Below are 72089 nucleotides of genomic sequence, written 5' to 3'. Positions count from 1 at the left end.
AAAAAACATAGTACTCTAATTACTCAATGTTTGTATGATTTATTGTTATAGATGAAGGTGTAGTGGAAACCTGAACATGAAAGTTAAATTCAAAGAAATTTCCACACTAAAGCATCTCATAGGCTGTCGAAGATTGATGAGTCACCATTATTCATTATACACCTAGCTTTCCGCACCATATTTTGTTAGTGAAGTGTGTTTAATTCTCCATTTTTATCTCATTTTCACAATTTAGGCTTAATTTCAAGACTAATTCTTATTTTAATTAATTTTGAATTATTTGGGCTTAATTATTTCAATCATTATGTGCAAGACAATTACTGTTTGAAAGTTAGAGAAAAAGAAGGTTTGAACGTATTGCTCTTGACCGAACGGTCTGTCAAAGGTCTGGCCGAACGGTCTGAGGAGTGCTGCACCGCACGGTCTGAGAACAAATGCATGACTGAACGGTTTGATGAAGATTGCACCCGCATTATCCGAGAAAGCCTTGACCGAACAGAAATCAACTAAACGGTCTATTGAAGTCTGCACCGATCACCAATTCCTGACCTGCATGAGTGCTTGTTCAACTGAATGACAAAGGACTTTGGCCGAGCGCGACTGAACTGAACGTTCGGTGGAAGCTGAGCTCTATTGAATCGAACGATCTATGGAAGCCTCTACCGAGCGGTAAAGCTTGATCATATGAGAGTCTTGACCGAACGTCTTGACCGAGCACCTTGAACCGAAGGGACGAACGTCTGGACCGAGCGGTTTAAGCCCTGGATGACCGAACGGTCTTGTGAAGACTGCACCACACACAAGTGCGTGAGCCTGCCTAGCGTTTCTGATCGAACGGTGTGAGCCTTAAGGACCGAACGGTCAGATGTGGTAACCTGAGAAAGTCAACAGCAGTGTTGGAAGCACATTCTGGGACTTCAAGAGGGTGCCCACGTCAGTAGTGTAGTTTAATTTCTTTTTAGAAGATCATGGGGTTAAACCTTAGGACTTTGGGCCCAATTTTAGGCCATTATGTAGGACAAGCCCATTAGAAGGGTAGTTTGGTCTTTTGAGGTCTATATACCCCAAAATCACTCTCACTTGACCGAAGTCTCCCTGTCGCCACTTAGTTTTCTATTCTTGGGGAGCATCTTCTTCCTTCTATCCCCTTGGGGAGGTTTAGGTTTTGCTTTCATTTCCATTCTCATGTATTCAATCTTGTTTATATTGCAATTTAAGAGTTGAAATCGTGCTGCATTTAGTTCCTGCTTCATTTCGTTTTACCGGTCTTTGCTGTTCTGCACTTCGTTTCTTTGCGCTGTTCATTTCCGCATTTTTACTGTTCATCGTCATCTTCATGCTTTGCTGCGTTCTGGTTTTGTGTTTATTGTTCATTTCGTTTTTCAATCGCTGCTTCGTTCTTATTTGGTGTTTCTGGACTTGCGTTTTGTGTTTAAGTTAATTTAGTGCATTCTAATTCAGCGCCGTTACGTTTCCTGCAATTTCAATTTCTGCGTTTTTTGCTCTGTTCCAGCGTTTTGTTTCTGCAAATTTCGTTTCTGTTGCGTTTTGATTTTGCACGTTTACTGTTTCTGCTTTTACTGCATGCCGCTCGGTCTTTGATTTTCACTGTTCGGTCTCTAACATGCTTTGCTGTTAGAGACTGTTCGACTTTTCTTTCGCATTAAGTTTTCTATTCGGTCACCTTTAAAACCGATCGGTTCTTAGCTTGTTTACTTAATACCGTTCGGCCCATATACATTTCCTTTCGCTCGCTGTCTATGCCGTTTGGGTGATTATTATTACTCTTGGTTTCTACAACTTCATGCTATTCTTTTAATTTATCGTACCGCTCGACTTTTTACACATTTACTTTAGAGACCGTTCAGTCTCAATGCTTAAACCGTTCGGTCTCACTCTAGGACCGATCGGTCATCATGCTTTCAACATCTTTTCCATCGTTTTTACTTACGTTTTATTGTGTTTAATTTCATGCTTTAATTTAGTTCATTTCTAATAACAAAAACACTTTCAAAACCCCCCTACTGAGTGTTTGACCTAAGTCCTAAACCACATTTGGTTCTTGAGAGACGACGTAGGAGTCACTTCCTAATTATACTGCATTCTTATTTGCACATCAAATTTGTATGGGCCGCGACAACCCATTACAGAAGTTTAAAGATACATGCAATGCAGGAGAGCGTCTTTAGTGGCTTGGCGAGCACATATGGAACTCCTTACTAGATCATGAGAATTCAGTAAAGTTTCGCAATATTGTGCTACTTCCTAGAGGAATAAAACTTCAGAAAAAGGTGGGACTCTCCATATAGGTGGATCAATTACTGTTCATGAACATGTCATTCGCATGGTAAACCTTCATTACTTTTGTATCTATTTCATATAACTTATGTCTTTTATATTTTATGTACATATATAACTCCATGTTCTGTTATAGGCACAAAAGCTGAGATAGGCTGTCCATGTAGATGAGGTTTTTACACAAATTAATCAGTTCATTGATGAAAGGTCTCAGAGGACTCATGTAAGCAAACACTGTTAATATTATTTTCTTTAGACTTTACACTTATGTTACTATATCATTTACTAACATTGTGCATAATGTTTGAACATGAAGAATTTTCAACTAGACTTTCACAAGTTGGACCCGATCATGGGTCATGTCTTACTGCAGATAACGAGAATAATGATGATGATGACATTCGTAGGATACAATGCTGGGTCAATGTTGTTGGTGAAAAAAAGGGAACAAGTCTACGATGCAAGACAACTTGCTATAAATTACATAACGGGAAGAGGTACTTTCAAGCACCAACCATCTTCTTCCACCAGTGTGGCAAGCCGTTGTCCACCTCACGCAACGACTAGAACAATGTGACCAGGAATTCAATGAATTGAGGGATGAGTTTACCAATTTTAAACAACTGGTAATGAGATTGCTGCCTGAGACTAAACAACTTTAGTCCACTATCCCTTCGACCCTTTCCATCACCTCTCGTCCCAGAGCACCCCATATTAGTCTAGTCCGCACCACTCCAGCCACCTTCAGAGCTGCAGGATGATGAACAACAACAAGACCATTCTGATGATGACTATATAGATTATTAATTAATTTGCTATTGAACGTACTTCTTCTATAAATATGATGGTGCTTTTACACTTGCTCATGTTTTACAGACATAAAATTTCTTGGTCTAGATGAACATGTTTGATTGGAAATACAAATTCTTAAACTTGAACATCAACATATACTATATAATTCGATATTGTTTATTGCATAAGTGATTTGATTATTTTGGGTGGCATATTTATTACAACATTGATTATGTCATTGTGGTTTGAAAATATTATGTAGGTATGTGGTTCGAAAATATTATGCAAGTCTGATTGTGTAGGTTGAAAGATAACCAATACAAATTGCACTTAAATTTGCTGCGTCCTTTTCGACAATCTATTCCTTTGGTAATTACTGACGATCTATTTCTTCCATAATTATTGACATTTTCGATCTTTTCCTTCGATATTTACTATGAAATAGGTTATCAGTAATTACTGAAGACTTACATCCCTCGTGATTATCGACAAAAGAATTATCGCAGATTAATAACAATCGATAATCCATCACAAAAAACGTATTACCAACAAAATTTAGCTATTTTGGACAAATTCTATCCATCAATAAAACTTGTTATTTTAGTGAGATACAATAAACAAAAATAATATAATTTTCCCAACCTTTTCTTCTTTAGCATGTACAGTACAATTTTTCCCTTTTAGAATAAACTTCATTCTTCATTTTTTATAACTCACAGATATCATCAAACGTGTCTTATAAAAAAGGGTAGTGAACGTGACATTCTGTTTACTATGTAAAAAAGTACTAATTTCATTGGCTATTAAAAACTAATTCATTAATTTCAAAAAAATAGAAACTTAATTAAATCAAAATTTGAAAAAGAGTTTAAACCAAAATTGCTTAATATTTATAAGGACTAAATACCTTTTATCATCACAATTAAGTTCTTTAATTTTTTTTAATCATTACTATCAATTGTTATTTTTTATTTAACTAAATGTCTCACATTATAATTTTTAATTTTTGTGTCAAATATTTTGAATTAAATTCTAAATTGAAATTGTTGTATGAACAATCAAAGATCACATGTTATATAGATATACAAGTATTATGTAGTGATAAAAAATAATAGTTTTTAAAAAATTTATTTCTATAAATAAAGTGATTTAGTATGTAAATAAAAAATCTTCAAAACATATACTACAATTTAAAACACATTAAAATTTATAAATAAAATATATTACATACATTTAATATAAAATTCATTCTGGAAAGACGACCGAGTGTATAAAGGAGTTTTCAATACTACTGTAATCATGGAACAAAATTTGGAAAAGGGACCTCCTACAACATTCTTTTCCACAATGCCATGCATCGTTGACCACTAAATTTCCAAATTAGTTTTCCAAATTGAAGACATGACTATTTTAGTTTTAAAATTCTTTGTAAATTATTATTATTTTTTTACTTTTGGCAAATTCTGCGTTTTCTTATTTTGTTTCAATTAAACTAGAGTTACTTTTATTTTTTGGCAAAATGAAAGATAACAATTGTGTTTTAAAATTTTAAGTCTAAAACGTTGACCCCTTTAGTCTTAAGATTAATGTGAGAATTTACTGTACAGATATTTTTTTTTCTTTACTAGACTTGAAAGTTAAATTTATAAAAACTGGTGAGACAGCATTATTTTCTTGGAATTCCCCTAATGATTGATGTTTTTATTTTGTTCTAGTAATTTTTTAAATTAAATTTTTTATATATTTTATGATTATAAATTATAGACAACTTTAAAATGAAAAGATAAACAAACTATGTTGTTTTTTTTTGTACCTTTTTCCACTAAACTTAAGATGCCTTTATTTATGAAAACGAAGTTGATTTAAATATAAATGAATTCTTTAGAAAAAGATTTGACTTTCTAAGATTTATATATGAAAACTAAAAGTGATCTAACCATGTTTTTGAAGAAAAAATAATCAATGATAAAATTGGTAGAGACTTATTTTTTATCAATATCATAATAATAATAATAATAATAATAATAATAATAGTAATAATAATAATAATAATAGTAATAATAATAATAATAATAATAATATTTGTACAATATATTAAAATTTATAATACAACCATATTCATCCAACTATTTTTTATGTGAATTTGTTCTATTGACTTTGTCAACTTAGAAGTGCAATCAATTACAACCTTCATCTGTTCTAGTTATACCATTTTAGTCAACACGTAATCTAAAAGAATTTAGGTTACCTTTGTTGTAGGTAATAATGTTTGAGACAAAAATAGATTATGTTGATTAATGCTCCCAAATGTCTACAATTTTGTGCTATGTTTAAGAATTATTGAAAGAGTGATTGCACATTAAATTTTGTTTGAAAAATCAGTTTTACAGATAAAAGACTTAATTATTTTACAATTTTGTTAAACTTTATTTATAAACTTTGATCCAAACCTACACAAAACAAAAAGGAGTGTCTTAAATAAAGGTGTGTTCAGCTCGTGAAAAGTTCAGAAAACATGCTCTAACTAGCTTCACGAAAAGTATTATGCATAATACTATGCTTTTGACTTCAAGTTCACATGCAACAACATTGACTTAGTCTTTCTGCTTTTTTTCCCTCCTCTTTCTGCTGCTGTGTCTGTATTATTAATTATGACGTTTTGGTTGATTGTTTCAACACAGTCCTTGTCTATGAGAGGGCTATCATGTATGCATTGTTTGCTACAGCTTATCTACTTTTTGTTTTTCTTTTTATTGATTTCGGATGAGAGTAAATCCAACCATGTTTTGAGCATGGTGAACGTAAATCCGGGTTCAGAATTCAGGCCCCTGAAGCTGAATTATGACCTGGAAAAAAGGATATAGTTCTATAACGAATAATTATAGAAAATTTTCTTCATGATTTAGTCCGTGGGTGTTGTCGGAATATTTCTCAAGAAAAAAGTATATTTGTAAAAAATTTCTAATTTTGAAGTGTACTTTTTTTTTTTGTCTTAGATTGAACTGTTTAGTTGGGAAAATGTTTAGTTCTTGCATGATTTGTATTCCAGCGTCCCACACGTTTACACAGAGTCTCCGCAAGTTGTAACAAAAGGCAGTGCCAAAATAGAATACAAAACGGGGTCATGTCCATATCAGTCATTTACCCTTCATATACGCAACAAAACTTTGTTTTTATGCAATTTAGTTCTATTTCTAATTTTGTTTTTTTTTTTGTTTTAATTTTGAATATAAGAGTATCAATTTATTATTGAAGTTTATCTTTTACTATAATTGTTTTACGACATTTTAAATTATTTTTCGTTTTAGACTATTATCTGAAACGCTTCGTTTTCTAAATATTATCTCACTTTAATATTGTATTGTGTATACTATATTAGTATTTTTTATATTAATTACTAAGTTTCTTAACGTACGCTTTCGAGACGAAGGAGTGTGTTGTCCCCGAATCATACAACACACATCAAGACATTCCATACAACAAGCAAGTGCTGGTGATGAGTGTACCTGAGCTTGCTGCTTCAGCGTCCGTTATAGCATACACGCGTCCAACCGCTTGTGCTCGGCCACCTCTTCCTTGTTGACCTCTTCCAACATTTGGTGGCCTCAACACTGCTCGTTCTCCCATGTTGCACTCGCTCTCCATATGTCCGCTTCTCCTGTAGCGAGTGCAATATTTTGTTCCCATCAGTTGAGGACACGACGATCGATAGTGGGGTCCCCCACACTGAAAACACTTCACCATTCCCTGCTGCCCAGACTGTCCGACAACACTCACTGATTGAGTGTGAGACCCACCAGCATTTGAAGGCAATGCTGGACGACCGTACGACGTCCTCCTTAGATTAATATTGTTCCTTGAAGATATGGGTCCTCTTACTGCTTGTTGTTATTGCTTCTTCTGTTGTTCCACCTCTGCCACATTCTTCTCCAATACTTTAGCCCTCTCAACCATGGTAGGAAAGGACTTAATACATAGGCTGGATATCAGCAGCTTCAACTCACTCCTCAGCCCATTCTCAAACTTCCTACACTGCCATTCTTCACTGGTCACCATAGTGTTAAATCTCACTAAGTGTTTGAACTTGTTGGTATATTCTGAAACTGTTATTCCCCCCTGCACCAACTGAAGAAATTCCACTTCCTTGACAAAACGGACGCTATCAGGGAAATACTCCTCATAGAACTTGCTTCTGAAGACTTCCCAAGAGATGGGACTTTGAGCGTCCGCCAATATCATCTTCATGCTCGTCCACCAATGACTGGCTTCCCCAGTTAGGAGATACTCTGTGAACGCCAGTCTATTATCATCAGGACACCTCTTGACATTGTAGATCCGTTCCATATCACGCAGCCACTGATCTGCCTCATCAGGAAGGCACTTTCCATTGAATTTGGCTGGGTGATGTTGGAGAAAACTCTCCAAGCTCCACTCGGTCTGATGAATAGCGTTGGAAGTGGACGCTCCAGATGTGTTCCTTGCGGTTGCAATGATCTCCATCAATTGCCTCTAGGTTACTTCAGAGTTGGCATGTGCGGCTTCCAAACTCTGCAAAGCGGTCGTATTCTGCTGCACCAAGGCAGCGTTCTGCTGTTGAAGCGCTTCTATTACTGATTCCAACAGTCTTGTGTTGTCGGATACATCGCGTTCGGTAGGTTGTGGAGGAGGTCTTGGTGCCATTAGTTCTCTGAGAAGTAGAGAAAGCAATCGTTAGTTAAGTTCAAAGAGTTTAAAATCACTCATCAAACGAACGTTAAGCACACAGTAAAAACGTAGTGTACTCATAACCTACAGTGTCCTTAAAGGAACTAAACTGCTCTGATACCACTAATGTAACATCCCAAAAATATAGTATGAACCATATAATAGAGTAATTACATTTACCAATAATTCATATCAGTCTTACACTAGAGTAGAGCGAACGCTCATGGCCGAACGACCTTATAAAAGAGTTATAAAAGTAACTAAACAGGTTAAGAAAGTTTAACCGAACGGTTTACAAAACTCATACCGAACGATCAAAATGAAATCAAAAGGGAAGGTGATCGAACGACCACCTTTCTATACTAAACTACTGACCGAACGTCCTATTGTTCGGTCTTTACTTCTACCTCTACCAAATTTTCTTCTTCCAACGCTTCTTTCAGCAGCTCGTCTCCTTCTGCTCACATCCACGCGGATGATCATTGCAATGACAAGGACGAACGTACGAAACAAGACATGACAAGAAAAACACAGGGTAAGCTTATATAATTTAATTCATGCATAAACATACATTTCAACCAATTCAACACACAAGGTACATTTCATCATACATATCATACGAAGCCTATTACTAGACTGACTGTCCGGACTGTATGAAATCTGTGTAGCTATAGGCGTTCGTGCACCCGGGTGATGTAGTAACTGGGATGCCCTCAACAACTGTCACCCGAGGTTAGCCCTATCTGTCCAAAGTAACCCTAAGGACTAGGACCTCCTGCCGTTCCCACACATGACCTACCCTCCTCTACGTGAAGACGAGTACTCACGGAACATCAGAATGAACAGCCAGCTTAGCATACCCATAGTCATACTTTACCAATTTCAATATTCATACATGAGTCGTTCCTCCCCGGAACGCTCGTCCAAAATCAACATTTTTCCATCCATATCATATTCTCTTTTATTTCATTAATTATCATCTCACTTAAATATTTCACCCAAAAATCCGTTCGGATACAATTTACCGAACGTTCAATCCTGACTCAGAACGAGATCGAACAATTGGAGCTAGACCGAGGGGTCTCCAGTTCCAGAATGGATTTAGACCAAGAGGTTTACTATCGGTTTGAGAAAGAAACCGAGTACAATCATACATCACGAGAAACAAATAGAACGAACGTAAATTACAAAATGAGCCAATTAGATGAACTGACTCTTAAGAGTTCCAACCGAACACCTAAATAACCTTGCTCAGTACTAAGGCTCTAGGCCGGAACCAATGGACACAGACACTTCAAGATATTCAAAGAATAGTAAGTAGAGGAATTCCCATGAAGAAACCGAATGCTTATGAAAACTTAGATTATTTAGGTTTAGTATCAAGAAATACGAATGCCAGTTAAAGACTGAACACTATAGTGAGCGAACCCTAGTGGGCTTGAACGAACGCTCTTATTATGAAGTTTAGCTTAAGGAGTTAGAACGAGTACCTGGTGTAAGACCAAACACTTGTTTAGGAAGAACACTTGGTATAATACCTAGTGCTACTAAACCTTAAAGAGAGGGTCTTGATAAATATACCAAAATACTATTGAAGTAGTGTTTAAGCATAACTAGAATATACAAATACATATATACATATATATACTTTAGCTTATCACGGAATATCAAGACATAACTATGCTTTGGCCGAACGCTCAAACATAGTATTACAACACGAAGACACTCGCCCTCAACTAGGATTCTTCCCAAATGAAAGAATCCAATTCTAACCAAGTTCACTCAGAAAACCGAACGGTCAAAAACTGTTCAGTAACGAACATATACTATCTTAGGGGAATTTCATATTCAGAATTCATATATATATTCAAACTCATTTCTTAACATATAACTTCATAACTTTACACATTCATATCATAATCACTTTCATATTTCATACCATCCAAACATAGAGATTTCATACATTTCATGCATCATAACATAACTCAATCATTTTTCATATCAAATCATCTAGTCAACGAACGTTCATACAACACATAATCATGTAAATTAAATTAATAAGCTTCCCTTACCTCTAGCGTGAACGAACGTCCTAAAGGCATATTTTGGTTCGCTTGACTACAAATCTTTCTACTCTCAACGCTCAACAACTCTTCAAACTAAACCAAACAACTTAAAATTGAAGAATGACTATTTTAGTTTTAAAATTCTTTGTAAATTATTATTATTTTTTTACTTTTGGCAAATTCTGCGTTTTCTTATTTTGTTTCAATTAAACTAGAGTTACTTTTATTTTTTGGCAAAATGAAAGATAACAATTGTGTTTTAAAATTTTAAGTCTAAAACGTTGACCCCTTTAGTCTTAAGATTAATGTGAGAATTTACTGTACAGATATTTTTTTTTCTTTACTAGACTTGAAAGTTAAATTTATAAAAACTGGTGAGACAGCATTATTTTCTTGGAATTCCCCTAATGATTGATGTTTTTATTTTGTTCTAGTAATTTTTTAAATTAAATTTTTTATATATTTTATGATTATAAATTATAGACAACTTTAAAATGAAAAGATAAACAAACTATGTTGTTTTTTTTTGTACCTTTTTCCACTAAACTTAAGATGCCTTTATTTATGAAAACGAAGTTGATTTAAATATAAATGAATTCTTTAGAAAAAGATTTGACTTTCTAAGATTTATATATGAAAACTAAAAGTGATCTAACCATGTTTTTGAAGAAAAAATAATCAATGATAAAATTGGTAGAGACTTATTTTTTATCAATATCATAATAATAATAATAATAATAATAATAATAATAGTAATAATAATAATAATAATAGTAATAATAATAATAATAATAATAATATTTGTACAATATATTAAAATTTATAATACAACCATATTCATCCAACTATTTTTTATGTGAATTTGTTCTATTGACTTTGTCAACTTAGAAGTGCAATCAATTACAACCTTCATCTGTTCTAGTTATACCATTTTAGTCAACACGTAATCTAAAAGAATTTAGGTTACCTTTGTTGTAGGTAATAATGTTTGAGACAAAAATAGATTATGTTGATTAATGCTCCCAAATGTCTACAATTTTGTGCTATGTTTAAGAATTATTGAAAGAGTGATTGCACATTAAATTTTGTTTGAAAAATCAGTTTTACAGATAAAAGACTTAATTATTTTACAATTTTGTTAAACTTTATTTATAAACTTTGATCCAAACCTACACAAAACAAAAAGGAGTGTCTTAAATAAAGGTGTGTTCAGCTCGTGAAAAGTTCAGAAAACATGCTCTAACTAGCTTCACGAAAAGTATTATGCATAATACTATGCTTTTGACTTCAAGTTCACATGCAACAACATTGACTTAGTCTTTCTGCTTTTTTTCCCTCCTCTTTCTGCTGCTGTGTCTGTATTATTAATTATGACGTTTCAAGCTGTTGAATTGAATAAGCATTTGTAACTATTAATCTATCAGATGGATCAGCGTATGAGGAAGAATTAGGGTTAGGTGAAGAAATGGTCAGAGACGGGATGATCACGTTTCTAAGAGATCATCACTCTCTTCATCTTTATAAATACTAACTCCTTAAGTGATAAAATTCCATCCTCAAACTTGCAAAAAGCTATACATACATAGATTTTGCTAAAATGGCCATCTATGGTGCCTCCAAATTCATGACATTTGTTGCCGTTGCAGCAATAGTTTTACTCATGTTCTCTACGGTGGCAAGTGCTGACCAACCTGCTATTAAACTCTGTATGTTGCTTTTCGTTTCACAATCCTTATTCATATCCTTCTTTCAATGAATTATTTATATATATATTCGCCCTTTATATTGTGCAGGGAGAAAACTATTCCAGTATGAATTACCAGAACCATATACTACCTATCCTGGTGGTGGAGGATATACCCCTCCATCAAATCCATCAAAACCGTGAAGAAAGGGATAAACTGATGCATAAAAGTTCACTATGCCTGAAATATTGCACATGTGTTATAACATCGTTCTTTAGTTCTATTATTTCATACGAGTACAATATAGGAAAATAATACATGACATGTTCATGTACTTAATTTCGGCTAATAATGTGTACTACTATTATCTGTCACCACTAATTAGTGGCTAGACCTGAATTGCAATAAATAAAATTATATATGCATATTCCGTGATAACTGTGTGTGCGTATACCAAAATGTCTAACACCTCCATGTATTGGATTATGCAACTAAACTTTGAATGCAACGCATAGAAATGCTTTTAAGCTTATGTATTAGATTCATCGTAGAAGACAACGAGATTCCCTCATGACGTGGTTTCCACTCAAGTGTATAATAACAATTTGAATCAACTTTGTACCACTTTTGTTAAGCAAATTTATTTCCAGCCCTTGTAACTTCACGATGTTTTGTAATAGTAAATAATTGTGTGAAAACTTTCAGTGAGATAAAAAAAATAAAACAATAAATCTAATTGTCCATAAAAAAAATACAAATATTGGAAGTTTTTTACTTTATAATGACAACATATCTTGAAAGGGTATTGATAGAATCCAAATCATTTTTCTGAAATTATGGCAACTAGCAATTAAACTAATCAATTATTTGTAATTGAGTTATTAAATATTTTGTAATTATGTTGTGTATAATTACATATATACTTGATTTAGATCATACTGTTATCGATACATATCTATCTCCAATGTATAATAAAATAACCATTCAAATCGTTTTCTTCTCTTACATAGTATCACGAGTCTTTTTCTGATCCAGACCCAACCTTTTGTGTTTGATACGGTGTGCTCCTCTCTTTTCCGCATCGCCTTCTGCTTCAAGGCTCTTTCTTACGCTGTCATTGCTTCCAATCGCCATCACGCCTTCCCTCCATCAACAACCTGCTTTTGCACCTTGACTTCCTTCCTTCCCCAAGTCGCACGCTATCCCTTCTATTTCAACAGTCGTGAGCCACCTCTCCCTCATTGCTCGCATGCCATCGCCCTTTTTATCATTATATATTCATGAGCCAACTTCAATCTTGGATCCTCCTCCTTATGTAAACTTGAAATTCACCCACCACTCACGTCACTAATATAAAAAATAGCATCCCTTTTATGTCGGACATGGAAAAGGACCATTATGCTCTGTGGGCTCAACTGTTTGAAACTCATCCTCAATTTACTTGAGTTCTTCGTCATATCATCCCTCAACCTAAGAAGGAACGTCCGACTCTAACCAATGTTAATTACGGAAAATTACGATATAAAATACCTTTTTTAATAGTTATAAAAAGGTTTTTCTACACTAGTGACCTTTGAATTGATAGTTTACTTTAGTTTTAGTATCATACTCCATCTTGAGTTTGATTTGATTATTTTAACATTTGAGGTGGTGGATGAGCTTGTTGATGAATTTTGTGATCCAACCAATGGTAAATTAACCCTTGACAAGTTTTCTCTTCATTATAAAAATAATTTCAATGTTATATATTGTTCAGAAATGACAATTTAAAATGAGTTATGTGGACTTACTTTTAGAGATAAACATTTGTCAACTATATATATATATATATATATATATATATATATATATATAATGATTTAAATTCTTTTGAATTGTTTTTCTATGAACTTTACAAAACATGTGATTGTGTTTATTATATGATAACCTTGTTTATCCAAGCTCATTTACAACATTGAATTATGATAACATTAGATTGTTTTCCCTTCATTTTCCCTAACATTTGCATGGTTACTTTTCCAACATTTAAGATATAACATAGTGTTAGATATAACACTTATTCTCACCATACTCAATAATTTCATATCGGTTAGGAGTCTAGATCAACTACAATTTAAATACCCCTTCCATCTTTCAAGATGTCTTCTAAGGACAAAATCATGACGGACAAGGTTCCAAAGAGCACAATACCTCAAATGTATAGTAATTGACTCTAACGATATCACTCGACGGACTTGGGATGCGAAAAATACACTCAAGTCAATAAGAGAGTTGAGATCTTTGTATGATCTGAGTGTTGCAATGTTTATGAGAGAAAGTGTACAATCAACATGAGTCGTGGACCTAAGTTTCTATTGGAATAATACTTACTTGGAGAGTATAATAACAATATAATAAATAATAACAGAATGATAAATAATAATCAACACACCAAAGTACTGACATCTAGTTATAACATGTAAATATGGCCCAAATAAGTGTAGGTTTGAGTTTCTCCATAATCAATAAGCTTAAAAGACCTTATTAAGTCATGTTCTTTAATATGCCTATTGGAGAGGGTAGAAAAACACTATGAAAATCAATGAACATTACCACCTTTCTTCCCTATCACACATGACATCAGCCACATAATTGACTCATTAATTAATGCAGAAGCTTTTATTTATTTATTTTTGGCTTTTATTTATTTATTTTTGGCATTTTTCTGATATTGCTTCCAACTAATCCCAGATGCAAGAAACATATGCATATTCCATTCCAAATTTTCTCGTTCATTGTCTTTGCACATGCTTCATTATCCTAAATATAATGGTTGCATAACTGAAAAATATTAGATTAGTTATAGATCTTAACTGATTTAATATGATTTTTAAAAAACGTTTTGTATTCTTTTTCTGTAAAGGTATTATATTGGTTTTGTCAATCGATTTAATACGAGTATATATTATATCAGTTGTGTAATAAATCTATCATATCTTTAACATATTATAACAACGTATATTATATCGGTTACAGATTTGATTAAATATACACTCTAAAACTAATTTAATATATTTAGTTTGCATTAGTGAACTTATCCAAAATATGACAAGTCGGATTGAAATTTTCAACTTACCTTTGGTCTGACCCTCCTTATCCATCAAATTGGCATACTAAAGATGATCCACTAGCCTATTTTTTTAAATTTAAAAATAAAAAATTAAAATAAAAAATAATTTTAAAGATTAATTTTTTTTATATTATATGGTTAGATATGAAAATATGTAATAGTATTTACCTCACTAACAATTTGTATATTTATTTAATTATGTATTAAAGTTTTATTTACTCAGTTAAATAGTATTACTATATTATATATTTTATTTATAATAAAAGAATTAAGAGTTTTGAAAGTATGATTTACGTTTTTTTTAAAACGGAGGAAATTGTTACGTAAACATCATTGGATGTGACAGAACTTGATGATGAGTTGTGTTTTTTTTTTCACCAACGGAGACAATAGAGTGAAGAGATGCAAGGAAGAATTGGTCCATACAGAGTAAGATTGGGGCAAGAATTAGTGATCCACAAACATCCTTTTTCCAATTATCTTAATCTCTGTTATAAATACCACTTCTTAGGGACTGATATACACATTTCCATTCCATCCTCAAACCTGCAATAAGCTACATACATAGATTTTGCTAAAATGGCCATCTATGGTGCCTCCAAATTCATGACATATGTTGCCGTTGCAGCAATAGTTTTACTAATGTTCTCTACGGTGGCAAGTGCTGACAAACCTGCTATTTATAAACTCTGTATGTTGCTGTTAGTTTCACAATCCTTATTCATTTCCTTCCTTCAGTCAATTATTATATATATTCGCCCTTTTTATGGTGCAGGGAGAAAACTATTCCAGCGTCCACCATCATATGAAACATATCCTGGTGGTGGAGGATATACCCCTTCATCAAAGCCATGAAGAAAGGGAGAAACTGATGCATAAAAGTTCACTGTGCCTGAAATATTGGACACGTGTTATAGCATCGTTCTTTAGTTCTATTATTTCATACGAGTACAATATAGGAAAATAATACATGACATGTTCATGTACTTAATTTCGGCTAATAACGTGTACTACTATTATCTGTCACCACTAATTAGTGGCTAGACCTGAATTGCAATCAATATATATACATATTCCGTGATAACTGTGTGTGCGTATACCAAAATGTCTAACACCTCCATGTATTAGATTAATGAACTAAACTTTGAATGCAACTCATAGAAATGCTTCTAAGCTTATGTATTAGATTCATCGTAGAAGACAACGAGATTCCCTCATGACGTGGTTTCCACTCAAGTGTATAATAACAATTTGAATCAACTTAGTACCACTTTTGTTAAGCAAATTTATTTCCAGCCCTTGTAATAGTAAATAATTGTGTGAAAACTTCCAGTGAGATAAAAAAAATAAAACAATAAATCTAGTTGTCCGACTTAATAAAACATTCAAATCTTTTTTTTCTCTTACATAGTATCACGAGTCTCCTTCTGATTCAGACCTCGCCTTTTGTGCTTGACATCGTGGGCTACTCTCTTTTCCGCATCGCCTTATGCTCCAAGGTTCTTTCTTTTCGCTCCCAATCATCGTCACACCCTCCCTCCATCAATAACTTGCTTTCGCACCTTTACTCCCTTCCTTCCCCAAGTCCCACTCTACCCCTTCTATTTCAACCATCGTGAGCCACCTCTCCCTCATTGCTCACATGCCATTGTCTTTTTTTATCGTTATATACCCATGTCCCACGGTTGACACCATGTCTTCATAAACCAACTTCGATTTTGGCTCCTCCTCCTTATGTAAACTTGAACTTCACCCACCACTCATGTCACTAATTTAAAAAAATAACATCCCTTTTATGTTGGACATGGAGAAGGACCATTATGCTCTGTGGGCTCAACTTTTTGAAACTCATCCTTAGGTTACTTGAGTTCTCATTATATCATCCCTCAACCTGAGAAGGAACGTCCAACTCCAACCAATGCTAATCACGAAAATTGATTCATTCTTGATTCTACTTTACTTTAGTGGATCTACTCTACCATCTCTTTCAGATCTTCGTCACTATCAAGGAGAAAGACTCCAATATTATGGCTACTTAGCTTTCATTTTTCAAGACAACCATAATCCCGTGTTGTTGCTCTCAAGCAAGATTTCTCTTCCACTTGCATGAATAGCTTTCTAAATGTGTTTACATACTTTCAACTACTCAAACAAATCTCTGATTAGTTAGTAAATGTTAGTGCTCCTGTTAACAATCATCATCTGATACTACAATTAGTCTCTAGTTTGTCTGAGCCCTTTCGTGGTGTAGCCATCCTGATCCGTGAGAGCATTCATTTGCTTTCCTTCATTCAAACCTATTATATGTTAACTCTCGAGGAATCTAGTCTGACAAATATGCAAACCAATGTCCTCACACCGCCATGCACACTTCAACCCATGGGACCCTGATCAGTCCTCATAATAACGCTCCAACTGTCACTCAAACAATTGTTCTAGGTTTGTTTGCAATCACAAAAACAAGGGCTTTTGGATGTAATCAACATAGTGAATCCTGCTCAAATGGTTCATTTACTTCGTCTTCTTCTCCTGTTGTAGCTCTTTCTCCATCATGGCAGCCACCTTAGTTTATTTCTTAGAACCCTGGGATTAGCTCCCCCTCCTTTGTCCTTGTCCCACATCTTAGTGGACTCGTCCCACAAAACCTTCGAAGCAAGTCGACATTATGGGTTAGATCCTCATGCCCACACTTCTACAACTTATCCAACACTTACTGACATTGTCGATGTTATGCACACCATGTCCCTGACATCTTTTAACAGCATGTGGTAGTACATGGACACTAGAGCCTCGTCTCACTCAACGATATCATAAGGTAATCTCACGTCTTATACTAATTTGAACTATTTAAATCATACACTAATATTGGTAGTGGTTAAGGTATTCAAATTTAGGGTTTAAGTCACACAATCCTTCCTATATCAAATCACCATAAACCTTTCAACCTTAACCACGTCTTGCACACACTACATACTATAAAAAAATAAATTTTTGTGCGATAACTCACTATTGATAATATCGTTTCTATTTCATTTGACCATTGTGGCTTTTTTGTTATTGATTTTAAGACGAGGATCCCTCATATGAGACGTGACAATGTTGGTGACCTCTATCTTGCCACCAACCCTCCTTTTGGTGGTCTAGCTTTTAGTGTCTGGCATAATCGTCTTGGTCATCCCAGTTCTTTTATTTTTTAATATCTTTGTAGGTATAAGTTCATTGTCTTTGAACATTTGAATTTAAAAACTATTTGTGATTCAAGCGTGTTTGACGAACATGTTAAGTTGCCTTTTGTGTCATCCAATAATGCTACTTTGATGTCTTTCAATATTTTACACAGTAAACTCTAGATATCATCTTTTTTAATATTTTGTTGGACATTTCCTTTAGGTATTAAATCTTAAGTATTTTGAAAAGCTCACATCTCTCACTAATTAAATTAAAACACAATTTTTGCGAAAAAGATAAATGTTTGGCTTAATACCTCTTTTGGTCCCTTGAAAGTGGGAGATTGTTCAAAGTGGTCCTATCTTTTTTAAAAAGTTCGAAGCGGTTCCAACTTGTGAAAAATCGGGTCAAGTTAATCCTTTTTGGTTACGTCGTCAAAATTTTAATGGTGCATGTGCTCCTGGACAAAACATAACGAGGTGTCCAGTTTTTGTGATTGCGTGGCACTGTGAGGGTGAATGAGGTTTAAAATAAAAAATTGGACAAAAAAAACTGAGAAGGGTTAAAAAAAGAGGGGTTAGGGTTACAATGAAATCGCGATTTGGGATTAAACATTCTAATAAACGTGGAGTTGAAATTGGAGTCAGTGTTTATGTCGTTGAAGGTGAAATTTGAACATCGAATTGAAAAGCATAACTCATGTCATCTTTGAAACCAGTAACATTGCCAATACAGGACATGGAATAATTATCAGGGAACTCATCCTGATAACCTATTGGGTTCCCATTTTTGGTAATAGCCTTTGCATTCAAGTCTGTCACTAATTTTTCCGTTTCTTTATCAATTTGGTTGCCAAGCTATTTTTGAGCCGCTTTGAACATTATATCACCAAAAAAGCAGGAGTAATCGGGGTGCTCTACAAGTTCATACGCACTCATAGTTTCCTCCAATTTTTCTCCAGTCAAATTATCTAGGTTACGTATGGAAATATTTTTCCATTGTACCTTTACAGTACCCTCCTTTGCATCCACTACAAAAATACATGGAATTACCGACGAAACTTTATTGACGGAATCATTTATGTCGGTAAAGGATGTATTACCGACGGATTTTATCGACGGATGTAAAAAAAGTGATTACTGACAAATTTTGACCTTCGGTAATTACCGAAGGTCAAAATCCATCGGTAAAGCCTTCGGTAATTACCAACGAACAAAATCTGTCGGTAAATCCGTCGGTAAAGCCTTCGGTAATTACTGACGAACAAAATTCGTCGGTAAAAAGAGCGGCAAAATTCCTGCCCATTTTTCCTCTCTCACTGCGCGAAGAAGACTATATTTTCATCTCTCACAAATCGTCATTTCTTCTTTCAAGAGAATTTCTCTCCTTCTCTGCAACCGTTTTTCACTCTCGTGCAACCGTCTTCCAATACTGCCACCGCTGCCGTTGGAGAGCATCACCGCTGCCGTTGGAGAGCGCCACCGCTGCCGTATGAGAGCGCCACCGCTGTCGTTGGAGCGTCACCACTGCCATAGGAGAACTCCACCACTGTCGTGGGAGAACCACGCGGAACGTCACCTCTGCCGTTGGAGAGCGCCACCGTTGCCTTTGGAGAGCGCCACTGCTGTCGTTGGAGAGAGTCACTGCTGCCATGGGAGAGCCCCGTCAGTGCTGCCATGGATGCTCAAAACCTAATTGAGGATTTTTCCTAATTTTAGGATTTATAAAACAATTGGACAACCTAAGTTTAGTCTTTGATTTTGGTTTTGGAATGAATTGGATTGTTGTTTTGGTTTAGGAATGAAGAAAGTTTGATAAAAAAAAATTGGGTTAAATATGTTTTTAGTCCCTAAACTATTGGCCGTTTCTGGTTTTCGTCCCTCTTTCAAAGTAAGGTACGATTTGGTCCTCAATCTTTAAAAAATGTTCGTTTTAGTCCTCAAAATTTTGTTTTTAGTCCTCGTTTTAGTCCTCAAAACGTTCGTTTTTTCGACTAAAACGAACGTTTTTTAAAGATTGAGGACCAAATCGTACCTTACTTTGAAAGAGGGACGAAAACCAGAAACGGCCAATAGTTTAGGGACTAAAAACATATTTAACCCAAAAAAATTAAAATTCGAGGAAACAGACGAAGGGGAAAGAGGAAGAAGATGAACCAGATCGAGATATTTACCGACGGCCTTTTCCTTCGATAATTACCAATGGATTTTTTTAGCCATTACCGACGAATTTGTCCTTCGTAATTATCGACGGCCATAAAAATCCGTCGGTAAAGGTTACCGATAACGTTATTACTGATGGAGTTAGACCCGTCGGTAATCCGTCGAAAAAATGCCATTATCGATGGATTTTTGACGTTTCCGACGGATTTTGATCGTCGGTAATAAATGTTTTTTTTTGTAGTGATCCATACATTGGAAAACACCCCATCTTTCTTCTACTTTTAAGAGATAATCAGAACACCTTTTTCCATAACAAACTGGTGTGGCCAAAATTCATGATTGTTTATAACATTCACAGGCACTAAATTCTCTGGATCCAATCCCAAAGTATGTTCACCATTTTGTAGGTTCGAAGAGTTTGATGCGCTAATGACAAATTTTGGTTGGGTGATTTTCGCGAGAGGGTTGGACGTTTTTTTATTCGCGATAAACTCGCGATTAGGGTTCCTAATTTGGGGTTTCCTGTCCCGCGATTGGTGTTCATCTGGGATTTGGTTTTCGCAGGTTCTCGGTGGCTATGGATGTGGCTCGATTTGGGTTTCTTTAGGTTTCTGCGGTTTCTTGCAGATTTCGAAGGAGGAGATTGGTGGAGGAGCTCGCATTTTTGTTTCTGAGTTTTTTCAAAAGTCTAGTAGAGAAGATGATGGTGGTTTTTTAGTATCGTTGCAGTTGCACATGGAGGAGGAAAATGTGATCTGGTTGTTAGGAAGAATTTGGTAGCCTTAGCGGTGGTTTGAGGTGTTGACGGCGGCGGTGTGTGGCTCTAACGTTTCTGGAGGTGGAAGATGAAGGTGATGTGATAAGTAACTTTTTTTTAAAAATTCAAAATTAACACGTTATATTACCTCAGTGTGCCATGTATGAAAAAAAGTGGACAACTCATTAAGTTTTGGCCAAGGAGGCAGCTGCACCATTAAAATTTTGACGCCGTAACCAAAAAAGATTAACTTGACCCGATTTTTCACAAGTTGGGACCGTTTCAAACTTTTTAAAAAAGGTAGGACCACTTTGAAAAATCCCCCTCTTTCGAGGGACCAAAAGAGATATTAAGCCTAAATGTTTTAATGTGATAAAGGACAATGAGTACGACAATGTGTTGTTTCATCGATTTTGTGATGATAATGGTTCTCTTCCGATTCTCTTGCTCCCAAACTTCTTCTCAAAATAGCAAAGCATAAAATAAAATCTAAACCATTAACAACATGATTCACATTCTCCTCGCTCATTCATTCGTTCCTCTTTCGTTTTGGCATCACGCCCTTCAAATTACTATTTATCTCCTCAATATACTTCCTCAGAAGGCCTTGTCTAATTGGTCTCTCACTCAACTTTTGTATCATCATGATTCCTCCTATACGCATTTGCGGGTCTTTGATTGTATTTATTATCCTTTGTTCCTCTTTCCTTACATTAACAAACTACAACCACAATCATGACTTTATATGCTTTCTTGGGTTATCCCTTAATCATAGAGTTTATAAATGTTTTGATTTGTCCCATAGAAAGGTAATAATATCACAATATGTCATTTGTAATGAAACACAATTTCCTTTTACTCATATACCTTCCTCCCCATCTTTACTAATGACAGTTTCACTGATGGCATATATCCTTCCCTTTTTTATCCCTGGTCCAACTCTGACCCAGAGCCTTTGCCTAACCCACAACCTATAAGATTACGCTCCCCTTCATCCAACACATCAACCTCGATGACCACCCTATCTACCTCTTCTACTTCAGACCAGCCTGCCCTTACTTCGAACTTTACCCCTCCATCACGACCCGCCCCTTTTACTAGGACCATGGCCACCTGTAGCATGGTTAGTGTCTACAAATCCATAAAGCTCTTTAAATTTTATGTTCCCTTCGCCGACACGATAATATCAACTCTTCCGAAAAATTCAACCCTTGCTTTATCGACCCTAATTGGAAATTTGTCATGTAGTCTGAAGTTGATGCTCTAATTAAAAATAATAAGTGGGATTTTGTTCCACAACCTTGTAATGTTAATATCATTCGTTATGTGTGGATTTTCAAACATGAAAAAAAATCTAATGGCTATTTTGAGCATTATAAAGCTCGTCTTATAAGTAATGGCAGGTCTCAAATTGCAGATGTGGATTGTGATGAGACATTTAGTTATGTTGTAAAATCCATGACCATTCACGCAGTTCTCACCATTGATTTCACCAGATCCTAGCTAATTCATCAGTTAGATGTTCAAAATACTTTTCTCCATGGTGATCTACATGTGACTATATACATGCATCAATCGTTCGGTTTTCGTGATCCCGTTCATCATGATTATGTTTGTTGTTTGAGGAAATCTCTTTATAGTCTAACACAAACGCCTTGTCCTGACATTGGCTATGTTATTTAACATGTCTGTCTGCATATGCATGCCTCTACATTGAGGACATGCTAACATTGAAAAGCCTGTGGTATGTTCAAGGTACCTTATAGTATGGTTTGCACCTCTATCCGGCCTTTATTGAGAAACTTATTTCTTACATTGATATTGATTGGGATGGATGTCCTGACACCAGACGCTCCACATCTGGTTACTATGTGTTTCTAGAAGAACCTTATCTCGTGGTCTTGAAAGTGCTAACATACTCTCTCTCTCTCTCTCTCTTTCTTTCTTTCTCTCTCTCTCATTCTAATGTAAAGGTTAAATATCGAGGTACTACAAATATTGTTGTAGGATTGATAAAAGTTGAAAAACTGTTATTTTTATACTTAAATTTGACTTCAATTACAACCTTTATGACTTAGAAATTAGCTTGAACTCATGAGTTTGTTGAATTGTTGGAAATAAGAGAGTTGGATAGGTTTTATGTTTGATTTTCTTGTTTTTGCAGGTTTTGAGATGGAATCAGAAAAGGACATAAAAAGTGCAAAAGAAGAGAAACCGGAAGTACCGCTCAGTGCAAATTATCACTGAGCGGCACTCTCAAAGACCCGTTGGCACCGCTGAGGGGAAAAATGCCGCTGAGGGGAAGAATTGGTCACGCGCTATTACCGCCGAGCGGTATGTGCTGCTGAGCGGTATGTACCGCTGAGCGACACTTTTATGGGCTTGGGCCTAATTTTCTGTATTTTTTAGAATAGTATATAAGCTTTAGGACGTTCTAGGGTTCGTATCTTTGGCTGGGACGAAGCAAAAACGCACTCTTTCACCCCTTGGAGGAGGATTTTGGATGCTAAGGCTCCTTTCTCAACTTTCTAGGGTTCTATCCTTCACTTTTCCATTGTACTTCATCTAGTTTCACCATGAATATGGTGAACTAAACTTATTTTGTTGTTGGGGGAATCAATGTAAATCCTTAGAAACTCTCTTGCTCAAAGCATGCATTGTTTAACTCATTCGATGTCATGATTATTGGTTTTGTCGATATGGACACATACGGGGAAATCTAGATCTGGGGAATCTCTCCCAACAGTATATTACAAACCTAGACATAGGAGTATGATGGTTGGTTGCCTTTAAGCTTCTGTTCACTATAATGCATGATTAATTGCTAGGGAGACAAGACATTGTAAACTAGTGATTATGATTAGGCTTTCTTCGCCGAGACATCGGGTTTAAAGTAATTTAGAGAGTGACATTAACATTAATGAAAAGAATGATGAATTCCTAAATACAAGAGAGTGGATAGGATGAAATTGATAAACCCCAACAACATATTCATTCATATAATTCAAATCACGTGTTTTGTTTCTTCTTGCCCATTGATCAATACATGTATACATATTTACTTTTCAATATTTTGCATTTAAACCTATAAGAATTTGTTCACAAGTTTTAGATAATCAACGAATCACACAACTGTGTAGGCCGTAAGTCCTTTGGGAGAACGATACTTGGTCTTACTAGGTTTATTATTTGATACGATTCGGTTACACTTGCTGAGGGTTAACGAGCTTGAAGGAAAGGGAGATTATGGAGCCAACAAAAACTTGATGAACAAATCTTCAATCCCCGAAAACAAATGCTACCATCACATTTAAAGTATGGTTTTCTAGAAGAAGATGGAACAAAGCCAGTCATCATCAGTAATTCTTTGCTTTCTGAAGAAGAAGAAAAGTTGGTAGAAATATTGAAAGCCAACAAAGAAGCTATTGAGTGGTCAATTTTAGATCTTAAAGGTATAAGTCCAACTTATTGTATGCACAAGATCTTTATGGAAGATGATTATAAACCTAGTGCTCAACCACAAAGAAGATTAAATCCTATCAAGAAGGAGGTGGTTAGAAAAGAAGTATTGAAGCTCTTGGAAGCTGACATTATTTATCCAATCTCTGACAGTGAATGGGTAAGTCTAGTACAGGTAGTTCCAAAGAAAGGTGGGATGACAGTAATTCATAATGAGAAGAATGAGCTTATATACCTACTCGGACTGTTACTGGATGGCGAATGTCCATTGATTACAGGAAATTAAATAAAGCTACCAGGAAGGATCATTTTCCTCTTCCTTTCATGGACCAAATGCTGGAGAGATTGGCAGGTCAGTCTTTTTATTGTTTTCTGGATGGATATTCTGGTTACAATCAAATTGTGGTAGATCCAAAAGATCAAGAGAAGACTGCATTTACATGTCCTTTTGGTGTTTTTGCTTATAGAAAGATGCCATTTGGATTATGTAATGCCCCAACCACATTTCAAAGGTGTATGCAGGCAATTTTTTCAAATCTCATAGAAAAGTGCATTGCAGTCTTCATGGATGATTTCTCTGTCTTTGGAGATTCCTTTCATAAGTTTTTGATGAATCTGGACACTGTTATCAAAAGATGTGTTCAGACGAATCTGATACTTAATTGAGAGAAATGTCATTTTATGGTAACAGAAGGAATTGTGTTGGGGCATAAGATTTCTGCTAAGGGGATTGAAGTAGACAAAGCCAAAGTAGAGGTTATTGAGAAACTTCCTCCACCAACAAATGTGAAGGGAATTAGAAGCTTTTTAGGCCATGCTGGATTCTATAGAAGATTTATTAAAGATTTCTCAAAATTTGCAAAACCATTGAGTAATTTGTTGGTTAAAGATATACCTCTTGTGATGAATGAGGAATGTTTGAAAGCTTTTGATACATTGAAAAGCAAATTGATTTTGGCCCTAGTGATTGTAGCCCCAGATTGAAATCAAAATTTTCAATTAATGTGTGATGCTAGTGATTATGCAATAGAAGCCGTCCTTGGTCAGAGAAAAGGGAAGGTATTTCATACTATCTATTATGCTAGCAAAGTGTTGAATGATGCCTAGTTAAATTATGCTACCACTGAGAAGGAGATTCTAGCCATAGTTTATGCTTTAGAGAAATTTAGATCTTATCTCATAGGGTCTAAGGTGATTATCTACACAGATCATTCAGCTATAAAATATTTGTTGACAAAGCCAGATTCTAAACCATGTCTGATTCGATGGGTGTTGCTATTGCAAGAGTTTGATGTAGAAATCCGTGATAAAAATGGGAGTGAAAATTTGATTGGTGATCACTTATCCCGGCTAGTTAATATTGAGGTTACTAGCAAAGAAATAGAAATTTGGGAATCTTTTTCGGATGAAACACTTATGTATATTCAAAAGAGGCCGTGGTTTGCTGATATGGCAAATTTTAAAGCTGTAGGGGTAATTCCAAAAGATCTTAATTGGGAACAAAGAAAGAAATTTTTGCATGATGCCAAGCAGTTTATCTGGGATGACCCTTATTTATTTAAAATTGGAGTAGATAATCTTTTGAGGCGATGTGTTACAAATGAAGAAGCTGAAGGAATTCTCTGGCATTGCCATGATTCACCTTGTGGAGGACATTTCAATGGAGAAAGAACATCAGCAAAAGTTCTCCAGTTAGGTTTTTATTGGCCTACTTTATTTAAAGATGCTCATAATCATGCCAGGAATTGTGACAAGTGTCAAAGAACTGGAAATATTTCAAGACGTCGTGAAATGCCATTATAGGGCATTTTAGAAGTTGAAATCTTTGATTGCTTGGGCATTGATTTTGTAGGACCATTTCCATCATCTTTCAACAATGAATGCATTTTGGTGGCAGTAGACTATGTGAGTAAATGGGTAGAAGCATTGGCGTGTCCTAAAAATGATGCAAGCACTGTGATTAAATTTCTAAAGAAGCAAATCTTTGCACGCTTTGAAACTCCTAGAGTACTTATTAGTGATGGAGGATCTCATTTTTGCAATTATCAGCTACATAAGGTACTCAAACATTATGGTGTGAGACATAAGGTAGCTGCACCTTATCATCCACAAACTAATGGGCAAGCTGAAGTACCTAACAGAGAAATCAAACATATATTGGAGAAAACAATTGTTACGTCAAGAAAGGATTGGTCACATAAACTTGATGATGCTCTCTGGGCATACAGGACTACAATGAAGACATCTATGGGTTTATCACCTTATCAGCTTGTCTATGGGAAAGCATGTCAATTACCAGTGGAGATGGAGCACAAAGCCTTATGGGCGCTTAAATTTCTGAATTTTGATCCTTCTGAAACTCAAAATAAGCGTAGAAGGCAAATGTTGGAACTTGAAGAGATGCGGTTGCATGCATATCATTCATCTAGAAACTACGAAGAAAAGGTAAAATTCTATCATGTTAGGAAGTTGATAAAGAAGATTTTCAATCCAGGACAACAGATGCTATTGTTCAATTCAAGATTGAAGCTGTTTCCTAGAAAGTTGAAGTCAAAATGGTCCGGGCCATTCATAGTGAAGAATGTGCGTCCACATGGAGCAATTGAATTAGCTGATCCAGCTGCTAGTGATCAACAAAGAAGCTGGGTGGTGAATGGTCAACGTCTCAAGCATTATTTAGGAGGAGAAGTAGAGCAATTATCCACAGTGATGAAGTTGGCGAATCCTTGAACTATTTTGGGTCAGGCTCGTGACGTTAAACAAGCGCTTACTGGGAGGCAACCTAGTGTTTTGTAATATTGAACTTATTTGCTTCTGTATTTTTAGAATAGGGTTGATGTACTCAATTTAAAACTTGTCTGTTTTGATGGTTTTTTTGTGACTATTGTGTGATAAGTAATGCTTGATGTGTTTTGATCTTGATTGATGTTGAGAATGTGCACATTATATGCTTATACAGGTGGTTCACAAGCCTTGTGAACAAATGCAAGATGTTATGATTGTGATTATGATGCTAAGTAGGATGTGCATGTGGAATGTGAATGAGCTTATATGTGAGATTTTGAGCTTCAGAGTTGTTGTTGAATGTTATTACTTTGAAAGCATGAATGACTTTGCCCAGGTTTTCTATGATTGAATCACTTGTTTGTTTGCATCATATGATCAAGGCCATTTGTTGGTAATCCTTTTATTAGCCAAATGTATGATTGTATCCCAATCAAAAGAGAACACTGTGTGTTCTATCCTTTGAACCCGTAATCTTGAACAAGATAGAAAACCCTATTTGAAAAGCTTTACCTTGAGTTAAGTTGAAAATATTCTGTGGTATTGATAAATGTTCAAGTTTGGGGTTGTTAGAAAATAGAAAGGGAAAATAAAAAGCATTGAGCCAAAAGTTAAGCATGTGAAAAGAAGAAAAAAAAGAAAAGAAAAGTTCAATGCAAAAGAAAGTTGGGAATAATTAAGAATGGTTGTGTTTAGATGATTTTCTTAACTCAAGGGTTTTGTGATCCAGAAAAACCAATTGTTATTGTTAGCCCAGCCACATTATAAGCCATTGAAAAGTCCTTGTGATGATGCTTGCTTGTAAGTGTTTTTGATTATGGTTAAATGAAAGGAAAAGTTGATTCATGTGACATTGTGATAGTAAAGTGAATAAGTAAATATCTCCTATACACTTGTGTGTTTGAGTGAAACACTTTATCTAGTGAGGATAGATTCCATGAACACATTAGAACATCTTTGCTTAGTTGATTGATCATTCATGATAATAGCATTTGTTGGATATTATGTGATTGAGTGAACACTAAAAGCATCTGCACATCTTGATTGAAGTCTTGGTGATGAGCTAAATTGAGTATTTACTTGTCTTGAAAGAAGGATTTTTGAATGTGATGAACCATTGTATGGATTGGTCGAAGATTGAGTTACATCTTATTTGCTTGAGGACAAGCAAAGTTCTAAGTTTGGGGTTGTGATAACAGTTGAAAAACTGTTATTTTTATACTTAAAATTGACTTCAATTACAACTTTTATGACTTAGAAATTAGCTTGAACTCATGATTTTGTTGAATTGTTGGAAATAAGAGAGTTAGACAGGTTTTATGCTTGATTTTCTTGTTTTAGCAGGTTTTGAGATGAAATTGATGAAAGAAGTGAAAAGGGATAGAGATGGAATAAGAGAAGGACACAAAAAGTGCAAAAGAAGAGAAATCGCAAGTACCGCTCAGCGCAAATTACCGCTGAGCGGCACTCTCAAAGACCCGTTGGCACCGCTGAGGGGAGAAATGTCGTTGAGGGGAAGATTTGGTCACGCGCTATTACCGCTGAGCGGTATGTACCGCTGAGTGGCACTTTTATGGGATTGGACCTAATTTTCTGTATTTTTTAGAATAATATATAAGTTTTAGGACGTTCTAGGGTTCGTATCTTTGGCTGGGACGAAGCAAAAACGCACTCTTTCACCCCTTGGAAGAGGATTTTGGATGCTAAGGCTCCTTTCTCAACTTTCTAGGGTTCTATCCTTCACTTTTCCATTGTATTTCATCTAGTTTTACCATGAATATGGTGAACTAAACTTATTTTGTTGTTGGGGGAATCAATGTAAATCCTTAGAAACTCTCTTGCTCAAAGCATGCATTGTTTAACTCATTCGATGTCATGATTATTGGTTTTGTCGATATGGACACATACGGGGAAATCTAGATCTGGGGAATCTCTCCCAACAGTATATTACAAACCTAGACATAGGAGTATGATGGTTGGTTGCCTTTAAGCTTCTGTTCACTATAATGCATGATTAATTGCTAGGGAGACAAGACATTGTAAACTAGTGATTATGATTTGGCTTTCTTCGTCGAGACATCGGGTTTAAAGTAATTTAGAAAGTGGCATTAACATTAATGAAAAGAATGATGAATTCCTAAATACAAGATAGTGGATAGGATGAAATTGATAAACCCCAACAACATATTCATTCATATAAATCAAATCACGTGTTTTGTTTCTTCTTGCCCATTGATCAATACATGCATACATATTTACTTTTCAATATTTTGCATTTAATCCTATAAGAATTTGTTCACAAGTTTTAGATAATCAACGAATCACACAACTGTGTAGGCCGTGAGTCCTTTGGGAGAACGATACTTGGTCTTACTAAGTTTATTACTTGATACGATTCGATTACACTTGCCAAGGGTTAACAAGTTTTTGACTCCGTTTTCAGGGATTGAAGATTTGTTCATCAAGGATCTTGTTGGCTCCATAATCTCTCTTTCCTTCAAGCTACTTTGGTATATTATGATAATGTTAGTGTCATTTATCTGCCTGATAATCTTGTGCAATATTAGTGCACAAAATATATTGAGATAGATATTCTCTTTGTGCACAAAATATTTTGTGCAATATTATGCACAAAATATTAGTACACAAAATAGTGCACAAACCTTCCACTTAGACTACGGGAGTGTGATAGAATCTATATTATTTTTTTGTAACTAAACTAATTGATTCCTTATAATTAAGTTATTAAATAATTATGATATAAGTTATTAAATAATTATGATATGTATATAATTACATACCTAATTTAGATCATACTATTTATTTATATATATATATATATATATATATATATATATATATATAGATGTTGATTATATGGAAGAGCATGTTAATGACAATCGTATAGACAACTTGAAATCAAAGAAAGAAATATAAATTTTAAGTGGAAAACCTGTTACGTAGAAGATCCTTAATTTACCTCAAATAAAAGTTTGGGCATGGATAAACATCAAGAAACCAATTTCACATATTCAGGTCAAGGCTGGTATTTGAATCCAATAGTATGTATAAAATTTGTGGTCTAATAGTACTGTTGTGACATTAATATGCTTCCTTCCTTTGTGCCAAAATGCACTTTATCTTGTACAGTGGAAATGGGTACAGTGAAATGGTGCTGTCTAGATAGATGGCTTAGATTTTTTAACAAGGGATGATGGTAGCAGGTATCCGACAGGGTGAGGAGCACATATTGAACTTGGTGACTGCCCCAGATCTGGTATAGAATCATGCAGTCATTGTGTGCTTAATCTTATTAGTGGATAACTCATAAATGCTTGATGAAATGCTGGTTTTCAATTTTAACCTCTGTTAGGCTACTTGTAGCCAAGCCTTTAAAATTATGCAGGACAATCCCAGTAGTTTGCATAAAAGAATCTCATTTGGCTCGGTCACCAGATCAAAGGCTGCAATGTTTTGTAGTGGGAAATGCGAGATGGCTAGAGGTTCACCATATCAAAGGCTACATGTTGATTTGTCGTAACCTCAAGGATGTTCACTTTTCCTTTTACCAATAGAAAAGAAAACATTCATATGGTCATTCGACTTAATTTTGCGTTTAGCCAGTGTTTCCACTATAACTGAGAGGAAGGAAAAATGAACTTAGGCAACACTTATATTTTCGAAACTGATTTACTTATTTATCTTTCATACCTCTTTTATACTACATCTATAATATCTATATTTTGTTAAGTGCATCATTTTTCACTGGTTATTCTCCTTTTAAAAGATTGCAGGACGCATGCAGTTGGCATAGGACTAAAGTTGAAAGGGCAGCATAGAGTGCTTAATTGTTTGCAATTTTGATGAGGCGTCTCTCATGCTCCATCGTTCTTTGGGTTGATCAGCCATGCAACAAAACCCAAGTCTTATCACATCAGCTATGCACTCCTCCGCATTATGCATCCAATCTGTTTTTCCGTTAAGTTCATCGCTATAATCCTCACTGCTTGAGCTTTGTTTCCAATATCCATAACCATCAATAAGCCTTCTATCAACGACTTTCAGCATTTCATTCTTATCCATGGCTGACAAAAATGTGCTTACGCTCAATCCTTCTTTGAATATTTCATCAGTTGGTTTTTTGGCCGTAAACATCTCTAACAGAAGAGTCCCAAAGCTGTACACATCGCCCTCAGTTGAAGCCTTGCCTCCTTGACCATATTCTGAAGCATATCATCCCCATATTTTATGAGCGTATGTTAGTTATGTACATATAACAAATAAAGGAAACTGCAAGAGAAAAAGGAAAGTCGATTAATTTGTACCTGGGGCAATGTAGCCGATTGATCCTTTCAGCCCTAGAGTGCTTTGCTTCTCTGATGTATTTTGGGAGAGAAACCTTGCTAATCCAAAATCTGCAATATGTGCCACCATATTTTCATCGAGAAGGACATTGGCAGGTTTCAGATCACAATGAACTATCGGTGGGTCGCAGCCATGGTGCAAGTACTCCATAGCACAAGCAACATCAATGGCAATGTTCAGTCTTTGCATCAAGGTTAGAAAAGATCCCGACTCTTCATCTTCCGGGTGTATTTTCATGTCCAAGTTGCCATTGGGCATGAATTGCATGACAAGGGCCTTAAATTCCTCTCCTTTATAATCAAGGCTGGAGCAAGAAGTGATAACCTTTACTAGGTTCCGATGCCTGACATTTTTCAAAGCTTCGCACTCAGCAACGAAACTCTTGGAAGCTCTGCTTTGCTGCAGGTCCAGGACTTTGACAGCAAGAGTGGCGGTTTCCCCAGTGCTGAACCTGAACACACCCTTATACACAGAACCAAAGCCTCCTTTTCCGATCAAGTTTTCAGCTGCAAAGTTGTTTGTGGCAGTGAGAATATCGCCGTAAGAAATATTTTGAGGCAGCCCTTTAAGAGGGGCAGATGACACACTAGTTTTCCCTTCTTTTCTTTTCTTATCTCCTGACGTCATTGTCCAAAATAGAAAGAGCGTTGAAATGAACAAAGCAACAGCACCAACGACTGCAAGAATGATAGGCAGTAAAATCTTTCTTTTCTTTTTGCCAACAGCACACAGGAGTACTCCAAAATTCTGGACAATTTCCTTGTTAAGGCTACAGAGTTGATTGTTACCTCGAAGATCAAATTTGGTAAGGTTCGTAAAAAGACCTTTCATAGGAACCTCCCCTTCCAAATGGTTGAAAGACAAATTTAATTTCTGTATATACTCGAGCTGTCCTAAACTTTCAGGAATAGCACCAGTGAGACTGTTTAATGATAAATCCAAAGTCTCAAGGGATGCTAAATTCCCAATTTTTGTGGGGATCGAACCATTGAATCTGTTTCTTGCCATCGTTAGCGACTTCAAGCTCAAACACCCCCCTATTTCCACAGGAATGTTCCCTGACAACTGGTTGTCAGAAATATCCATGGTCTCAAGCTGTTTCTGTTGGGTATCAGTCATACAACACAAGCACACACAACTAAAATTAAAGATGAGAAAATTTATAACTAACACAAGACCAAGGGCAAGGTCAAGAAAAATATTTACTAGATAGAAGAGATTACAACACCCTCTCTTTAGAGCAAGGAGGATACAAGTAATTTTTGGTGCATCTTACACCTTCCCTTACACCTCTATTTATATGCAAATGAGGGAGGAAAGTCTTTGCCCACTTTAGATGTGGGACTTCTAAGACAAACTTCTAACAATTCTCCCACTTGAAGATTTGATTGAATCAATCATGTCTTCACAATACTTTGTCTTCCTTATCAGTTTCATGCTACGTTGCTGATAGACCATAAGAGGATCTACTCCATACAAACTTGTCAGTATTGACCGGCTTTGTCATAACATCTGCTAGGTTATCTTTGGTACAGATCTTTTCCAAATCTACATCTCCTTTCTCTACTACTTCTCGGACAAAATGATATTGAACCCCTATATGCTTTGTCCTGGAATGAAAGGCTGGATTTCTTGCAATGTGCAAAGCACTCTGACTGTCACAATATACAGTAATTTTGTTTTGCTTGTGCCCGAGTTCTTCCAATAACCTTTGAATCCAGATTGCTTCTTTGCATGCTTGAGTAGCTGCCATGTATTCAGCTTCTGTGGTGGATAGAGCTACAACAGTTTGTAGTTTAGATAACCAGCTTACCACCCCTCCTGCAAGTTTAAACACATAGCCTGTAGTAGATTTTCTTTTATCAAGATCACCTGCATAATCTGAGTCGACATAACCTCTGACAATAAATTTTGATCCTCCAAAACATAACGCAACATCTGAGGTTCCTTTGATGTATCTAAGGACCCTCTTAACAGCATTCCAATGCTCTTCACCAGGATTTGCCATAAATCTACTAACTGCTCCCACTGCATGTGCAATGTCTGGTCTTGTACAAATCATGGCATACATTAGGCTTCCCACTGCTGATGCATACGGAACTCGAGACATTTCCATCCTCTCTGCTTCATTGCTAGGACACATACTTGAGGATAATTTATTATTAACAGGAAGTGGGGTAGAAGTTGGCTTGCAATCTTGCATGTTGAAGCGCCGCAAGACCTTTCGAAAATAATTCTTTTGTGAAAGCCAAATCTTCCTGTTTTTTCTGTCTCGGTGAATTTGCATCCCTAAAATCTTGTTTGCAGGTCCCAAGTCCTTCATATCAAATTCCCTAGCCAATTGTGCCTTCAATTCTTGGACTCGAACTTTGTTGGAGCCTACCACCAACATATCATCCACGTACAACAGCAAAATGATGAAATCATTATCCTCAAACCTCTTGTAGTACGTACAATGGTCTGAACTTAATCTGTTGTATCTGAGGCTAATAATGAAAGAATCAAATCTCTTATACCAACACCTTGGCGCCTGCTTTAAACCGTACAGAGATTTGGTCAACCTACAAACCAAGTTTTCTTTGCCTTGTTCTTCAAAACCTTCTGGTTGGAGCATATATATTTCTTCTTCAAGTTCTCCATGAAGAAAAGCAGTCTTTACATCTAACTGTTCCATATGTAAATCATCTACAGCACACATTGCCAGCACTATTCTGATAGTGGTAAGTCTAACAACTGGTGAGAATATCTCGTTAAAATCAAGACCTTCTTTCTGAGCATATCCTTTGACCACCAGTCTTGCACGATATCGCTCCACTTGTTCATTGCCATCTCGTTTGATTTTGTATACCCATTTGTTTCCAATTGCTTTTCGACCTTTTGGAAGTTCAACAAGTTCCCATGTCTCGTTCCTATGTAAGGCTTCTATTTCTTCATGCATTGCTGTCATCCATTGAGAAACATCTGAACTCCTCAACGCTTCTTGAAAGGTTGAAGGTTCTCCTTCTTCAGTTAAGAGACAGTACGCATCATGGTTTGCCATAACATAGTCTGAGTGCCAAGATGGTTTCTTCATCAAACGTGTTGTTCGTCGAGCATCTTCATCATTGACCTCATTTGGTTCTTGTTCATCGTGCTCTGGTTCTGTTTCAGAGGAATCATTATCTTTTGACTTTTCCTCTATCTGTATTGAAGTAATGTCTATTGGTGTGCTGACATTTTTCTGCTCACTTTGCAATTTTTCTGCAAAAACTACATCCCTGCTAACAATAATCTTGTGGGCAGTGGGATCCCACAAGCGATACCCCTTAACATTGTCAGCATAACCCAAGAATATACATTTCCTGGATTTTGGGTCCAACTTTGTTCTTTCTTGGGAGTTGTACATCACGTACACAGGACAACCAAATACATGCAGAGAAGAGTAATCAGCTGGTTTTCCTTTCCACATTTCTATTGGTGTCTTTACACCAATTGCTATTGATGGCGAGCGATTTATCAAATAGCAAGCAGTTTTGACTGCTTCTGCCTAGAAGGACTTGGCTAATCCTGCAGTTTTCAACATGGCCCTTGTCCTTTCTAGAAGAGTTCTATTCATCCGCTCTGCTACACCATTCTGTTGAGGTGTATGAGCAACTGTAAATTGCCTCTTAATACCTTCTTGCTTGCAGAATGCCAGAAAATCACCATCAGTATATTCTCCTCCATTATCTGTCCTCAAGCATTTGATCATTTTTCCAGTTTCAAGTTCTACCTGTGCTTTGAATTCCTTGAATACTGGAAACACATCTGACTTCTTCTTGATTGGGTACACCCATAATCTTCGGGAATAATCATCAATGAATGATACAAAATACTTTGCTCCTCCCATGGATATTTCTGGTGATTCCCAGACATCAGAATGGATTAAGTCAAGTATGTGCTTGCTTCTAGCAGTCACTTTAGCAAACTTCAATCTATGTTGCTTACTAGTCACACAGTGCTCACAAAACGGTAAGTTAACTGTTTTGAGCCCCGGCAGGAGATTATGATCAGCAAGAATTTTCAAGCCTCGTTCTGACATGTGACCAAGTCTGTAATGCCACATCATCGTTGCTTCTTCTTCTTTTGTTGTTGCAACTGATGCATCTGCTTCTTGCAACGTATCTCCCAACAACATGTATAGATTTACTGCGATCTTCTCTGCTTTCATCACAATGAGGTTACCTTTCACCATTTTTAGGATTCCGCCTTCAATGTGAATTTTGCACCCAAGGTCATCCAATTGTCCAACAGACAAGAGGTTCTTCTTCAATCCCTTCACATGTCGAACTCCTTGAAGAGTGCGTATTGTACCATCATACATTTTGATTTTGACGGTACCAATCCCTCCAATTTCTAAGGCATGATCATTCCCCATGAACACAGATCCTCCTGAGACAGGTTCATAAGTGTGAAACCAATCTCGGTGTGAAGTCATATGCCATGTCGCGCCTGAGTCTACTATCCAGGCATCAGAAAGTTGTCTTCTGCCTTTAGAACTACCTTCTGCTTCACTATACAGGATTTCTCCATCTTCAGAAGTTTTTGCAACACAGCCTTGAGAGCTTGATGCTTCGAAGTTCTTTCCTCCACTCTTCTTGTGCCAACAATCTTTTTTCAGATGCCCCCTCATGCCACAATTGTAGCATTTAAAATTCTTTCTTCCTCGAGACTTTGATCTACCATGATTTTGACTCCCACTGGAGCCACGTTCCGTTGATCTTCCTCTCATCATCGTTAAAGCTTCTACTTGCTTCGAACTTTCTGTCCTGTCTTCCTTATTCTTTCGCCTGGATTCTTCTTCAAGAATAGCTCCAGCAACATCTTCAAAGGATAAACGACCAACAATGTTGTTATTTGTAATGTTGATGATGAGTTGATCATATGAATCTGGTAAACTCTGAAGTAGTAGCTCTGCACGTTCATTTTCTACTATGTTGAAATCTGACGCGGTGAGCTGAGCAAATAATGTATTCAGATTGTTGATGTGTTCCGTCACTGGCGTGAACTCACTCATTCGAAGAGTATAGAGTTTTCTTTTTAAGAAAATTCTAGTGTGAAGTGACTTGACCTCGTACAGTTTAATGAGAGTATCCCAAATCTCCTTTGCAGTCTTCTTCTCTGCTATACTAGACAGAACTGAATCTGCCATTGCTAGGTGCAAATTGGCAACCGCGTTGTCATCCATCTCTTTCCATTTTTCATCAGAAATTTCTGCACGTCTGTCTTCAATTGCATCCAGACAGTTGTCTTTTCTCAAAATTGCCCTTATCTTCAGTTTCCACAAGGAAAAATTATTTCCGTTGAACTTTTCTATCTCAAATTTTGCTGTCATGGTTTCACTCTTGAACCGGCTTATGCACTTCTCACTATGAATAGTATTGTCTACTGGTACAGTACAGGTAGACTGTGAAGTAAAGCACCAAGAAGTTCCCAGGAAAGAGAGGTGGGTCACAAATGGACACTCTTAAGTACCAAGTCTTTCCTAGCCAGAACTTTCTCAGACCGCACTTTCACACTACCAAACGTTTCCAGTAATAACTCTTTTCTGATGCGGAAGATCGGATTAAACCGCAACCACAGAGCATACTCAGAATTTTACCAATACTATTCTAATGACAATAGCAGCGGAATACAAACCGAAAGCTCTGATACCACTGTTGGGTATCAGTCATACAACACAAGCACACACAACTAAAATTAAAGATGAGAAAATTTATAACTAACACAAGACCAAGGGCAAGGTCAAGAAAAATATTTACTAGATAGAAGAGATTACAACACCCTCTCTTTAGAGCAAGGAGGATACAAGTAATTTTTGGTGCATCTTACACCTTCCCTTACACCTCTATTTATATGCAAATGAGGGAGGAAAGTCTTTGCCCACTTTAGATGTGGGACTTCTAAGACAAACTTCTAACAGTTTCATGGTGCCCACCATAGGAGGTAGCGGACCCTGCAGAGAGTTTCCTGCTAAATACAACGTAATTAAGCTAGGAAGTTGAAAAATCTCATCTGGTACGGTCCCACCAAATCTATTCATATTCATGTCAAGATAATTTAATCTCTTGCATTGTCCAATACTTTGTTGTATTCTACCCGAGAGTTGGTTATTTCCCATTGCAAGGTTAAACAGATTTGTTAGATTGCCAAAAGTGTCTGGAATGTGCCCAGACAATCTGTTGTTGTTTATCACAAGTTGCTGTAGATTGTTTAGTGCTCCTATTTCTGATGGTAACTCCCCAGTGAAAAAATTATATTCAAAGGACAAGGATATGATATTTTCAAATTTCTTCATTCCTTGAGGAATGCTGCCAAAAAAAGAGTTATCAGCAACACATAAATGTTGGAGATTTGATGACAGATTAGCAAAAGATTTTGGAAGCTCCCCAGTCAAGTGGTTTCCATAGATCCGGAGTTGCTGCAACTCGGTAGAGTTTCTAAGGCAATCAAAGAACTGAAAATTTAACGAAGTTGTGGAAGAGAGAAAATTATTACCAAGAATGAGGCGGGTAAGGTTTTTTAAGTTGCAGAATAGAGGTATGGGCCCAGTAAACATATTGTTGGCAAAGTCAATCTCTTGAAGATGTGAGGCATTGGATATGGAATTCGGAATTACTCCTTCAAACATATTAGTTGCCAGGTATAGAATCTTTAAATTTGGAAGAAAATGGCCAAAATTTTGTGGTAACTCACCTGTAAGATTGTTTTCTGTCACGGATAAAAAGACTAAGGAAGACATGTTGAAGATAGAAGTGGGAAACTTGCCAGAGAAATTATTTACTGAGATTTGAAGAAAGGAAAGATTGCGGAGATTACCAAGTTCAGTTGGAATCTCCCCCTCCAAATGGTTTCTTGCCAAGGAAAGATTCTGAAGAGAAGAGAGATTGGCAAATGATGGAGGAATCTGACCAGTGAGATTATTGACAGAAAAGTCTAAACTTTGTAGACGGTGGAGATAACCCAGTTGTGGTGGAATTGTACCACTGAGATTGTTGGAAGATAATAGAATGGTACTGAGAAGAGAGAGATTGCCAAATGATTGAGGAATTTGGCCATGAAAAGTATTGTTGGAAAGGTCGAGTGAGTGTAGGAAAGTGAGGTTGGAAAGGTGAGGGGAGAGTTTGCCAGAGAGGGAAAGTCCTGGTAGATTAAGATATTGGACCCTGTTTCCAACTTTGGAGCATGTGACACCATACCAGGTGCAGTGATTGGAGTGTGTGGACCACCCAGAGAGAGCATTTTTAGGGTCAGTGACTTGAGATTTGAAAGAAAGAAGGGCTTCTCTGTCTGTGTTACTGTCACATAGGATGTGATGAAAATGAGTAAGTAGGAAACATAAGAGCAAAATGAGTCTCAATAGGGTCATGATGAGTAAAGTAGACAGTGGTGGGCAAGTGTTATGTTGAACTGAATGAACATGCAGATATTTATAATACAAACGAAATGCTGGTTCAGATTTATTGATAGTGCATGTGAGGTGAAGGAACTTTGCTTTGGAACCAGTCAACTGGACCTCTCTTGTTCACTTTTTGGTTGATTGTTTCAACACAGTCCTTGTCTATGAGAGGGCTATCATGTATGCATTGTTTGCTACAGCTTATCTACTTTTTGTTTTTCTTTTTATTGATTTCGGATGAGAGTAAATCCAACCATGTTTTGAGCATGGTGAACGTAAATCCGGGTTCAGAATTCAGGCCCCTGAAGCTGAATTATGACCTGGAAAAAAGGATATAGTTCTATAACGAATAATTATAGAAAATTTTCTTCATGATTTAGTCCGTGGGTGTTGTCGGAATATTTCTCAAGAAAAAAGTATATTTGTAAAAAATTTCTAATTTTGAAGTGTACTTTTTTTTTTTTTGTCTTAGATTGAACTGTTTAGTTGGGAAAATGTTTAGTTCTTGCATGATTTGTATTCCAGCGTCCCACACGTTTACACAGAGTCTCCGCAAGTTGTAACAAAAGGCAGTGCCAAAATAGAATACAAAACGGGGTCATGTCCATATCAGTCATTTACCCTTCATATACGCAACAAAACTTTGTTTTTATGCAATTTAGTTCTATTTCTAATTTTGTTTTTTTTTTTGTTTTAATTTTGAATATAAGAGTATCAATTTATTATTGAAGTTTATCTTTTACTATAATTGTTTTACGACATTTTAAATTATTTTTCGTTTTAGACTATTATCTGAAACGCTTCGTTTTCTAAATATTATCTCACTTTAATATTATTTGTATTGTGTATACTGTACTAGTATTTTTTATATTAATTACTAAGTTTATTTTTATTTGTTTAACATTTATTTAGTGATTATAATATTAACAAATGAAAAAATTTATATTATAGATATTGACCGAAATTTATTGATGCTTTTAAATATTTTATAATATTTTAAGTATATTTTATGATTCTTTTATAAGGTTTCTATTATGATTTTACGTTGGGTTTTCTATTATAATTTTTTATTGTTTATATTCAAGCATGTTTATGTAAAATAATTTAGTTTTTATATTTTTGATAAAAGATTCTTTTCAAACTTTCTTTCACTTGTGTTTTATTAAACATTCATATAGTATTATATTAATCAATTTTCACACTTTTCGTCTTTATTTTCTTTTCACCATTTTTCAAGTTTATCCATAAAAAAATAATATTATTAAGTTCTTCTTCTTACTACCTTCCAAATGTTACTTTTAACTTGGAATTTTATAATCTTTATATCCAATTTAAGAGAAATGTTAAAAATATTTTCTAATATTCTTTCTTAATTTTCTATTATAACTTTCTGTTATGAATTTTTATTAAGTTTTTGGTTAAATTTTGTATTACTCACATTTTTCTTTTATATTCAAACATTGTAATTAAACATATGTAACTTCTATTATTCAGTTTTCATATTTTCAATAAGTGATTTCAATAAAAGGATTCTCTTAAATTTTTGTCCTTATATTTTATGAAATACTCAAAAAATTATATTCGAGTGCCCGACACCGTTTGCGTTTACTCAGAGTCTCCGCCAAGTTGTAACGAAAAGACCGTGTCAAAATAGAATAGAAAAACGAGTCATGTGTATCAGTCATTTACCCTAACAAACTTTCTTTTCTGCAATCTACTTGTATTTCTAATCTTATTGTATTTTATTTTTCATTTTTAATATAAGAGTAAGAGTAGCAATTCACTGTTGCAATTTATTTTTCGTTTTAGACTATTATCTGAAACGCTTCGTTTTTTCTAAAGATTATACTCACTTTAATATTATTTGTATTGTGTATACTGTATTAGTATTGTTTATATTAACTACTAAGTTTATTTTTATTTATTTTACATTTGTTTGGTGATTATAATATTTACATATGAAAAAAAAATTATATTATAGAAATTAACCCAAATTCATTGATGCTTTTAAATATTTTATGATATTTCAAGTATCTGTTATAATATTGATTTATAATCATTACTTATTTTATTTTATTATAGAGTATTTTTATTTCAATATTATAATGATATGGTTTAATCTAAATTCCAATCTAATTTATAAAGTTTTAATTTCATACAGGATATAATTAAGTTCATGCAGTTCGATTTATATTTTTTTTTTCAATTGAACAAACATTATATTATTGGTATGAGTGATATTTGTTAAGATACGTAAAATATTTTGTTAGCTATAATTTAGATATTATTATAATCTGTACAGATGTCATTTTTTAAATAGATGAAGAATCACATTGTATATTAATATCTGAAATAATATTTTAAAATTATTCTTTAAACTTGTTCATATGATATCAAGAGCTAAATACTGATATCTTTTACAATATAGGAATCAGTGTTTTTTTTATTAAATATTTCTAATGGCTCTTCCGATAAAAATCAATCACAAAAACATGATTTTGGGACTTTCATGGCTTCCAAGAGTCATATTTCTACTGCTGACGAACTTGTGACCAAGTCAATTATATCTAACTATGCCCTTAATCTTTCTATTGTTATTACGGGTAGTGATTGAATAATGGATTCAGGTGCTACTAATCATATGGCTTATGATCCTCATACATTTACTATTTTTTTTCCTAAATGTTCTAAAACTGATATTATTAATTTCCATGAGTCTCATCTCCTATTGAAGGTGTAAGTATTATATCCCTCTCACCCTCCTTATCAATTTTTGATGTTTTATTTGTTCCTACATTGAATTGTAATCTTATCTCCATCAGCAAGTTAACCAAATCACATTCTTGAGTTGCCTTATTTTACCCAACCCATTGTCTTTTTTAGAACATCCATTCGAAGGAGAAGATTGTAAATGGTAAAGAGAGTGAAGGATTGTATTATCTTGAAAATATCTCACAACAAACCGATAAAAGAGTGTTGGCCTGTCTTGCGAATGATCGCATACAAGATAAAAACAAAAAGGAAATTTTGTTATGACATAGACAGTTAGATCCTATTTTGGTTATTTAAAAAAAATATAGTTCCATCGTTATTTCATACATGCAATATTTATGATTTTCTTTGTGAAACTTGTGTTATGGCAAAAAGTCATCGTGTTGTGTTTCCTTTAAGCAATAAAAAAAACTGATTTTCCTTTTTCATTAATTCACACATGTTTAGGGTTTTGCCGCACAATCTACACATAATGAAAAAAAACTGTTTTATCAGTTTTGTTGATGATTGTACTAGGGTAATCTAGGTGTTTTTTCTTAAACATAAAAGTGATGTGTATGATGTGGTTTGTTCCTTCCATCATATGATCGTTACACAAGTTAAGACATTTATTAAGGTCATTTGATCAAACAATAGAGGGGAATATTTTAAGATTGAATTAATAGAGTTCATGAACTCTAAAGGCATCTTGCTTCAAACTACATGTTCTTATTCACCGCAACAAAATGAAATGGCTGAGAGGAAAAATAAACATATATTATAGGTGACAAGATCACTTTAGATAGATGATAATGTCCCATCTCATTTATGCAGTAAGGTTGTGAGTTGTGTAGTTTATTTAATTAATCGAACCCTTTATAGTGTGCTTAACTTTCGAAGGCCTTTAGATGCGTTGTTTGATCATTGTATCCTTCCTTCCATGGTATATTTACCCCTTCATCGTTTTGGATGTGTTATATATGTTCACTTACACTCACATCAACGTACAAATCTTGAAGAACAAGCTATCAAATGTATTTTTGTTGGGTATGGATAAACTCAAAAGGGTTATCATGCTTACCATCCATCATTAAAGAAATTTTATATCTCTATGGATTTGATATTTAATGGGCATAAATTTTTTTAGGCTTAAATGCTTATTTTGTCCTCATGTTAAGAGGTGAATTTCTGTTTAGTACCCGGTTTTAAAAATGAAGACATTGAGTCCCTATGTTATGAAAAGTGTATGAATAAGGTCTTGTCCGTTAAGTTGATAGCAACGACGTTAAGTCCATGCTAACGTGACCGTACTTTTTCTCTTCTCTCTTCTACGGTTAAGCTTTTTCTCTCTCTTGTTAAGCTTTTTCTTTGATAATTTGTTGAACTTGTTCTTTCTTTGTAGACCTTATTCATATATTTTTCATAACATAGGGACCCAATGTCTTCATTTTTAAAACCGGGTACTAAACAAAAATTCACCTCTTAACATGGGGACGAAGTAAGCATTTAAGCCATTTTTTTATGTTGATTCTACACTTCAAGGGGGCAATGAAAGTGAATTTCATAACCATAATGTTAGTATGTTTGATATCTCAGATATAAAATTATATCGTGAAGATAAATTATCGTGTGAGGATCATTCTATAGGAAGTGAGCCAATCCTAAATATGGACACTTCTTTTTTGGATAATACAATGTCTTCTAATAATAACCAATTGGCTCAATCTTCTCCACAGGTTTGACTTGACTCTTCAAAGGTACCTTCTGATCCTATCTCTGATAATACTAATGTAGATGATACTAATGATGAACTTGTTTCTCTTGATGATACTAATTTAGATGAAACCGATCATGAAATTGATTCTTGTCTGGATGAGACCACCAGCACACCAAACAAAGTTTAGTATTGTTCAATATAATCTTCCACCCCATTCTAAATCGTGGTCAACCTCTAGTTAAATATGAACCAGACCTCCGAGATTGGGGCTCCATAGCAGAAGAATCTCAACTCAAGTTTCGAAATCAGATACCAACCTCACCTTCCGCGACACAAGATAAAAAACGAGATCGATCCCAACCTCACCTTCCGCCCCTCTTGCCGCGAGGGGATCTGCGGCTGTTGCGCCAAACATTGACGGCTCAAGCAGAAGAACCTGCCACCGGTGCCAAGGAAGGAGATCTTGCAAAGCAAGAGGGACCGCAAAAAGCTCGACGGGATGTATGAGTGCATTCTGTGTGCCTGTTGTAGCACATCCTACCCTAACTACTGGTGGAACCCCAAGTCATATCTCGAACTCGCTACTGGTGCATTCTACTCTGCTGTAACACATCCTGTATTTGAGTTTGGGAATTGTTTTTGGAGCTAGTTTTGTGGTTTGGGAGTGTCGTGTTATTCAATGATAACAATGGAAGCTATTTTTTTCTACATGTGTGAAGTCAGTTACCAAAAAACGGAAGATCTCTTGAAAACTTGAATACTAATTGTTGAGTTCTTGTGAAACTATGCAAATCAGGCATTGATCTTTTTTTTTATTGTGATATCTCAGTTGCTGTTTAGTTTGACTTTTAGCTTTAGAGCTTTTCAATTGTGAAGTTTACTCTTGCAATCTTCTTTCCTACAATTGTCTTGGTACCCTAGCTATTAACCATTTATTATTGTATGCAAAGAGATATATGGACGATTATTTGCCATAATTACAGCATATTAGTTCAGTTGACTGTCACAGGCTTGATAGAAATTATAATTTGGTAGCATGATGATTTTAGAATATATAAAATTAGGTAGCATGATGGTTTTAGAATATATAACAGCTTTGTTTTCATTATTAGAATGTTTATTCAAGATATTTTTTTTTATGAATAATGATCCATAAGGATAATTTGTAGAACCAAATTTATGATATTCAAATCAAAATTATAATTGTATAGATTCAATATAAAATCGAAAGTTCAACTCCAATTATGAATTCAAGAAGATTACTTTCATATCTTTAAAATCATAAGGGACAAAATGTAGATGAAAAATGGAAAGACGTATGTAATTATTGTGTCAAAAGTCTTTTGGGTAATACAAGACGAGATAAGTCACATTTGGCACTTAATAATTACACTATAAACGATGTTATTATTCGTAATATTTTAGATAAGATTTTACTTAGGTTTATTATTTTGGGTGACTAATTGTTATATGCTATGTTGTGCACATATAATATTGAATTTGATTGGGAAGAATGATTTGTCCATAATTGCTATAATGTTAATGAAGATGTTAGAGAAAATGTAAATTTTTGAACGACTACACCTAAAAGAGAAGAGAAGTTTATAGACACATGTCCTCAATTGAATATTCCATTCAAAATAAATTTAGATGTTTATTGTAGAACTAGGTAGAATTATACATTTTTAATGTTTCAAGTAGCCTACAATACAAAGATGTATTTGATCTTTTATCATAACAAGAGAGTCAATATAAAAATTTTCCCAACACACATGATTGGCAAATGACAAATGAAGTTTGTCAAAAGTTGAAATATTTTATAATGTAACACTCTTGTTTCTGGTACTTGTTATCCAACTTAAGTCGGCTTTAATGTAATGACTTAACTCTTTCAATTTTATAATGCTTGCATCTATGATTTTAAAATTTGACAAGTATTTGAGTGTGATCGGTGGAGTGATAGCTATAGGTATTGTGTTATACCCAGGTATAAAATTGATTAATTTGATTATTTTTCCCTCGATATTTGGTTATGAATCTATTATTGTGAAATTGAAAATTTGAAGATTCTTTTTAAGGACTTGCTAAGAGAGTATGAAATGATAAGAAGTTAGTTTCTTCATGTTAAAATTTGAACCTAATTGTAGGCCAAATTGTTGATGGATGAAAAGATGCTTCGAGGAGAGATTTTGCAAAACATAAGATTCAAAAGAAAAGTGAACCATCAAATTTAAGTTGAAACTTGATTATTACTTGGAGGAATCGACACTACTCGATTCAAATGAAAAATTTGACATTTTAGTTTGATGGAAGGCTAATGGGTTAAAATATTCAATCTTACAAATGATTATAAGAAATTTTCTAGAACAATTTCTTTTGAATCTTCTTTTAGTATTGATAGTCGATTTCTTATTCCATATCGTAGTATATTACATCCAAACACTTTAGAAACATTTATGTATGTTCAAGATTGATTATGGACTGACATAGAAAGTAATTAAATGAACACTTCAAATTATATATTTATATTCATTCAATTGATTCGCTATGGCAGATGAATTGATTTTCCTTTTTCAAGTTCTTCAAAATTGAAAGTGGATAACATGAAATTAATACAATAGAGATAATTGATGATGATATTATTAGTTTTCTTTCTAATATTTTAATATAATTTTACTAATAGTGTTACTATATATTTGTTGGTGACTTGACTTGGGTGTTATTTGTTTTAGGAATTAAATAGTCAAAATAAAGATATTGGAGATGAAACAGATTTTAATACAATAGAGATGATTGATGAAGATATTAGTAGGTTTTTTCTAATATTTTAATCTAATTTTACTAATAATGTTACTATGTCATTTTGTTGGTGACTTGACTTGTGTGTTATTTGCTTTAGCAATTAAGTAGTCAAAATAAAGATATTGAAGATGAAACATCGATTTTAGAGTTTCATTTTTAATAGAATTATTGTTAAATTATTTGGGTATATGTTTTAGGTATAATTAATTTGAATTTATGTTAACTTTTATTTAGTTGTACATTAACTTCTATTAAAATATATATTCTAAATATTTTTTCTTAATTTAATTTTGACCTTATTTAAAAATTTATAAAATATATTTTTTAAATATTCACGAGACTGAGATTGTGGGTTGAAAAAATTCACAATTCTTTTTATATAGATTGTGTAACAGCTAATATATACTATTTCTTTTCCATATATGAGTAAACAATTCCAACATATTAAAAGTCAATCAAATTTCACTTAAAAACACAAAAATGTTTGAGTAATATAACTTTTCTATAATGAAGACGTGTCATGTAAGTAAATTTTTTCAAAATGTGTTCATTTTAATAAAATCGGAACAAAATTACTTTACTTTTTGTTAATTATCTTTTTATTAATTGTTCTTTTACTTTCACTCTTTTATATTTTTTTAAGTTAGTTATACATAAATTTTCTACATATAAATAGATAATCTGGTTTAATATTTTTATTAATTGATTGTAGAATTTTTGATAATTAGACTAATTGTAACATCCCAAAAATACAGCAATAAATTATATAATAGAATAATTACATTTAATAATATTTCAGTTAAGTCTTACACTAAAGTAGAGCGAATGCTCATGGCCGAACGGCCTTACATAAAAAAGTTATAAAAGTAACTAAACAAGTTAAGAAAGTTTAACCGAACGGTTTACAAAACTCATTCCAAACGATCAAAAAGAAATCAAAAGGGAAGGTGATCGAACGACCACCTTTCTATACTACACTACTGACCGAGTGTCCTATTGTTTGGTCTTCACTTCTACCTCTACCAAATTTTCTTCTTCCAGCGCTTCTTCCAGCAGCTCGTCTCCTTCTGCTTACATCCACGCGGATGATCATTGCAATGACAAGGACGAATGTACGAAACAAGACATGACAAGAAAAACACAGGGTAAGCATATGTAATTTAATTCATGCATAAACATACATTTCACAAAATCAAACAAACAAGATAATTCATAGTTCGTTCATACAAAGCCTAATACTAGACTGACTGTCCGGACTGTATGAAATATGTGTAGCTACAGGCGTTCTTGCACCTGGGTGACGTAGTAACTGGCATGTCCTCATCAGCTGCCACCCGAGGTTAATCATATCTGTCTAAAGTACCCCTAAGGACTCGGACCTCCTGCCATTTCCACACATGACCTACCCTCCTCTACGTGAGGACGAGTACCCACGAAACATCAGGATGAATTGCCAACATTAGCATAACCACAGTCATACTTTACAAATTCCAATATTCATCCATGAGTCGTTCCTCCTCGGAACGCTCGTTCAAAATCCAAACATTTCAATCCACATCACATTCTCTTCATATTTCATTCATAATCATTCTCAATTTCATCTTTCATTATCAATTTTCTCAAATTCCACTTTCATTACCAATAAGTTAAATTTCATCTTTGTTCAAAGCTTCTTACGGATACCCGATACCGAACGTTCAATCCTCACTCAGAACGAGGACGAACACTTGGAACGAGACAGAGAAGTCTCCCGTTCCATAATAGAATAAGACAGAGGTGACTACTATTGGTTTGAGAAAGAAACCGAGTATAATCATATATAACAGAAACGACTTAGAATGATCCTTACTTAATCAGTGAGCCAATTAGATGAACTGACCCTTGAGAGTTCTAACCGAACACCGAAAAGACCATGTCAAGTACTAAGGCTCTAGGCCGGAATCGATAAGTACGAACACTTCAAAGAAAATACTTAGAAGAATTCACATGAAGAAACCGAATGTCAGTCAATGACCGAACACGGTAGAGGAAAATTCTATTGAAGTTGGAAGAACGCTAATTTCATCAAGATATATTATAAAAGGAATGAGACGATCGCTTGGTGTAAGACCAAGCATCATTCAGACGATCGCTTGGTGTAAGACCAAGCATCATTCAGACGATCGCTTGGTGTAAGACCAAGCACCATTCAAACGATCACTTGATGTAAGACCAAGCATCATTCAGACGATCGCTTGGTGTAAGACCAAGCACCATTCAGACGATCGCTTGGTGTAAGACCAAGCATCATTCAGACGATCGCTTGGTGTAAGACCAAGCACTACTCAGACGATCGTTCATGCACAGTATTTCGAAAAGAAAACGACCGTCCTCAACTAAGATTCTTCCCAACTGAAAGAATCCAAGTCTAACCAAAATCACTATGAAATACCAAACGGTCGATGACCATTCGGTGACGAAGTACTCTTTCATATAGAAATTTCATATCAGAATCATTTATATTCCAATTCATTTCTTAACATATAGTTTCATAACTTTATACATTCATCTCTTAATCACTTTTCATACTTTATACAATCCAAGCATATCAACCCTCATGCATCATATTCATTCAGTCAACTAACGAACGTTCATACAATCCAAGCATATCAATCATCATGCATCATATTCATTCAGTCAACTAACGAACGTTCATACAACACGGTAAACATACAAATTAAATTAAATAAGCTTCCCTTACCTCTGAGCGTGAACGAATGTCCTAGAGACAGATGTATGGTTCGTCTGACTACAATTCCTTCTACGGTGTCTGAATGAAGATCGGAGAAGAGAAAGGGTGAGTTTTGGTAGAGAGAAGGGAGAGCTTTTAGAGAGAAGAAGGAGAAATGAAAGATCAGAGTTTTGGAGAAGAAGGGTGCATGCAAAGAGAGTGGGACGGGTTTTTCAGAAAAATCATTTTTGCTTCCCACGTTAAAACGAACGTCCGCTCATCTGCTGACACCTGCCTTCCAATATCTGATTTCCAAATCTTCGTTGCTTGACACCTGGCGTCCGTTCAGAGGGGTTTTGGGTGCGTTTTTAATGAGGTCTGACATTCCCTCCAACTACAAAAATTTTCGTCCTCGAAAATTAAATCTTACCTGAAAATAGGTGGGGATACAAGTCCCTCATAGCATCCTCCACTTCCCATGTAGAGTCGCTAGTCTTCTCGTCCCATACCACTTTCACCAGTCGGATGGCTTTCCTCTTGTAATACTTGGTGCGACTATCTTTAACACGAACAGGTTGCATCTTCAGCGTTCAGTCTTGACGAATATGGACGTTCTCTAACTCCAGTATATGAGAAGGGTCAGCTATATACTTCCGGAGTTGAGAAACGTGGAAGACTGGATGAAGATTGGACAGTTGAGGAGGTAAGGATAACTCATACGCCACTGGTCCAATTCTTCTTAGAATTTGATAAGGCCCAATGAACTTGGGAGACAACTTCTTGGGACGAACGGCTCTGCCCACTCCAGTGGTTGGATTTAGTCTAAGGAAGACGTGCTCTCCTGTAGTGAATTCCAAGGGCCTTCTCCTCTTGTCTGCATACGACTTCTGTCGGCTCCTTGACGTCTTCAACCTCTCTTGGATCAACTTCACCTTCTCGGTTGTCTGCTGAATGAGCTCAGGTCCCGTCAACACCTTCTCTCCTTCCTGGAACCAACATAGTGGCGTTCGGCACTTCCTCCTGTAGAGAGCTTCAAACGGAGCCATTCCGATGCTGGACTGGAAGTTGTTGTTGTAGGTGAACTCCACTAGTGGTAAGACTTCATCCCATACGCCCATGTGATCTAGGACGCACGTCCTCAGTAAGTCTTCAAGCGTCTGGATGGTCCTCTCAGATTGATCGTCCGTTTGAGGATGACAAGCTGAACTCATCTGCAGTTTTCTACCCAATTCACTTTGCAGGGACTGCCAAAACCGATACGTAAATCTTGTGTCTCGGTCAGAGATGATGCTGGATGGCACTCCATGCAAATGAACGATCTTGTTGATGTAGAGTTGTGCAAGCTTCGTCATGGACATCTTCAAGTTGACAGCTAAGAAGTGAGTGCTCTTCGTCAGCCGATCCACTATCACCCAGATGGAATCGTGATTCTTGACCGTACGGGGTAAGTGGGTCACGAAGTCCATGGAAATGTTGTCCCACTTCCATTCAGGAATATCAAGTTGTTGTAGTAGACCGCCCGGCCTCTAATGCTCCGCCTTCGCACGTTGGCAAGTTAGACATGATGCCACAAAACGAGCGACATCATTCTTCATTCCTGGCCACCAGAAGGACTTCCTGAGGTCTTGATACATCTTAGTCATGCCAGAATGCATGCTAAGACGACTATGATGACCTTCCTCAAGAATAATCCGCTTCAGCTCGCCATCGTCAGGAACGCACGTCCTATCTCTGTAGCGTAAGAGACCGTCTGTTCCAGTGTTGAAGTACTTTGCTTGGTCTGTACCAAGCGCGCCCAAAATTTTCACCAAGTCTTCATCCGCTGACTGCTTTTCTCTGATTCGGTCAAAAACGTTACTGGATATTCTAAGGTTACAACATCTGATACTGTTTGGTTCCAAGTCGAACTATAACCTTAGATCTCTAAAGCTCTCAACCAGACTGAGTTCTCTTACCATCATAACCGAGACATGAACTGCTTTTCTGCTTAAGGCGTCTGCCACCACATTAGCCTTTCTCGGATGATAAAGCAGTTCAAAATCATAATCCTTCAAGAACTCCAGCCAACGTCTCTGCCTCATATTCAACTCTTTCTGATCAAAGAGGTACTTGAGACTCTTGTGATCACTAAAGACTTGGAATGTAGATCCATACAAATAGTGCCTCTTGTCGCAACCGGAATCGCGACGGGACGACGATCCAATAAAAAAGAAAGATAAAAAGGTTTTGAAAAGAGATTTTGGAGTCGCCACCATAGTTTATTCTGGAAAACTACGGAAAAAACCATAAAATGATAAGGCATGGTCAAATTGAACCAGATTCTTGGTTCGGGAGTCGGTTACGTGTAGGGAAGGTATTAGCACCCTACAACGCCTGCCCTAAGGCAGTACCTTTAACTAAATGCGCGAATGTAGATGTGGTTTTCAAAGTGTTTAACATTCCCTTGAAATAAAACTCTAAAGAAACAAACAATATTTTTTAGCTTTTTGGGGCCCGACAAGGATTGACCTTGCTCCTACGTATTCTCATGCAGAATGAGAAATCAGGGTTCCGTAGTTCATTTGAAAACTGCTTTGGAAATTTGTTTGAAAATTGTTTGAGAATTTGTTTGGAAAATGATTTGGATTTTTGGGAGAATGAGCCTGACAAGGACTGGCCTTGCTCCTACGTATCTCCACTTTTGATGGAGAATCAAGGATCACGTAGTTCTGGCAAGGCGATATTGTTTGTTGTTTTGAAAAGTAGACGTTTTTGGTTTTTGAAGACTTTTATATATTTTTTTTGGTATTTTTGTTGTAATATTTATATTTTTTGCGTAATGAGTACTAGGCTGATGCGTACGATCGCACGAGCACTCACACGGCTTTCTCTTTTTATTGTTTTGCGTGATGAGTACTAGGCCGATGCGTACGATCGCACGAGCACTCACACGGCTTTCTCTTTTTATTGTTTTGCGTAATGAGTACTAGGCTGATGCGTACGATCGCACGAGCACTCACACGGCTTTCTCTTTTTATTGTTTTGCGTAATGAGTACTAGGCTGATGCGTACGATCGCACGAGCACTCACACGGCTTTTTATTTATTGTTTTGCGTAATGAGTACTAGGCTGATGCGTACGATCGCACGAGCACTCACACGGCTTTTATTTATCTTATATTTGGGCAATAAGTACTAGGCTGATGCGTACGATCGCACGAGTACTCATACCGATTTATTACATTAAATGTTTTTTAACGTTTTATATATATTTTTTATTATTTACGATTTTTATAATTTTTATACAAAACAATACAAATAAGCTTACTATATACAAATAAATCAAAGGGGTAATGGTGAGAGGTTGAAGATGGAAATAAGGTTGTGTCGTTGGTGAGAGGTAACGGTGAAGGTGACGATATTGGCTGGGAGGAAAGATGGTGATAGGGAGTTTCACGAGCTCGCATTCACAGAGGAGGGAACGAAAATGAGAGTTCGAATGGGATGTTGGTGGAACTCACAATGGCTGGTGGTGATAGCTGGTGGCTGACAGAGGCAATGGTGATGGAAAGATAATAATGGCTATGACTCGAAGATGGGTTTTTGGTGGTGCCGTGGTGGTGTAAGAGTGATGGATGAAGTGAATATAGTTGAAGATTTGGGTGTTGAAAATGATGGAGAAGAAAAACGGGGTAGAGATGATGGGTGTTGGAGTGGCTGAATATGGGAGTCTGGCCGTGTGTGTTAGCAGTGGCCGTGGATGTCCAAGATGGTTGGGTGTGATGATTGTTTGGTAACAACAGCCATGTACGAATATTCACAACGCTATGCATCTATCTAACAGCACCACATGCAAACTTACACACGTAAATTTAACACATGCAAACTTAACAACAACGTAACGAAGGCATGTTCAAGGTCAATTAACCAAACTCAGTAAAACATAGAATGGGATTCATTACTTACCTCTTGAAGCTTGGTTCACTCCTTGCTAATCCCGTGCGTCAGATGGCTTCCCTCGTGGCTGGCTTTCCCTTTTTTTTTGATAAGGTGCTTCTCCCCAGCTCTTGCCGGTAGCCGTGGGCGTGTTGGTGATGGGGGATGAATGGAAACTTGAAGGTTCAGTCCCTGGTCCGTAGCAGTGTTGGAGATGAATGAAGAGTGAGATAAAGATGATGGGCTGGAGGTGAGGGGTAATGAGGGGTGTTCCCGAGATGAATATGCAGAGGTTGGAAAATGATGGGGAAGTAAAAATGAAGATGATGAGGCTGGAGATGGTATCGGGAAATGTAGTGGAGGTAGTGAGTGAATGTCAAGTATGGGTTGGAAGCAATGGAGTTAGTGATTGTCGTGAGGATGGGGATGAGGTGCCGGAGATGGTGGCTTGCGAGGGAGGGAAACAAAAGTTGGAGTCTCTGTTGTTTGACAGTGGAGGCGCTATAGGGATGTTGGTGACACGCACGGTGGCTGGTGGTGATGTTGGTCGTTCGGAGATTAGGCCGTGAGTTGTTTCTTGGGGCCCTTCGGTATTGACAGAGAATGAAGAGGGATGAGGATGATGGGTATTGGAGGTGAGGGTGATGGCCGAAGGGTAGGGATGAAAAATAAAAGGGAAGTATAGCAGTGAGTCTGGGTGGAGATGAAGGCCAGAGGTGTTTGATGACAAGGATTAAATATGGAAACGAAACCCGTGAAGTTAAGATGTTGAAAGTGGTGATGTGGGCCGTGAGGATATGAATATGGAAGTGAAGGCGAAAATGGAGGGCTGGTGGTGGGTGTTGGTGATAATAAAAAAAATGAAGAGGAGGTGAAGTGGTTACGGGCGAGAGGAGTCAAAGTTTGGGATTGGTGTGGCTACGGTGGAAGAGAGTTTCCAGGTGTTGGGGATGAAGGTGATGACTGGGTGAGGATAGTTGCTGGAAGTGAGGATGAAAATGGAGGGCTGGTGGTGGGTGTTGGTGATAATAAAAAAAATGAAGAGGAGGAAATGGTGAGTTTGTGTGGCGGTGGATGAGGCTGTGATGGAGACTACTGCATGCAGAGTTTTAACGTAGTGGTGTTTGATGGAAGCTTCACGGTGGCTTGCGGTGGTGAGGTGAAGGCGAAGTGGGTTTTCGGGTATTCGAGATGGTGTATGGACGATGAGATTGGGTTGAATGGTGGTCTTTGATGGTTTCCAGTGAATACCGGTGAGTAGTGAGAGGGGTGGGGTTGCCTCCTGTATCTCTTGCAGGTTTTGTGTGATCCCGGTGGTTCCCTGGTAACGGGTCAATGTTGAGGTATGGATACTGGAGCTTTTTGGACCAAGGTGAGTGGGAACCAAAGTTAATCCCCCCGATGAGCAGAGAAAGTCTCTCCCATGAAGGGCTTCCTGGTGGAGGACAATAGCAAGTGGTGTCCCCTGAAATCTGACATGCCAGCTCATGGATGATAACCCAAAAATGTGAGTGCTCCTGACCATTCTCTTCTTCTGTAGAAACCCATACTGTGAGTGGCTTGTCAGACTGTTAGTGGTGGGCAGCGACAGTGGGAGGTGGAGATAGTGGAGTCTGATATTACAGAGTTGCCAGGGTAGCCGTTCCAGATGCATCATGTGGGAGCTCGTGGGAGACCAAGCCCAGAACCCTTGCCATTTTTAAATCAGGGAAAATCTCCTTCATAATTCTTTATCACTTCACAGAGCATCTTCTTCCTAAAAGTGTTTCTCCATGTGCGCTGTAAATGTGCTACCAACATGCACTTCCATTCTCTGAGCGTTCCACTCATCATCATCATGTGCTTTCAGCTTTTCTTGTATCAATGCCGTGACCTCCTGCTCCACTCATTCCCCTCATATGTTTTTGCTGACCAAAATTCTGCTCCACCACCTGCCCACGTGAAAACTGAAGACACCATGAGCTTCTCTTCAATTTTAATATTCAACTCAGCTGCCCATGCTTCCATCTCGTGCTCATCATTCTGCTGAACCGTGTTGATGGAGTTGGCTGAGCGAAGCTGTAGTGTGAAGTGCAGCACCCCTCCAACGTGAAAGCCTCCCTCTTTCAAACAGATGGAACCATTCTCTCTCAAGCACAACAACCCTCCAACGAGCTGCTGTTGTGCTGCTTCTGTTAGGTGCTGCTGGATTCTATCTCCGTCTCCAGCCATCAGCGTGCTTCTCCAAACTGTGGATAGAGGATCGCAGCTGCTGTTGGATATACTACCAGCAATTGCTTTGCCGTCTGGGTGTTGAGTGGAAACCAGGGTGCTGAAGGAAAGTGGAAGGTGAGTGGGAGGCAGACTCAAGTGCCAGCTCAAAGATTCTCTGGTTCATCTCCTTTTAAAATCTCCAGAGACCCATACAGTAAGTGGTTCTTCAGATGGCTAATGGCGGGAAGCGGCAGCCGAAGGTAAGAATCTTCCCTGTAACGCTCAGACCAAATTTAAAACCCAGCCACCACTATTTGGACGATCGGTCAGTATGCCGAAAACGAGAGAACCTTCATATTAAATGAACGAACGCTCAAACCAAACGCTCACGCGGTAAAACAATCTGATACAGGCCGAACGCAAATAGTTGCAAAGAACGAACGTTCAAACAAGCATGAATGGCCGAACGGTCGAATAGTGAACGTTCACAGTTAATAATACAGAATCAAAAGCGAACGTTAAAACCAAAGGACGAGCTCCCCGATCACTAAAACACAACGAAACGAACGCTCGAAATATAACTCAGACCGAACGCTCGGTTTGGACGCTCGCTCATCTGAGAACAAAACCACATTAAGGACGAACGTTCAAAAAGTAGAGGCCGAACGTTGAGCAGCGAGGACGAACGTCCAAATTACAAAAGGCCGAACGGTATAGGACGAACGGTTGAAGCAATGAAGGACGAACGGTTACTGTCCGGACGAACGGCCTCAGTAACAGTGAGAAAGGACGAGCGATCACTGTTCGGACGAACGGCCACAGCAACAATGGGGAAAGACGAACGGTCACTGTTTGGACGAGCGTCCACAGTAACATTGGGGAAGGACGAACGGCAGAGGACGAACGCTTGATCAAAGAGGACGAACGCTCGCAAGCTTGAATACTGGCCGAACGGTCGAATAGTGCAAAAGGACGAACGCTTGATCAAAGAGGACGAACGCTCGCAAGTTTGAATACTGGCCGAACGGTCGAATAATGCAAAAGGACGAACGGCCGCAGCAACAGTGGGGACGGACGAATGGTTACTGTTTGGACGAACGGTTTCAGCAACAGTGGGAAGACGAACGGTCACTTGAGGACGAACGCTTCATCCTCTTTTTTTTTATTTTTTAATATACATTTTTTTTAATTTTTCCTTTTATGAGGAGAATACAAAAAAACAAAAATATTTACTCAATCCGGACGAAATTGAGTGTTGACAGCTGCCCCTCTTTACTTAGATTTTACTAGATCATATGATAAACAATGTTTTCATATTATCAGAGTAAAAGATAAGTAAAGATAGAAATACTAATTTCGTCTGGATTTTAAGATAAACAAGAAACAAACAGAGAATGAAACAAACAAACAAAACTGAGAATTGAAGTGTGACAACCCCGTGGAAGGTCCACCAATGCTACAGATGCAGTGAACGAGGAAATATATATTTTTTTTATTTTTTGATGAAAGTAAAATTTATTAATCAATCCGGACGAAATTGAGTGATGCCCCTCTTTACTTAGATTTTACTAGATCATATGATAAACAATGTTTTCATATTATCAAAGTAAAAGATAAGTAAAGATAGAAATATTAATTTCGTTCGGATTTCAATGAAAAGGAACCAGGATCAAACATGGAATTTTTTCATTTTTTTTTTTTTTTTTTGAATTAAAAAATTTCTTTTGTTTTTTTTTTTGTTTTTTTGTTTTTTTTTGTTTTTTTGTTTTTTTGTTTTTTTGAAAGAGATTAAGTGAATGAGAAATTTGAATTTGATTGGGTTCGACCATTGCCATGCAGAGGGTCGTTTGAAAAAAGTAAAAAAATGGGCTCGACCATTGTCTTACAGAGGGCCGAGACACCAGAATTCAAAAGTGCTTTCGACCATTATCTAGCAGATGGCCGAGATAAAACAAAACAAAAAGGTGCTTTCGACCATTATCTTGCAGATGGCCGAGATAAAAAAGAGAAAAGTGCTTTCGACCATTATCTAGCAGATGGCCGAGATAAAAAACAGAACAAAAGGTGCTTTCGACCATTATCTAGCAGATGGCCGAGATAAAACAAAACTGAAAAGGTGTCCGACCATTATCTTGCAGATGGCCGAGATAAAACAAAATTTGAAAAGTGCGTCCGACCATTATCTTGCAGATGGCCGAGATAAAAACAAGAGAAAAAAGCGCTCGACCATTATCTAGCAGATGGCCGAGATAAAAACAAGAGAAAAGTGCGCTCGACCATTATCTAGCAGATGACCGAGATAAAAACAAGAGAAAAGTGCGCTCGACCATTATCTAGCAGATGGCCGAGATAAAAACAAGAGAAAAGTGCGCTCGACCATTATCTAGCAGATGGCCGAGATAAAAACAAGAGAAAAATGCGCTCGACCATTATCTAGCAGATGGCCGAGATAAAACAAAAGAAAAGTGCGCTCGACCATTATCTAGCAGATGGCCGAGATAAAACAAGAGAAAAGTGCGCTCGACCATTATCTAGCAGATGGCCGAGATAAAAATGGCAGAGAGAAAAATGTTTGATTGCTTTGAATTTGAAATTTGGAATTGGTTGAAATTTTGAGAAATTTTTTTTGATTTTTGATTTTTTTTTTTTGAAAATTTTGAAATTAAGAAACAAGGTGTTGCATTTTTGTACAAGTATATGGAATCTTGATATGCAAGAGAAACTTGGTTGATGAAAATTTTGAAATTTGGAGAAGAAAAGTTTGATGAAGGTTGATTTTTTTGTGTTTTTGAAGGAAGAAGATTTGGTGAAAACATGTAATTTTGAAATTGAAGGAGAAAGCTTTGATGCATGTTGATTTTTTTGTCTTTTTTGAAGGAAGGAAATTTGTTGAATATTTGAAATTGGAGAGGAAAACTTTGATGCATATTTTTTTGTCTTTTTTTGAAGAAGAAAATTTGATGAATACATGGAGGCAAAATCAAAGTTATGAAAATATGTACATGATGTATCGGAAGATTATGAACTTATGACATTTTTTTTTTTTGAGAGTCAATTTGTTTCCTTTGAAATCATCCAACTTACGACGATATAGACTTCCAATTTCCTTTCAATGGACGTCCAATTCTAAAGTCAACTGTTCAAAATAGAGCTTGTGTGCTACGCATTTCTTGACGAGATACTAGTGTGTACATGCTTGATATCAGGGGTTGGAAAAATATGTGGAGGATGATTGGAAGGATTTGGAGAGTACCGGGTTGACTACTTGAGTCTCTTACTCCTTAAAATGGCTACAAAGGCCAATGTGAGGTAGTAGATACCCAGAAGCTGTTCTGGAACATGGTAAAAGTATTGGTATGGACAAATGTATCTGTGAATTGAGAGGGAATAAGTCAGGAATCAAGGAGTGAGAATATCATGTGGGATTTGCAAATTGCCCCAATTTTGGTGGTTTTTAGATCTTTGAAGTTCGGGGCGAACCAAAATCATGCAAGGCCCAACAAGAGATGCCCCAGTCTTTGTATGAGCTTTGAATGTTCAGATGAAAATTTTTGAGATTTAACAAAGTTGCTCAATACTCTGAATGGGTCGAAACATTTGAAAGTCACAAAGTTGCCTTGGTTTTGGGTATGAGTCAATTAAGCGAGGTTCCACAAGAAGTTGCCCCCCATTTTGGGTATATGAATGATAAGATGGACTCAAAATCATACAAAGCCCCAAAGTGTCTGCCCCTGTTTTGAGGGTGTATTTATGAATTTCAGTACGGACAAATCTGAGAGGCCCAACAAGGGATGCCCCGGTCTTGGTACGAACTTTGAATATACAGATGAAACAAATGTGAGATTGACAAAGTCGTCCAATATTCTGAATGGGCCGGGCCGAAACATATGAAACTCACATAGTTGCCCCGGTTTTGAAGAACAGGCGGAAAAATTACGAAGAGCTTACAAAGTTGCCCCAAGTTAGGGACCCGGAGGAAGAGTTTGAAGGGGATTTGAATGTGTTCAGGAATTTGTGATGGATATGAAAAGGATTGGCTTGAAAAGATTGCCCCAAAAGGTTTGATTTTCCTTTGTATAATCTTAATCAAAAGGGAGTTCCCTTCATCCGTGGACAATTATTTTTCATCATCATTTTTTTTTTTTTGACTGCATTGTTGGTCATTTTTTGTCTTGTCTCAAAATTAAGCTTTATGAAAAATTAAGCAACCAGTATTCAATCTGTGTGGACTTTTATTGGGCTTGTAATGTGGCTTGGGCTAAGGGGTATTGAAAGAAAGGATATAAAGGCTCAAATAAATTTTTGTGGGTATTTTTTTTTGAAAAAACAAGGGTTACCATCTGCGCTTGTATGAGTTATTTGTCAAATCTGTTTTGACTACTTTGCCCTTTCTCAAATTTCATTCTTTGCTTGCCATCACTTTGTGATTCTTTGTATTTTTGCTTCACTTTTGAGGAATTTACTTCATTTGATCACTAAGTGTGTTCTTCCTACAATTTGAGTCGACTTCTACTGTGATGGTAACTCTTGTTTGGGTAAAATTTGAAAAGAAATTTCTTATTGGCTCAAATTGGGTATCAAAGGATGTATTATTTTTTTTGGATGAAGAAAGATGGCCACACATCATTTCAAATTTTGATTGCTTTATTTTCAAAAGATTAATTAGGAGACAAAGACTAAATGATCTCAACAGAGTCATTTTCATTCTTTTTCATTTTTTTTTATTTCATTTTTTTTATAGCGGATTCCAGGATCTCCCAAATGAAAGCAGTGGAGGTAATGAAAAATCTGCCCCAGTGTAAAACTTGGTATTTATAAATTGGGCTCAAGAACATGATTGGGCCAATCTATTGGTATAGCGAAGGTTGAAGGACGATGATTTCAAGCAATGCACACACAAATATCTCCTAAGAATGTGATTTGATCATTTGACTCCAGGAGATTATGACATCCATTATATTTTTTTTTGAAATCTCATAAAATGGATGATTTGCATCGAAAACAAATGACTCAAACTTTTGCGTATTTTTTTTGGTTTTATGTATGAAGAAAAGTATATGAAATGAAAATGATGATGCTAATTGAAAAACAGATTCTTTTTTTTTTTTTGTTTTTTTTTTTTTGAAAATTGGGCTTCGCGGACCAGCCTGGAAACTGGACCTTAAGGGACGATATGGAAAATGGGCTTTGTGAGCTATTGGGGAAATTGGGATTTTTTGGAATCTGGGCCTTGCGGGTCAGTATGGAAACTGAGCTTTGCAGACCAGCATGGGAAAGGGGCTTTCTTGGTCATTGGGGAAATGGGATTTCTTGGCCAATGGAAAATGGAATTTTATGAGTTGTGGAAATTGAGAGATTTTGGCCTTTGCAGAAATCTGGGCCTTGCGGGTCAGTATGGAAACTGAGCTTTGCAAGCCAGTATGGGAAATGGGCATTCTGAGCTAATGTGGAAATTGATATTTTTCGGCCATTGTGGAAACTGGGCCTTGCGGGTCAGCATGGAAGCTGGGCTTTTGCAAGCCAGTATGGGAAACAGGATTTGATAGCTAAAATGGAAACAAGGGCTTGGGAACCAGTGCAGAAACTAGGCTTGGTGAGCAATGCAAAAATTGATATGAGAAAACTTGATTTAGAAAAAACGTTTGAAAAATAAATGTTTTTTTTTTTGTTCAACTTTCTGACACGGGAAAATCCAGATCGGATCAGCTCTGAGGAGAAGTAACAAAGAAGGAAGTTGGACTTACCAGGTACATTGACCCAATGGATCAGATGACCTGAGCCGTGTGAACTTGTCACAAGAAGATGACAAAGAAAACACATTTTTTTTTGTTTTTGCACAAATACTTGTTCATACAAATGAAAGGGAAATCATGAATTGAAAACACAAAACCTACATAAACATGCACTTTTTATTTTTTCCAGAAATTCAGATGCACTGTTTAAGAGAAACCACATATGACAACGGGGCCTAATGGGCTCAAAACTGTTCATCTTTCATTCTCAGATTTTTTTTTTTTTTTTTTTACAACAAATTCAACGAAAATCACAGAAGAGAATTTGAACAAATGTACAAAACATCATTCAACAGCAAAAATGTGAAAACAAAATATTTTTGACATATTTCCAAAAGAAGTATACTCGAGAGAAAAACCACGAAGGCCATTGGGCCTAATGGGCTCGAGCACTGTTCCTTTTTCAATATTTTTGTTCTTAGATTTATTCAAAATGTAGAAGAAGAAATAAAAACAAACAAAATGGTGTGATGTGAAATTACAAACATGCCAAAATAATTTTTCACTCAAATTTATATTTCAGAAGAATTGGGTTCAAAGAAAGCTAACATGGTAATGAGGCCCAATGAACCTGAAAATGTCCTTTATCATGCAAATGAAAAACAATTTTGAACACTTCAAAATTTACACACTCCACTCATTCTTATTTTTTTTGGAAAAATTTTCTATTTATCAAATTTTTTATATTTTGTTTTATTATTTTTTTTTTTTTGGTGAAATCAGATCATCCAAGAAGTCTTGAATTGGGCCGGATCGACCCAACAAAACCCTACCCGTTTTCAGATTTTCAAATTTTATTTTTTACTTTTTTTTTTTGCTTTTTTTTTTTGAACTCAGAAAGACCGGGACCGACACTAGACGGTTGTAGTGACCGGAACTGTAGCTACAGTGGATTTGCTCAGCTATAAGTCGAGAGTTCCTCCGCGTTGGGCGACATTTTCTGATTTCGCTCTCTCTCTATCCTTCTCCCTTCCTCTCTTCCTCTCTCTTCTTCTCTCCTTGAGCGTCTGGATTTCTGAGAGGAGCCTCTGCCCCCGTGTGCTTTCGGAGGCGTCCCTGTGCTGCGACGAGCTTCTGTAAGCCCTTTCACTTCCAGGTAAGTCTTCTGAGCTCTTCGATCTTCTTTCTTTCCGTTAAGTTTTTCCTTTTTGTTTTTCTTCCTTCCATCCCTCCTTCTCTGCTTTTCTGTTCTTTCGATCTTTCCTTCTCTGTTTTTATTCATTTTTCTTTTCTCTTATGCTTTCCGGTTTATTCTTTACTCTCTAGCCTTCTGCTTCTGCTTTTCCTTTTATGCTTTTGCTTTCCATTTTTGCTTTACTTCCCCTCTCCCCTTTATGCTTTTCTTTTCTGCTTTCTTTTCTGCAAGCTCTTCTATTTTCTTCTGCTTTCCGCTTTGTCTGCTTTTATTTCTTTCTCGCCTTTCTCTGCCTTTCTTTCTGAGTCTTCTTTTCTCTTTTCTCTTTTTTTTTTTTAATTTTAAAAACTTAAAACACTTAAAAACACAACTGTCTTAACTTAAGGGGTATATAGGCTGGAAACCAGACGTTAATCTCCCTTCGATTGAAGGTATGGCAGAGACAATCGGGTAGAACAACGCCACGTACCCCATAAAATCAGAAAATTTAAAAAGATAAATGATTTGTATAAACCGGACATGGACCAAATGGACAAGGACAAAAGGACGAGGACAAAAGGACATAGATCCGTTTAGGACCCTCTTGCAAGGACCGTGAAACAAATCCGAGACCAGAACCTGAAATAACAAAGACTGACCGGACAAAATAAACTAAAAGGAAATAAAAACGAAAAAGAAAACATTTGAAAATACTTTTTTTTTTGTTGTTTTATGCTTTCGTTATGTTTTTGTTCTTTTTATTTTTATATTTTTTTTTTTGAAAACTTAGAGAGGAAAGATGAACGAGATGGAGATGGAGAGGTACACCAGTCAGCGGTGGAGACCTACTGAAGATCAGGTCAAAATGATGACCCATATCTATAATTACGGGGTCACACATCCCAGTAGAGCCCAAGTCGTCGAGATTGCATCTCGACTAAGGGCTTTCGCAGATGCCACTGAATACAATGTGCACTGCTGGTTTAACAACCACGGCAATCGGGTCAGGCGCTGGCAAGCGGAGATAGACCCTACTGGCACTCAGTTTTCACAACTGCCGCTATACATGTACGGTAAGCACCCTGATCACCTCCATCTTTTCTTTTTTTTTTTTTTTTTTTAAAAAAAATTCCTTCTTCATCTTATTATTGACAAATTTTTTGTTTTACTGTTTTTTTGGAAAGAATACGACTGGGTGATCATGAGGGCGCCGAGGCTGCTGAACTTGTTCCCCGTTCCGATCATCATTGACGACGACAGGGACGGACGACAAATCGCTCCACCCATGCTTCTCACATTCCGGACCAGAGCTCCCTCGACGGAGCTCTCCCTCAGACCACCGCAACCAGCTCGGGAATTTTTTCGCTGAATTTCACTTTATTTTTTTTTTCATGGTCTGTAAAATTAACGATCACCAGTGATCGAACCCCGAACATTGTTTATTTGCTTTTGCTATCTGCTTTATTTCCCCTTTTTTTTTTGTTTTTATTTGAAATTATGACTTTGCACTTCTTTTGTTATATCTGCTTTTTTTTTCTTTTTTATGCATTTTTATTTTATTTATCAAATGTTAAGATCGTATGAGTGTATCCGACCTTACTGTAATTCTGCTCCAATGATGAAATGAAATATATTTTTATGGTTTTTTTTTTCTTTTTATTTCAGTCTAAACAAAATTTCTAATTTAAACAAAATGATGGAAAACTGGGTTCAAAAGAAAATAAAATTATTTACAAAGAAAAAACGGAAAAAAGACTTCAAATGAAATGAACGCCATGAGCACAATTTTGAAATCATTATGCATATGAGACAAAGAAATGGGAGGAGAAGAACAAAGAACTCGTAAACAAATTTGCACAATTTGAAATTTAGACAAACCCCCTTTTTTTTTTATATATATATCATCATTTTTTTTTGTTTGGCGACACCCTATTAGGACATGATTTCCAGTAAACCTTGGAGATACCAAGTAATGAAATTTCACATTAAAATTCATGGATGAAAGCGTGATATCAATGAGCATAAACCTCATAGTGAGACAAATTAAAGCTTGAGCAAAACAACTTCAGTTCCAACTTTTACAATAACTTATGCTTTCCTAAATAATCCGAGAGTCCTCTTCACTCGTCCATGGCATTTGTAGAGGTGAACTCAAGTCTTGCCACAGTGCTGGATTGCATTTCTTCAAACTTTAAACATCCTGAATCGATCAAAGATTGCACTTTACGTTTCAGAGCCTTGCATGCCTCTATTGAATGTCCACACGCCCCTCCATGATAATCACATCTGGCATTTACGTCATAGCTCCTTGGATACGGAGGTCGTATAGGCCTGGTTGGACAAATCTTTATGAGGTTTCTGCGGAGAAGATCTGGTAGTAGCTCTGTATAGGTCATGGGGATAGGAGTGAAGTTGGCGACCCTCTTATCGCGATTGTAATTTCTTCGCTCAATGGCTCGACTGGACCCATAGGAATGTGACATTTGAGGATAGGCAGTAAAATGGGAATTAGCTCTTCGCTTCTTATCCTTCTCATGTCCAGGACCATAATCGTTTAAACTGGCTACTAGCTCTGGGCCTAGTGCAATTTTTCCACTTCTTTTGCCACTCTCAACCCTCTCTCCAATTATTACTATGTCAGTAAAACTTGAGGAAATTGAGATTTTTAACATGTGCTCATAAAATGGTGGTTGCAGAGTACTCAAAAACGTGGTAGTCATCTCCTTGTCGCTCAGACGCGGTTCTACTTGAGCAGCTATCTCTCTCCACCTTTGGGCATATTCTCTGAATGATTCAGATTCTTTCTTCACCATGTTCTGCAATTGTGCTCTGTCAGGTGTCAAATCTTTATCATATCCATACTGCCTTAGGAATGTCTCAACCAGATGCTTCCATGAGTAGATGTGAGTAGTATCTAAGTGCATGTACCAAGTTAGAGCCTCGTCAGTTAAACTTTCTTGGAAGAAATGAATCAAAAGTTTTTCATCGAGGGCATAAGCTGCCATTTTCCTGCAGTACATGCTTATATGGCCCCTCGGGCAAGTATTTCCCCGATATTTCTCGAACTCTGGCGGCCTGAACTTTGGAGGTATCACCACATCAGGAACTAAACATAGTTTTTTAGCATCTCCAAATTCAAAACTTCCTTCATCCTCTATGGCTCTCAACCTCTTTTCAAGGACTTCTAATATGCTCTTATCATCCTTAAAATCTGCTGGTGTAATGACAGAAGATGGAGACTTCGTCTCAAGTTGTTTTTTCATTATCGTGCTCTCAATACCTGGTTGGATCGTCTGCCCAGGAATTGTGAAAGTGGTTGCCCCAGGCTCGTGTTCTACTTCAACTGCATTACCTTCGGCCTTTTGAGTGTCAAGATGTCTCGAGTCCACTCCTGAGGGTGGAGGATAATTCGGGGGAAGACCATAGGAAGGGAAAGTTCGTGCTTCTGGAGCTCCTTGTTGTGATCGTTGCGTGCATAAACATCCAGGATCTTGTAAGGCATCCAGGGTCTTTAGGACTTGTCTCATTTGTTCCTTCAGCTGTTGGATATCGGCTTTCATTCCCTCTTGAACTTCTACTTGGTTCTCCATGATTTTGCCACTGGTTCGTGTCCTTTAGGGTGTCTTAGATGTTTAACTGTATTTTTTTTTTTTTGTGAAACAAATTAAGAAAAAAAAAAGAAAAATAAAAATAAAAAAGAAAAGAAAAGAAGAAAAAAAAAACAAAGTTCAAATTCTCTAGTCAGAAACTATAAAGCTGTGAAAATGTTTGCCCCAATATAATTTGGAAATTAACACGAAACAGAGTCAATAAGGTGGTTCATCATTCAGAAATCCCCAAAATGCGAGACATAGGAATTCTTGGTCAACCATCGCAGGCTTTAGTCATCACATTCTTCATTTGTCTGATCAGTTTCTCGCAGCAATCGAGGAATGTTTCAATCCCCTTAGGCGGGTTGATGATTGACATTAGCATCAACTAAGAACTTAAGGACGTTTTCAATGGCTCCATTGGCAAGGGAAGCTAGCTATGAGAGACTTCTCCTCCAATTCTTTTAACTTGTCCTTATTCAACGACATATTCCTTCATCCGACTCATCAATCTTTTATGTCCTCTTTTAGCTGAATGGCAACATTCCTTCTCTAGTTTTGTCATTGTTGTTTCTATCCACTGCTCATCATTTTGAAATTTCTTTTCACAAATTGGGTAGGGGAAATTAATGTGAATTACAACTTGATTGTCTTAACCCTTTTTGCGATCCATTGGCTAAGGGAAACTTCCACTAACAGTCCATGATCTTGGGCCTTTCTTTGAAGCGAACAACATTTCCCCGAATTGTCTTTAACTTGTTGGAACATTTCAGCGAAGATTCATTCCTCATATGATCCGCAATGTGGCGAGAGATGCAGGTGTTAGCGATCCTCTCAGGATACTCAAATTATTTTTTGCGCTAACATAGGATTGCAATTAATACAACACCTAATACCCATGATGGGTACATTAGGATACCTCCTGCAATGATATGTGATATGCGATCTATGCTGCCAAGGGACACACCATTTAACTTGTTCTTCATTTAAACTTGCACAAAGTTGCGCCCATTCATTTACTCTTTTCACATGTGGTTCACAAGGAACAGCCCAAGACAAGTGCAAAAGTGCCTAAAAGTCACTTCTTTTTCCAATGGTGACCCATGTTCACCTGACTGAGTACCTGTGATGAACTTTTTGTACAAAATCCAACTTTCTCTCGGGTAATCGTTTACAATGTCCTTGTAATCGATTATATACCACAATAATTCGTCCATGGGGTATAGGGAATTTTAGGCACGTCTCTAGTCTCACGGGAAATGAACCACAAATAAAACACTGGTAGACAACATAACATCTTTCCCCTTTTAAGTTCGTAACAACGATTAAGGGTCCCATAAACTTCAGCCAGGATGGCACTGACTAGATTCTCACAGCGCTCTTTGTCTCCCACAAATGCATTCATAGCGGCATAATTGACGAGGTTCTTAACATTTTAGGAGAAAGCATGACACCATAGAGGAGAAAGGCTAATACATCTGTAAACATTTCCCAAATTTCCTCTTAAGCCAAACGACGTAGGTATTCCTATAAGTATCTTTGAGGAAGGCCCCTCACTTTGCCCTTGATTGTGAACTCGCTTTCCAACTTCATTGGGTGTACTTTCCTGATCCTCGCTAACTGCAAGACAAGGATATACTGCTCAAGGTAGTTGTATGGAGTCTTTTCCATATTTAAGACTTGCTCGAATTCTTCCACCGGTGGTACTAGTTGGAAATCTTGGAAAGTGAAGCACTTTAGTGGTGGATCATAGTATTGGGCTAAAGTAGTAATTGCTGATGTTTGGACCTCCACCTCTAACAGACTCAACAAATTCTTATACCCCACCAATATTATCCTCCTTTACTCGACGTGCATCTTTTCGTCAAAATGTATGAACTCGAATACCTCTTGACTCAAAATTCCATGTTAATTCCCCTTTTTAGCTTAAGGCCTTAATCACAACTTTATAATTTTGACTAGAATCCGTAAAACGTGACAAGACTATAAAAAAACATGAGCTAAGAAAGAAGGAAAAAGTAAAAAGAAAAACAACGGATAGAGAGGTATGTACAAGGTGCGTGATTTTTATTAAGCGAACATGAGGGTTACAGGAATACACATTTCTCCCTTTTGTGCCTTATCAAAGGTTGGATGACTGAAGTTCTAAGGCCAAATATATGCACTCACAAGGATAGCTTCCTAATGCTTAAATCAGGCCACCAGAGCTATGGCTCTTTTCACTGTTTCTCCACAACAGTCAGAGTAATCAACTAGGTGTGGAGACACAAATGAAAAGAACAGACTCTGGCTGGGGTTCTCACGATAGCCAAACAGGAAGTACATCCCAGAGTGACACCGCTACACAACCCCTCTATTTCTAAGTTGCGCTCAGACCCGGGTATAGGGCCTCACTCATGATATGCATATTGTGTGTGTGTGAAGGGAGAATGTAATTATACACCCCAAACCCTCACCTGCAAAACAACCAGAAAATTCCCAGGCAGATATAACATGTTTTCTATCCTAGGGTTCAATATAATCAAAACAAACACACATACAATTATGACAAATATCAAATAAGGATAAAGAAAAAAGGGAAGAAGAACACAAAGAAAAACCACATTGAATTCGCACATCTAATTAAATGGCCTGACTCTCTGTTATTCCCCAGCGGAGTCGCCATCTGTCGCAACCGGAATCGCGACGGGACGACGATCCAATAAAAAAGAAAGATAAAAAGGTTTTGAAAAGAGATTTTGGAGTCGCCACCATAGTTTATTCTGGAAAACTACGGAAAAAACCATAAAATGATAAGGCATGGTCAAATTGAACCAGATTCTTGGTTCGGGAGTCGGTTACGTGTAGGGAAGGTATTAGCACCCTACAACGCCTGCCCTAAGGCAGTACCTTTAACTAAATGCGCGAATGTAGATGTGGTTTTCAAAGTGTTTAACATTCCCTTGAAATAAAACTCTAAAGAAACAAACAATATTTTTTAGCTTTTTGGGGCCCGACAAGGATTGACCTTGCTCCTACGTATTCTCATGCAGAATGAGAAATCAGGGTTCCGTAGTTCATTTGAAAACTGCTTTGGAAATTTGTTTGAAAATTGTTTGAGAATTTGTTTGGAAAATGATTTGGATTTTTGGGAGAATGAGCCTGACAAGGACTGGCCTTGCTCCTACGTATCTCCACTTTTGATGGAGAATCAAGGATCACGTAGTTCTGGCAAGGCGATATTGTTTGTTGTTTTGAAAAGTAGACGTTTTTGGTTTTTGAAGACTTTTATATATTTTTTTTTGGTATTTTTGTTGTAATATTTATATTTTTTGCGTAATGAGTACTAGGCTGATGCGTACGATCGCACGAGCACTCACACGGCTTTCTCTTTTTATTGTTTTGCGTGATGAGTACTAGGCCGATGCGTACGATCGCACGAGCACTCACACGGCTTTCTCTTTTTATTGTTTTGCGTAATGAGTACTAGGCTGATGCGTACGATCGCACGAGCACTCACACGGCTTTCTCTTTTTATTGTTTTGCGTAATGAGTACTAGGCTGATGCGTACGATCGCACGAGCACTCACACGGCTTTTTATTTATTGTTTTGCGTAATGAGTACTAGGCTGATGCGTACGATCGCACGAGCACTCACACGGCTTTTATTTATCTTATATTTGGGCAATAAGTACTAGGCTGATGCGTACGATCGCACGAGTACTCATACCGATTTATTACATTAAATGTTTTTTAACGTTTTATATATATTTTTTATTATTTACGATTTTTATAATTTTTATACAAAACAATACAAATAAGCTTACTATATACAAATAAATCAAAGGGGTAATGGTGAGAGGTTGAAGATGGAAATAAGGTTGTGTCGTTGGTGAGAGGTAACGGTGAAGGTGACGATATTGGCTGGGAGGAAAGATGGTGATAGGGAGTTTCACGAGCTCGCATTCACAGAGGAGGGAACGAAAATGAGAGTTCGAATGGGATGTTGGTGGCACTCACAATGGCTGGTGGTGATAGCTGGTGGCTGACAGAGGCAATGGTGATGGAAAGATAATAATGGCTATGACTCGAAGATGGGTTTTTGGTGGTGCCGTGGTGGTGTAAGAGTGATGGCTGAAGTGAATATAGTTGAAGATTTGGGTGTTGAAAATGATGGAGAAGAAAAACGGGGTAGAGATGATGGGTGTTGGAGTGGCTGAATATGGGAGTCTGGCCGTGTGTGTTAGCAGTGGCCGTGGATGTCCAAGATGGTTGGGTGTGATGATTGTTTGGTAACAACAGCCATGTACGAATATTCACAACGCTATGCATCTATCTAACAGCACCACATGCAAACTTACACACGTAAATTTAACACATGCAAACTTAACAACAACGTAACGAAGGCATGTTCAAGGTCAATTAACCAAACTCAGTAAAACATAGAATGGGATTCATTACTTACCTCTTGAAGCTTGGTTCACTCCTTGCTAATCCCGTGCGTCAGATGGCTTCCCTCGTGGCTGGCTTTCCCTTTTTTTTTTTGATAAGGTGCTTCTCCCCAGCTCTTGCCGGTAGCCGTGGGCGTGTTGGTGATGGGGGATGAATGGAAACTTGAAGGTTCAGTCCCTGGTCCGTAGCAGTGTTGGAGATGAATGAAGAGTGAGATAAAGATGATGGGCTGGAGGTGAGGGGTAATGAGGGGTGTTCCCGAGATGAATATGCAGAGGTTGGAAAATGATGGGGAAGTAAAAATGAAGATGATGAGGCTGGAGATGGTATCGGGAAATGTAGTGGAGGTAGTGAGTGAATGTCAAGTATGGGTTGGAAGCAATGGAGTTAGTGATTGTCGTGAGGATGGGGATGAGGTGCCGGAGATGGTGGCTTGCGAGGGAGGGAAACAAAAGTTGGAGTCTCTGTTGTTTGACAGTGGAGGCGCTATAGGGATGTTGGTGACACGCACGGTGGCTGGTGGTGATGTTGGTCGTTCGGAGATTAGGCCGTGAGTTGTTTCTTGGGGCCCTTCGGTATTGACAGAGAATGAAGAGGGATGAGGATGATGGGTATTGGAGGTGAGGGTGATGGCCGAAGGGTAGGGATGAAAAATAAAAGGGAAGTATAGCAGTGAGTCTGGGTGGAGATGAAGGCCAGAGGTGTTTGATGACAAGGATTAAATATGGAAACGAAACCCGTGAAGTTAAGATGTTGAAAGTGGTGATGTGGGCCGTGAGGATATGAATATGGAAGTGAAGGCGAAAATGGAGGGCTGGTGGTGGGTGTTGGTGATAATAAAAAAAATGAAGAGGAGGTGAAGTGGTTACGGGCGAGAGGAGTCAAAGTTTGGGATTGGTGTGGCTACGGTGGAAGAGAGTTTCCAGGTGTTGGGGATGAAGGTGATGACTGGGTGAGGATAGTTGCTGGAAGTGAGGATGAAAATGGAGGGCTGGTGGTGGGTGTTGGTGATAATAAAAAAAAATGAAGAGGAGGAAATGGTGAGTTTGTGTGGCGGTGGATGAGGCTGTGATGGAGACTACTGCATGCAGAGTTTTAACGTAGTGGTGTTTGATGGAAGCTTCACGGTGGCTTGCGGTGGTGAGGTGAAGGCGAAGTGGGTTTTCGGGTATTCGAGATGGTGTATGGACGATGAGATTGGGTTGAATGGTGGTCTCTGATGGTTTCCAGTGAATACCGGTGAGTAGTGAGAGGGGTGGGGTTGCCTCCTGTATCTCTTGCAGGTTTTGTGTGATCCCGGTGGTTCCCTGGTAACGGGTCAATGTTGAGGTATGGATACTGGAGCTTTTTGGACCAAGGTGAGTGGGAACCAAAGTTAATCCCCCCGATGAGCAGAGAAAGTCTCTCCCATGAAGGGTTGCCTGGTGGAGGACAATAGCAAGTGGTGTCCCCTGAAATCTGACATGCCAGCTCATGGATGATAACCCAAAAATGTGAGTGCTCCTGACCATTCTCTTCTTCTGTAGAAACCCATACTGTGAGTGGCTTGTCAGACTGTTAGTGGTGGGCAGCGACAGTGGGAGGTGGAGATAGTGGAGTCTGATATTACAGAGTTGCCAGGGCAGCCGTTCCAGATGCATCATGTGGGAGCTCGTGGGAGACCAAGCCCAGAACCCTTGCCATTTTTAAATCAGGGAAAATCTCCTTCATAATTCTTTATCACTTCACAGAGCATCTTCTTCCTAAAAGTGTTTCTCCATGTGCGCTGTAAATGTGCTACCAACATGCACTTCCATTCTCTGAGCGTTCCACTCATCATCATCATGTGCTTTCAGCTTTTCTTGTATCAATGCCGTGACCTCCTGCTCCACTCATTCCCCTCATATGTTTTTGCTGACCAAAATTCTGCTCCACCACCTGCCCACGTGAAAACTGAAGACACCATGAGCTTCTCTTCAATTTTAATATTCAACTCAGCTGCCCATGCTTCCATCTCGTGCTCATCATTCTGCTGAACCGTGTTGATGGAGTTGGCTGAGCGAAGCTGTAGTGTGAAGTGCAGCACCCCTCCAACGTGAAAGCCTCCCTCTTTCAAACAGATGGAACCATTCTCTCTCAAGCACAACAACCCTCCAACGAGCTGCTGTTGTGCTGCTTCTGTCAGGTGCTGCTGGATTCTATCTCCGTCTCCAGCCATCAGCGTGCTTCTCCAAACTGTGGATAGAGGATCGCAGCTGCTGTTGGATATACTACCAGCAATTGCTTTGCCGTCTGGGTGTTGAGTGGAAACCAGGGTGCTGAAGGAAAGT

The 72089-nt window shown here is 37.0% G+C and overlaps 3 protein-coding genes and 2 long non-coding RNA genes across 5 annotated transcripts; 2 read left to right on the top strand and 3 right to left on the bottom strand.

The window, feature by feature from the left end:
- Positions 1 to 6978: 6978 nt before the first annotated feature.
- On the bottom strand, positions 6979 to 7590 carry LOC108318911 (uncharacterized). The gene has a single exon (XM_017549902.1). The coding sequence runs from the start codon at positions 7588 to 7590 to the stop codon at positions 6979 to 6981; it is 612 nt and encodes a 203-aa protein (XP_017405391.1).
- A 3689-nt stretch (positions 7591 to 11279) lies between these two features.
- LOC108318913 (uncharacterized) lies at positions 11280 to 12130 on the top strand. Its single transcript, XR_001831231.2, has 2 exons — positions 11280 to 11566; positions 11654 to 12130. It is a non-coding gene; the product is annotated as an uncharacterized LOC108318913 (long non-coding RNA).
- A 3056-nt stretch (positions 12131 to 15186) lies between these two features.
- Positions 15187 to 15832, top strand: LOC128196115 (uncharacterized). The gene is made up of 2 exons (XR_008248266.1): positions 15187 to 15345; positions 15430 to 15832. It is a non-coding gene; the product is annotated as an uncharacterized LOC128196115 (long non-coding RNA).
- A 14786-nt stretch (positions 15833 to 30618) lies between these two features.
- Positions 30619 to 38781, bottom strand: LOC108318912 (putative receptor-like protein kinase At3g47110). The gene is made up of 3 exons (XM_017549903.2): positions 37306 to 38781; positions 31310 to 32450; positions 30619 to 31207 (listed from the first exon to the last, which is right to left on the bottom strand). The coding sequence occupies exons 1-3, from the start codon at positions 38734 to 38736 to the stop codon at positions 30801 to 30803; spliced, it is 2979 nt and encodes a 992-aa protein (XP_017405392.1). The 5' UTR covers positions 38737 to 38781; the 3' UTR covers positions 30619 to 30800.
- A 25098-nt stretch (positions 38782 to 63879) lies between these two features.
- Positions 63880 to 65349, bottom strand: LOC108330329 (uncharacterized). Its single transcript, XM_017564818.2, has one exon. It carries the CDS (start codon positions 65347 to 65349, stop codon positions 63880 to 63882), a length of 1470 nt encoding a protein of 489 aa, XP_017420307.2.
- Between the last annotated feature and the right edge of the window lie 6740 nt (positions 65350 to 72089).

The sequence above is a fragment of the Vigna angularis genome, chromosome 4, assembly GCF_016808095.1.
Source record: "Vigna angularis cultivar LongXiaoDou No.4 chromosome 4, ASM1680809v1, whole genome shotgun sequence".
Lineage (NCBI taxonomy): Eukaryota > Viridiplantae > Streptophyta > Magnoliopsida > Fabales > Fabaceae > Vigna > Vigna angularis.
Note: the sequence above shows the minus strand (reverse complement) of the source record. Positions and strands in the feature narration are given on the sequence as shown.

Bases quoted from the DNA above. Each gene is read 5' to 3' on its own strand.
- LOC108318911 (XM_017549902.1), bottom strand. From the start codon at position 7,590: ATGGAGATCATTGCAACCGCAAGGAACACATCTGGAGCGTCCACTTCC.
- LOC108318912 (XM_017549903.2), bottom strand. From the start codon at position 38,736: ATGACCCTATTGAGACTCATTTTGCTCTTATGTTTCCTACTTACTCAT. The intron at 32,451-37,305 runs GTGGGCACCATG...GATACCCAACAG, and splicing joins AGGGTCCGCTACCTCCTATG to AAACAGCTTGAGACCATGGA. The intron at 31,208-31,309 runs GTACAAATTAAT...GATATGCTTCAG, and splicing joins AATCGGCTACATTGCCCCAG to AATATGGTCAAGGAGGCAAG.
- LOC108330329 (XM_017564818.2), bottom strand. From the start codon at position 65,349: ATGGAGAACCAAGTAGAAGTTCAAGAGGGAATGAAAGCCGATATCCAA.